At 47.1% G+C, this 55,698-nt stretch overlaps 1 protein-coding gene across 1 annotated transcript; it reads left to right on the plus strand.

Annotated features, from left to right (window-relative positions):
- Nucleotides 1-8,301: 8,301 nt before the first annotated feature.
- NSMF (NMDA receptor synaptonuclear signaling and neuronal migration factor) lies at nt 8,302-45,480 on the plus strand (the record flags this gene model as incomplete). The annotated part of the gene is made up of 15 exons (XM_009577969.1): nt 8,302-8,363; nt 19,725-20,204; nt 24,792-24,867; nt 26,956-26,961; nt 27,532-27,600; nt 31,909-31,961; nt 34,037-34,126; nt 35,765-35,886; nt 37,534-37,617; nt 38,716-38,749; nt 39,311-39,381; nt 40,522-40,601; nt 42,261-42,363; nt 42,765-42,840; nt 44,619-45,480. Coding segments are annotated over 15 exons (1,504 nt in total), but the record flags the coding sequence as incomplete, so codon positions are not given.
- Nucleotides 45,481-55,698: the final 10,218 nt, after the last annotated feature.

Raw genomic sequence — 55,698 nt, forward strand, 5'->3', positions numbered from 1 at the left:
GATTTGTCAGGGCTGGATCTTTCTAATCTTTGGGAATTGGAAGCGCGGTCAGTTTGCTCGGTGGTTTCTCATCAGCTGAAATGCCATCTGCGTGTCCGAGGGCAAAGTCAGCAGCTTTCTTCAAGGGGTCTCGCTCCTTTGAGTGGAAAACCTATTGCATGAAAATCTGGACCCACCACATCTGCCCTCTCTGTCAGTGTCCCAAGCCACTACATTGACCAGTTAAAAGATTTGGGTTCTATATTCTGCCTGTTATGTTTTTATATTTTGTCTTACAGTGTAGAATTTCACTTACTGTCTGGTCCCAGTGCTTTTTAGTATCAAACATGGGAGATCTTAGAAAATGTATATGTTGCTTGGTTGTACTTAAGTTTAAAAAGCTGTCACAGATGAGCTTTGCTACAGTGCCCTTTGCCCAGAAAGATGGAAAGAACCCTTCTCCCACGCTGCAGTGCAAGTGTCACAGCAATCATCCAGCGACTCTTTGGGGGCATTGGCGCAGCTTTTTAGCTGCTCCTACAGCACAGCTATGCAAAGGGGTAGGTCTGTCAGTGTCTCTGCTACATCTAGACTAGCTCTTTGCTGCTGAAAAAAATGGGAAGAAATAAACTTTTCAGCTGCATTATATAACACCTCCTTTGTGTTAGACAAAATTGCATTAGAATAACCCGGAGTCATGTGTAGGACTCGATCCGTGCTGCTGAGAGATCTCAGTCACCTTTCTGTGACTGTAACTCAGCATTACGGCATCTCTGCTGTGCCGTGAGGAAAGATAGTCTTACGGCTTGAAGTGAAGAGATCCAAAGATGTCTATATATTGCTGTCTGTTTGCATTGTAAAGAAATCCATCCTTCAAAGTCTGGAGTGCCTCTGGAGAAAGCTGTCTGGGCAGAACCTGGAACTATTCCCCTTGTTATGATGCACCCTGTTCATAGCCAGTAACGAAGACGTGAGCGCTTTCAATGGCTCTGGAAGTGGGATTCTTTTCGGCAGATGTCAGCCACATGGATATACAGAAATGACACAAAATGCACCGTAACTGTTGTAATGGGATTCTGGGTGTAGGATTAGAGAGCCAGTCACACAAACAACGTATCTGATAATCGGTAAGATTTCAAACGGTAGTTTAGGTGTTTGAGACCGACTAACATATTTTGAGCACAACGGCCTTTTAGCCCGCACCAGGATGGTCAGATGCTGCTCAAGTAGTATCAACTCTGTAGAGTCCAGGAGGTGTCTCTGGGATTCTGGTTTGCTACATACCCGCTGTAACTACTGACAAGCTGCTGCTACTGTTACGTGGGAGCTCTGAGGTTTCTCTTGGTGGTGTGAATTGTGGTGGTTTGACCGGAAAAGTTAGCTGAGTGGACTTGGGTTGGGGAACATAAAGTCCTTGAGGAATGTCTTGGTCATGTAGACTGTGGCCCAGAACAGGTGCTCTTATGTGTCTCCCTGTCTATGCTCTGCTCTAGAAATGCCTGGTTGAAAAAGCCTTTGGGGGGGGCAGAGAACTTGTTGAGGAGCTCCCTGTATTGCCTCTTTGCATGGAGAAGGTGCTGGTGGGGACAAGTGTTGCCAGTGTGCCTCCATCCTACCATTCCAGGCACGTCTCAGTCCCTGCCTCGTGAGGGCTCTGCCACCCTCAGAATTTCTACCGTGCTGATGACCCATCTGCTGAAAGCCCCCTTTCCTCTGGGCTTCCCGGAGCACATCGCACACAGCTCCTCTGCTCTGTCCTGGGTCCTCCTCCATGTATCCCTCGTGTCCTTATCTTTCTTATGTACAGCGAGGAGGCTCTGCAGGACAGTAGATAAGTCTACAAAGATAGACTATTCTGTCCTTCCCAAGAGGGTAGGGGACTTGGCTCACCTGTGTGGGTAGCACTGCTGCAATGATCAGGTCCCCTGCGATTTTGTGTAGGCAGCTGTGGGATCCTCTTCTCATGCTGCAGGAGGAGATGCCCTGGGATTGTTTCTCTGCACCTCCTGAGCTCTGCCGTGTTCATACTTCTCCTGACTTTTTGAGAGAAAAATCATCTCCTGAAATTTGCTGCAAGTCCAAGTGGCTGCTGATGTACATTTATTATGTGTGGCTGGAGTGTGTGTGTGAGCATTTGACTGTTTTACTGAGCAGGGAGCATCGTTTGTTTGCTGTTGTGAGTAATGTGATCGAAGCAGAAGGTGCAAGCTCCCTAGATTCTTGAATTAAAATCTCTGCAGAGCGACTCAGGGGAATCTCCTGTCCCAGGAGAATTAATTAAGCTCCATGCAGTTTGTTGTGTGCTAGGTCTTTTAAATAGCTTCTTACAAAATAATGGCATAGTTGCTCTGTGCTAGCATTGTTGAGAGCACCTACGATGCTGCCAACTTTGGTCTCTGTAGTCTTGTCCTCTCCTGAGAGAGTTGCATCAAACTGTGCACTGATTCTGTGTACGGCACCCGGAAAGTGACTGTGGCTTAGTGCTGTTGCTTTGATCAAATTTGAAGTGCTTGTATGTGAGATCTCATTGTCGTACTGTGTTTTCTTTCCTGTGTGTGCTTTTTTGCCTTGCAGCTCCTGGGGCACCAGTGCTGAAGGCAGGGTTGACGCAGTTGTCCTTGTGTCATGACCTTGGTGCTGCCCCTTTGCTGACAGCTCCCCGGCTGCTGCAGTTTGGGCTCGTGCGGGTTCTCTTCAGGGTCCTGGCCTGCACTCCTTGGCTTCCTCAGCACACTTTCAAGGGCATAGATGAACCGAAGTCTTTAGAAATGAGCTCTCTTTGCCCTTGCTGCCTTGATGCCTACAGAACAACACTGGCACCCCAAATGTGGCAATAAAGTCAGTCTTTTCCTGCAGCTCTGCTTGGTATTACTCTGGCCTACAGCTTTTCTTTGGGAGCGTGTAATAGTGCAAGCAAACAGACATGAGACTTTTGTTGGGTGTTCCAGAACCATCTCTCCTTGCTATAGTTAGCACAAGAAATGTTTGAGTCGAGCGTGTGGTTTATCCTACCCAATTTCAGGACTTTGGCGTCTAGTCCAAGATACCCCATGGAGAGATAGGAATTTGATCTCACTCTCTCTACTGACTAGAGAGGGCTAGAGAGTAGGTTTAAACAAGGCCACAAAGTGTTAGTTGCTGCGAAAGGGTAAATCTTGCACTGACAAAATGCTGAGGTACTTGAATGCGTTCCTTATCCCAGGTTTCTTACTGCGTGAACAATTTTTGGCTTAGATCGGGGTTCTTCATGGAGCCTAGATTCCTTTTTTCCACTTGTGAATTTTCCTGTGAGTGGTATGAACTCTCTCATGCTTTGATTACCTTATTGTTTTAACTTCTTCCTGCTCTGTCCTCTCTCCTCCTCTCCAAGCTTGTGACTATAAATTCCTCCAAGACTGTAGGGTCTTTGACTTTAAGATCCATCGCTGACATTTGGTTTCCCTTTCTTGAGAGAGAGAATTTAAAATTTTTAAGTTAAAATTTTCTAGCTACCATCTCCCTACATAGATATTTCGGAAAACTAATTTTTTTCAGGGTATTGTTACTCTTAGGTTTAAACAATGTAGGTGTCAACAGTCTTTAATGACTGAGCTGTTAACTATGGATGTGCTGGCGGTGTTCCCCTCTCTGCTTAGTGACAAGAGCAGGATTGCTGCTGTAGGAGGGCGTAGGTCCTGATGATGCAGGAGGTCTTTTCTCTCCAGTCTTCCCGAGATGCAGCACTGTCAGATGCTGTCACAACAGATTCCTACTGAAGGAACATGAGAAGGTGGTGGGTGTTCTTTATTTTTCCGTGTAATACTCCTGAATAGTCCAGGTTTTGCTTAGCTTGCTGCTATGCTCTAAATGGAGTTATCTCGGGTCTTTCATGTATCTCTTGAATGTTTCAATACACACTTCTTCACTCAGTTCAGTGTCAGTTTGGTGGATTGCATAAATTTGTGTGCATCAATTTCTCATAGCTGCTAGTATGCATCATGGCCCTCTTTATCCTGTTGATGTGATTATTTCAGAGACATGAAGGCTATTCCATGCTCATTACGTTGTAATTGAGATCTTTGTTATTTGGCGGCTTTCCTCCTAGCAAATATGTGTCTAGACAATATATGCTTCTTCACAAAATCTCAGTCAGTTTCTCTTCCAGACCTGAGTCCAGCTTTGACATCTAATGCACAGCAAGTACTGAAAAATGCCTTCAGAAGGGCAGCTGCATTTGCTGCCTGTGTTGTGCTACCCCATCCCACCCTCCGTGCTCTTGAATTCATTCTGATAGAGAAGAAGCCGGAGAAGAGGGTGATGTTTTCTCTGAGACAATGGCAGTCCTGTCTTTACTGGTTAGACTCAGTAGCGCAGCGTACCAAGGTTATGGTCCCTGGTTGATGTCCTTTTGTTAAATCAAGCTGTGCTGACTGCGTAACATGCAGGTCTGATCTGCTACTAAAATGAAAACCTCTCTCTAGATGAGTCAGGGCTAAACTTGTCATGTCATCAGCTGATTACCTCTCAGTACTACCTGCTCATTTGTATGCAGCTTTTGCAGTGTCATACACTCAGGGTTATAGCTCATTGGCCCATGTATCTGTAAGGCACCTTGTACTTCATCTCATTTATTTGAAATAAGTTTTCTTTTTTATCTCTTGCCAGTTAAATTATCCTGAGTTGTCTCTGCTCTGAGCCCAGTCGAAGGGTTTTCTGTCCAATGCCATCAGAAGGCTTGATGGGACTTGAACTACGTTGGCTGTGATAGTGGAGGCAAAACTGAGCTGAGAGAAAAGTATGATTGTGTGACTTGTATTAATACAGCGTGTTCATAAAAGAAATAGAAAAGAATGGGATGAACAGAGCAGCTACCATCTGTTTGAATTTTGCTCTGACTTTATTTTGATCAAGTCAGTGGGTAGCCAAGGAGTGGGGGTAAATGGCATGTTAACGATATGGGCAGATGCTGGTAAACTGTGGTGACTGTGAGCACAGTGAGGGCAGCAAAGGAACACAAAAGGCTTGGCAAGGGGAGACGAGGCATAAGGAGCTAGCAGAGTCCCCTTGGCAAAGGGCACATGCAGACATCTGTGGGAGATCAGCTAAGGCACAGCCAAGGAGAAGCCGGTGGCACTTGGGAGCAGGAAAATAGGCAAAAAAATTAGTCTGAAGTTTGCAGTGTAATTGGTTGGAAAACCCCCGATGCACATTGTACTGTGCAGGCATCATTGCCTTATTAGCTGTCGCTAGATAACTGTGATCAAGCATCCACATTCATTTGCTCTTAGGTTGGCCTGCAGTGTCTGAGAGCAGTGGAAGTGGAAGGGTAGTGACAGAACTGCAAGTTCAGCCTGGGCCAGGCAGCAATGTTTTTGAGTAGCTCTGTGCTTCTTAACTGTGCTTCTGACCTGCGAGGAGGGGTCTGGGTATCGCCTGTTCTCTGGGAGCTCTGGCACTTGGGATTTTACCGTCCTACCTCATCTGCTTGGGGAAACAGGAGAGTGAGGTTAGAGACACTGCAGCACCTTTAAACTCAGGCTCTTATTCTACGTGACGGTATTTTGACCATGGAACAAGGTGGGGTGGAGGATGGCAGTGCTTCTCCCTGGCTCCATGTTAGCCATTTGCAGTTTGGGTCTTGGGAAGTGCTTGGTACTAATTTTTTGAGCCTGTGGTTTACAAGCTAAGGGTGAAGCATTGGTTCAGATTTTAAGGCAGACAGATCAGCTTCGGGGATTGGCAAAGAGTTGAATGGAGAGAATGGTAGATGGACTAACATGCTCTTGGAGCTTTTGAACTAGCTACAGACTAAATTTTATCATCGTATTTAATCATTTTTTGTGTAAATCACCATGTTCTCTCACTGATAATTTACCTGAGAACATACTCGTTATTTTTTCTACATAGAATGACTGCTGATGCACAAGAGAAGCTTCAAAGCCTTTCCCAAGGGTGTAAGTGCCCTGTTTGTGAATGGTATCGATGATGCCTTGCAAGGACAGACATTTCCATGGGAAACCTTGGAGTCCCAGAAGTCTTGGTGGAAGAGATCTTGGAAGTCTTGAGCCCAGCCATCTGCTCAAAGCGGAGCTGTTGCCAGTGCTACGTGAGATCAGCCATGGCTTTGGTTGAGCCTTAACCACCTCTAAGATGGAGTGCAGGAGTAGCTTGGGAGTGCTCTTGCAGCTGCATAGCCTGATGTTAGAATCATAGAATCATTTAGATTGGAAAAGACCCTTAAGATTATCGAGTCTAACTGTAAACCTAATACTGCCACGTCCACCACTAAACCATGTCCCTAAGCACCACATCTACATGTCTTTTAAACACTGCCAGGGATGGTAACTCAACCACTTCCCTGAAGTTGCCACACTCCAGCTCCCAACTTTACATGTGTGTGTTGCCCCAAGTTCTGCTTTTTGCCCAGACAGAAAGGTAGTGGGTGCAAGGAACATCTGTGAGCCGCTTGTCCTCCTGAATGGGTGAACCATGATGATCATCCCTTTGTTCTTCATAGTGGGGATTGCGTGCTAATTGTACAGCTCCCCGATGTGACAGAGCCTTTGCATGACCATCTCTGGGGGTGCTTAGGCATTGAGGAAGACAGTTTGGGCAACTGCCATACCATGCTAGTGTCTAAAGGTATAGCCTGGCACTAGACAGGCAAGAATCCGGAAACAGAAAAAACCTCAGCACTGTATGTTAGCCTGTAATGACGCAGAAGGTTAAACCTTGCTTCTTGCACAGCTCCAGCTGTGCTGCTCCAAAGCATTTTGCATTTGGCTGTGCTGAAATTTAGTTCCAGGGAGATTAAATTACTCCTTCTTCATCGTTCGTATCTATCCCCTGTTGCTGGCTGTGGATGACAAATGGACTTCCCACTCCTTCCAGCTCTAGTCGCTCTGGGAGGTATATTGTAGCTTTGTTAATCTTTTCCCTTTTGGGAGGAGGTGTATAAAAGCAGTGGGGGAAAATCCTGGCTACACAGGTTGGGATATGCTGCTGTATCGGGAAGCAAAGCAGAAGGTTGTTCTGGAGGTCAAAGCCATTTTCCATTTAGATGATTAATGGCTGTCATGAACATGGCCTTTTGTGGCAGCTTGAACTGGAGAGGGATGTTCTGAGCTTGAGCACCTCTGAAGGAAGAGACAGTGGATGTGATGCTTTGGTATGGAGAGTCTTCCTTGTTGCAGCAAGTCTTTGTCTCCTTCCCCAAGAGATGCTGGTGTGCTTGCAGTCTGAGAGTGCTTGGCTGCTGGGTTTTGTTGCCTTGGCTGGCCAAGGAGGTAGGTGGTTGTTTCATCTCATTGTTTGTGAGCTTCCACCCTGATCTGTCCATTAGCAAATATCAGCCTGATTGTGATGCTGCAGACCTTGGAGAGATTGTTCTACAAACCTGGGGAAAATGGATGGCTAGGGAAAAGCTGGTATTAGCTCTCTTCAGTCACAGGTCTGTTGGGTACAGGAGAACAAGCACAGCAGCAGGATGTTACAAATGTCCTGGCAATAGGAGACTGGAGATTGTATTTACTGTATACCAGGGAATGCACGCCTTGACCACGGGTTCCTTTCCTGAGTGGGTTGAAAGCAGAAAGCTTTTCCGTGGTTGGAATATTCATAGGTTTGCTCTCTTATGTAGGCCTTGATGTGTGATAAGGGTTGAGCTCACCCTGCCTGCTTGATTCTTAATATATTTCAGTAAAATCTCAGTCATCCACGGGGCCTGAATCCATCAGAGAACCAGGAACTGCTTTTGTGGGGTGTTGTGGGGGTCTCTCAAATAAGGTTGTCCAGTAATCCAAATACTGACATAGGTGGTGCTTGAGAACTTAGGGTTAAGGTAGGTGAAATGGGTATTAACATTAACATCTAAGCTGTGGTAGCTCACAGATAGGAGCATTCAGAACCAGAGTAGAAGGCTGGGGTGGTGGTTGGGACTGGGGTGGAGATACCTTCTTCCCTGGGCTGCCGGAAGGGGTTTAGCTCAAGGTGGTTAGAGACAGTGATCCAGTTCCTATGTGCATCACAGAAACAAGGCTAAGTTTAATGCAGGTGCATTTCAGTTTTTTTCAGTTTTAACAGAGAAGCTAAAGACTAAAATAGTCCTGGGCTTCTAGTCCAACTGCGTTTTCCCCTTTGGCTGGGGGAAAACTGAGGTGTGTTAACCAAGAAGCCCCCACTGCTATTGCAGCATGTTTAAATTGGTGTCACCTGAAGATGAGGGAAAGGCAGCTGCAGCAAAACAGCAGTGTATTGAACTGATCCTTCTTTCCTTGGCCTTTAACCATTACCCATCTCTTTCTTTCTCTCCTTCACTGCTTTATGTGATGCTTGGATATGCAGAGCGGCAAGGGCTTTTGGAGAATATCTTTCACAAAACCATCCCGAAGGTAGAAACGGCTCAGGTAAGAGAATTGACATACCTTGTTTATATCTATTATAAACATGCATGCACCTATTTATTAATAGGCCTTAGAATAAAAGTGCATTTATTTATCATCTAAAGGGTTAGTGTGAGATTTCAGCAGCAGAGAGGCAGAAGAAGTCGCCCTCTAGATCTGTGAAGCCTTTGAGGAGAAGAGGCAGTTTGGTGACTCAAGGGTTGGGTGGGCTGTGGGGACAAGTTCAGTGTTAGTGGACAAGTGCCCTGTCATAAATTCACCCATAGAGCTGATGTTCTTGGAAGAAGTTTCAGCTGGGAAGTGAAAGACTGTACTGCACAAGGCTTCTGGTTTGTCACTCCTAGGTCTTGCTTTCACTGGGGAATAAAAAAGGGTGAGTTACAGTGTGTTAACTGACATGCTTAAGTGAATGTGCAGCAATCTGTCTTTGCTGGCAAAGGTAACCTCTGGATTTATTCCCAGGGTTTGCTTCAACAGGGGTTAAAATGAGATTTGCTTTGTGTAGTGGAGAACACCAGCATGTGCTAGCTAATGTGTTAATTTTTTTAGATGCAGATATTGTCCCTGTCAGCTTATGACGAGTTCTGCTTGATGGGCAAGAGAGCACAAGAGAAACTCACTTGACTTCTAACAGGGCTGTGTCTTCTCTGTGAGGAAAGAAAACATTTTGCAGACAATAAATTCACTACAAAACCTATAGAAAATCCTGTGGAATCCACAGAAAATCCTATGTGAACAAGTAGCAGATTGTTCTGTAGCATTGAACTGTTTTGCAGGGGATAAAGTTATTAAATAGAATGTAATGTAGAGTGATCTTATCATTTTATGTAAACTGTAAGTGTGTGTGTGTTTAAACCTCCACAGGCAGAAAATGCCTCTTGCTAAAAGAGCAAGCCCGATCACAGTAGTCTTTGGCAGCCAGCTGAATGAGTCCCTGCCTTTCTTCTCGGATCTGTTCTAATGACCTTCAAGTTGTCCTTGGCTAAATTGTGCTAACTTTGTGAATGGAAGGGCTTTAAAACAATGTACTGCAGTTTTCTTTGATTTTTTTCAGGCATGGGAAACTCCAGTGACACATTACTTACAATATTTGCTCTAAGAACAACTCATGGTGATAGGAAGGGAAGGGTAGAAGAAGGCTGGGGTTTAATGCAGCTGAGACGAAGTGTCTGTGAGGCAGAGGGAAGGAAGGGGTTGGACAGACAGGGCAGAGACAGGCCGGGCAGGTCTGAGGAGGCTTCCCACAATGGCAAAAGCATCCTTTATCATGGCCACTTTTACAGCTGCTTCTGTCAGCTGGAGTCTTTGCTGGTCCTTTTCTGCAGCAGTTTCCAACAGGGAGAAGTGTTGTCTCCTACTCACTTTGTAGTGCCTTCGTAGTGGCTGTGGGGTCACATTCAGGCCAGAGAGAGAATTTCTGATGGAGGTGAGGAGAAACAGCAGATCTGTTTGGGTGCCTGAGACCTGGGGAGCCCTGGTCAAAGCCAAGGAGTAGGAGCCTCTCTGATGCGCAGTTACAAAGCTGTTGTTTTACTCGGCCTTATGGGTGCTCCTAGTTGCTCGTTCGTCTCTCTGACTGTAGATAAGGAGAACACGGGAATGGAGCTGATGTGACTTCTGGATAATGCGCCACTGTCAGGCTCCCCAGACCAGCGCTTAAGCCCTCTCTGTGCTTGTAACATACCTGTAAGCTCTCCGGGGAAGCCATCTCATACCCGCTGCCCCTTGGTGTATCAGGCTTGAGATCGTATTTGAATCCAAGCAAATTTAGTTGCCGCAGATAAGAATCAAGCAGCGAGAGGTACACGTGGATATACCACAACCCTTATGGGATCCTTAAATATTGACTTGGAAATAAATAAAGTTCCCTAGAAATTACTCTAAATTTTTATAGAAGAGGGAAAAAAAGAATCATCATTTTTAAAGTCATCTTTTGAAATTCTGCAGTGTATAATTTAACACAATCTGTAACATTTCTTTATAAATAACTGTGGTAGGAAGGTTGCTATCCTATAAAAATACTGAGAGTAGAAAATTTGGCTCCCTTTTGTTTGTCCCAGTAGTCCAGTAATAGAGTCCAGTAACTCTTTACTTCCTGCAGAAATTCTGTGTATCTCAGTACCGCTTTTGCAGGTTTCTGAACGCGTCACCTTCGGCTCAGCAGAGCGCTTAAGCTGTATGATTAGCTTTCATCCAATGACTCCAGTGAAACAAATGAAGGGCCTCTTCTACATAAGTTGAAGATGTAGCACATATATAGAAGTACCTGAATCTGCTCCAACTCATCAGCTTGGCTGAAGAGAGCAAGGAGAGGCAGTGTTACGGCTGTACAAGCCCACCATATCCTGTAGTTAAATTCCTACTTGCATGTCTTGGTGGCTTAGTTCCAGAAGGCTCAGCACACTGAAGAGTTGAGTCCTCGGAACATGTGTGTCTCTGTTCATAGCACTCTGGGCTTTCACCATGAGTGTCTTTATCTGGTGGGATGGGCCTGCTTTCTGCTGTAATAACCCCAGCTGTACATGTGGATGCTCCCTGCACTGCCAGCAGACTGCAGCAGGGATTAAGGCTCTAGCCTAAATGTGAATGGAAGGAGGCAGGCCTTGACTTCAATAGTTTATAGTCCAGAAAAAAAAGATTAAGAAAGGCTTAAAGTCATTGATGAATGCAGTGAGGGAAAAGGGTTGTGGTCTTTGGGGAGCAGGAAGGTGGCAGAGCCATCAGTGGGACAGTGGAGGCCTAAATGGGAAGGGCAGGATCCTCCTCTTCTGCGGATCCAGGAGCTAGAATCGTCCTCTCTCCCTGCAGAGAACAATCCTCATGCAGAAAATGAGGTGGGTGTGAATCCTTGGGATGCCGGTTCTTTTGCTGCTTTACCTGCTAATTCAACTTCTCGGCAGAAGGGTGGAGCTCTGTAAGTCCCCAGGCAGATGCAGGAGACCCACCATCTGGACGGAGATGCCAAGTGTGCAGAGACTGTCCCAACTTACTCAATTTCTGCTGCACTTTGTTCTCTGAGGATCGTCCATTTTGGTTTGACTTTTTTATCTTCAGAGTCCCTTGACTCCAAGGAAAGGGGGTGGTATAATGGCTTTTGCATCTCACCTCTTACTTCACTTTCCACAACTGATCAAAGAGCTTATTCTTTGGTGGTGACTTTTACACCCCGGAGTCTATTTCTGGTGGCTCCTCTGGAGAGCTTGTGTGTGTGTGTGTGTCAGAATGGCTTTGAGAAACTGGGGAGTGGTAACGAAGAACAACAGAGGCATTGTATATCGGCAGGATGGGCCAGCTGCTGTGTCTGAGCATTTTAATGAGGGGTGAGTTATTTGCAAGGCTTTGTTTACCTTCTGTTTTCAATACAATTGCAGTCTGTCCATGCTTCGCTTCCTTCACTAGTGCAGTGGGTAAGGAATTGAACATCAGCAGGAGGTAAAGACGATTGCAGGGTACTGCAGGGTGTACACGTAGTGAGAAAAAGGTGAGGGGAGGGAGATTCTTCCTGATGCGAGACCTGAGAATTTCATGGCTCAGAAATATTTTGTCACTATCCCTATGCAACTCTTTGATGTCTTATTCTGGGGAAGGTTTTTACAGGTGACTTGGGGGGTACGTTTGTCTCTCCTCTATTGTTTGGCTCAGAGTGCTCTGACCATGTTCTGTGAGGTTACAGGAGGGATGAATGGCGATACAGATTTTTCTTCTCTTTGTTTCCCTTTTGGAACAGGGAAGCTGCCTGGTGACGGGGTATGAGTTGTTGACAGAGAATGAAGGGATTGTCCCCTTGGGATCACTCAGATTTTTTTCTCCTGATCTTTAAGATATTCTGAAGAATTAGAAAAAGGGAGACTTGGACTCTGCTGCAGCTGGCAGGACACGGATCTGTTAAAGGAGCTGGTGCTGAGGTGGTAATGCATCTCCTGCTCTCTTCCTGCCTCTGTTCATTGCTGGCTTATTCATGCAGGCTGAAGGTCTGGGAAGGTTCCCAAGAAGAGCACTCTCCCATGTTCAGCGTTCATTCTGACTACAAGGCTGTTGCCAGAGTCCTGGCTGACTCTCGTAGCTTTCTGGTACCTTCCAAAGACTTTCCATCTTGTCTGTGGCATGGTTTTAGTGTAGGAGTGGGTGTCCCTTGGGACAGACCTAGAAGAAAGACAGGGAAAAGGATTGAAATGTTGTGAAAAGGAAGTGTAAAAAGGCTGCAGAGAGCAAAATGTAGAAGAAAGAATCACTTAAGAATCTCACCAGTGCTTGTGGGATAGTTTTAGACGTTCCCAGAGTCCCTTTCTCCCAGCTTTAGGTGTCAGAGGCTCCACACTTAGATGCTCCTTTAGATTTCTTTATCTTCATGTACTGGAACTATGAGAGGAAAAAGATACCGAGGGCATGGGGCAGTGAAATTAAAAATGACAGCAAGTGGAGCATTTGAGAAACTTCCTCCTCTCTGGGGGAGCAGTGATGCATCCCGGTGAGTCGGGATTCAGAAACAAGGATCCTTTGCCGAGGAAAGGAAGGGGGTTATGCTGGGTTTTACGGGATTCAGATACAAGGATCCTTTGCTGAGGAAAGGAAGGGGGTTATGCTGGGTTTTTTCCTGATACTTCTTTATCAGGCAGTTTCTATTTTGTTCGGTTGGGTTATTTGGAGGGCAGCTACTGCTGCTGCTGGAGTGCTGGGGCTGTTGCTGTAGGATGCAGCGCCGGTCTGCCTGCTGCAGGCTGGCTGCTCTGGGCAAGCTGCGTGTGAAAGGCTCTGGAAACAAGAGGGAGGGAAAGATCCTAGCAAGTGTAAGGTGTGCTTGGTGCTGCAGAGATGATGAGCCTTGGGCCAGAGCTGCCTAGCAGGTCTGTGGTTATTGCCGAAACAGGAAGGCTACTTTGACTGGTTTGCATCAGTACAAACCAAAGGGGATAGTTACCTAAAACTGGAAGAAGCTTCTTTTTAAGCTCAAAAGAAGTCATCTTCACTTTTTTCCTTTGTTTTTGCATGACGTTTCAGCCATCAGTGAAAACACTGAGTGTGTAAGGACAAGAGGGCACCTGCGAGCTTCCCCAAGCCAAACAGCAATGGGTAGTGGTGGCAGGAGAAAAACGCGTTTACTGAGGCTACTGTGCCACGTGCAGAGACTGCACTGATGCAACCGCTTGTGTTTGCACCCTGGGCTTCTGCCACTTCAGAAGAAGGGGTGTGAGGGCAGCAGCCATGCAACAGAGGAGGTTCCTGACACTGCCAGGAACTGACATGGGCTTGAGAAGCTCCAGCGTGAGGCTTTGCAGGTGCTTCAGTCCAAGTAAGTGACCTGCAAGCTGTGTTTTTTATGAAGCCATGAAGTAAGGCTGCAGCTATACAATGCTTTAAGAGGGACCTTCAATTTGCCGATGTTCAAACTGTGGAGCTGTCAGTGGAGCCTGATTCAGGGTAAGCACCGAATCTGCCTTTTTCCCTGGAGGATGTTTCCCTGTCCCGAGGATGGTCCCCAGCAGCGCATCTGGCCCAGCTCTCAGTGTATCCCTGTGCTGACGTGGTGTGGCTGGCCTTGAGCAGTGGAGGTGGCCTTTGTAGAAAGAGCCCATGCTCCGGAGGGGTTTGTTGGCAGCCTGAGTTCAGGGCAGGGATGTGAAATCTCATCTCTGAGGGTTTCAGGCTGCTTCCAGGATCGGCCAGCACAGGTATGGTGTGGGTGTATCTTAAAACTTGCCATGGAATATGTTGTTTGCTTGTAAAGTGAATAAAAACATAGGTCACAGTGTTACCATGGAAATGCTAAGGCCTGTGGTGGAGCTGCCACTTGCTCCTTTGGGTCATGTCTCTCAGTAACAATTTCATCTATTCACATTAATATTACAGGCCAGACTAAAAGGTTACTCATCTATGAGGCATAATGTCGACAGTGTCTTCCGTTTGTTTGTTGTCTAGGCCCATTTCAGCGCAGAAGACTAATGGGAACCGTTTTGTTGTAGTTAAGTGAGTAGAGCAGCTCCCTTACTGAAGGGGCCCTTGCCTTTTCTCTGTGGCTGCGCAGAGAAGCATGTGACGTTCCTTCCTTGGGAGCGGTAGGGTCAGGCTGCCCGATAAGGTCACGGTGGGGCTGGCTTGGTCAGGCTTCGGGTAATCCCGTAGCGAACGTTGTGCATGTCATTCGCTCACTTGACTCTGAAGCAGCTGCACGGCTGAAATGCCACTGTGACCTTTTTTCAATTGTTGTATCTCCATTCTTATCTTCCTTCCTCATGCTTCAATATTTTGAACAAATTTCCTGGTTTTTACCATGACTATTTCTTGACTACATTTCAACCCTGCAGGCCTGCGAGGTCGGCTGCCAGCCTGTCTCTGGAGGCAGGAGCTCTGTGCTGGTGGGGTCACGTTGCGGTACGTTAGCATTGGGAAAGACAGAGCTGACATGGTAGGGAGCTTGGCATTATGGCTCCGATGCATGCTCAGAGAGGGAGCAGAGGAGAACAGGACCTGACAGCCTCTTAGCACACCTGAGGGTCAGTGGCAGGCATACGGGATGTCTCAGAACTGAAATCGCAAGAAAAACTGCTCAGCTGTGCTGTTTGAAAAGATGTTACTGTTTTTGCAATGCCCTGGGCTCTAGCCAGTGCACCCGTCCGCTGTCCTCATTGAGGATATCACCTGGACTCCTACTGGTGTAAAGTAAAAAAAACATTAACTTCATTCCTTCTCCTACGAACAATGCTCTAAGTCCATATAATGTAAACCTAAAGTCTTTCCATTCGTCTTCAGTGGCCGAGACAGTTCTTTCATTTAAAGTCGGTACCATAAACATCAGGTCCAGAGAGATTCAGCTGAGATGGAGCAGGACACAGAGAACTCTCTCTGAAATTTATTTTTCTGAGATGACAGATGGTTTTTTAATAGGGTTTATCTGGATTGCCCTTTGCCACTTTGCTTCTGATGCTGGAGCTGAGGTTTTAAATCTAAGGTGCTTTAATCATCAGTTTGGCTGCTAAATACAGTAATAAATTTGGGACTTCTTTTTTTAAGCTTCTTTCTATGCCTTGTGGCTATATTCTGCTTTGATTTATAAACTTCTCATCCCATGGGGTTACAAGGCAGTCTGCATCAGATAAGAGTTTGGCTCGGTGAGTCCCTCCACTGCTGTGAATGGGCATCAGTCAGCTGAGGCTTATCCCAGCATGTTTCCTCCTCTCAAGAAACGTCATGACAGCGGAAGAAAATGTGAAAGTCCTTTCATAGGTAGTTACCTGGGTCAGAGCTACTGCTCAAGTTAGTTACTCGATGAGAAAGGATTATTGTAAGTATCTAATAGTAATAAGTGCCTGATTATCAGGAACTACACGTACCGAGAACGTGGATTCTTTCTTTCCCAAGATACCGCAAATTAACTGGTACAGATTATCATTGCTGTCGGTGGTCATGTCTTTGGGGATATGCATGCCCTAATGACTGTGTTGGGCAGTGTTGCATGGAAGGTGAAGAAAGAAGTATCAGAGAGGAGCAACTGAAGCCAGAGACGTGTTCAAGTAAATAACAAGGGGGGTGAGAAGTGGATTGGCCCTTAGGACTGGCCTGTCGAGCCCCCAGGCTCTGGACAGGCTGTTAGACTTAGCCCAGGTAGACAGGGCAGCGATGAAAACATGATTGGGATGTTTCTGTTACCAATAGACATATGATCTACACATTGGTCCTCTTCCCTTCATCTTGCTGTTCAGTATCTCAGGCACAATAAATCCATGTAGAGCACAAACCTAGGTGAAAAGAAATCCATTTGAGGAACCTGATTTGTCTGCTCCAAGGTAGCTTTGCAGCTGCGTGAGACAAAGGTGTTGCTGATGAAAGCAAGTGGGAGAGCAGAATTGTTACCAGGTCAGCTTCATCGGAGTGGCTGGAGAGGACAGCGCTGTGCCAGGCTTCCCGAGTCACGCTGTCCTGGGCTGGCGTGGCAGTTTGATGGAGCAGCTGGTTGTGGGAGAGGTGGCAAGAGCCATGTGAAAATGAAATGAAATGGAGCAGCAGAAACCAGGCAGAGGGTGTTAACAGCAGTCTGCTTCAGCTGACTCTTAGAAGGCAATTCCAGTTACTGCTGAAGTCCCCTGTTACTCTTTCTTGATTCTCTTCACTGAACATCCCTGCGGCTCAGATTTAATTCAGCATTGATTTCTGGACCAGCTTGACTTCTTTCCTAGCAGAAGCAAACTATTAACCTAAAATGCCATAGTGGAAGCAGGTGCAGTGCTTTGGCACCTGAATCCAGTTCACTGCAAGCACAGACAAGGGAACTGGTCACTGGTAATGTCTCCGGGCTGCTGGTGTACATGAACACATGTGTGTGAATGCTAGCGCAGACTTGCTCCCTGAAATGGTGCAGGTTCATTTTTAGGCACCAATAATTCATTATGAAGGATGTTTGAATCTCTTTTCCTTCCATACTAATTTTTTTCTGTAGATAAATTCTTTATTAGCTAGAAGACTTGAATAAAGCTTCACATTCGGTTTGCATATGAAGTTGCTTCTCCAATGTGTAGTTACTGAAGGTGCTAAATTGAATGAAAAGAAATGATTATCCAATTGTTTGACAAAGAGAAAGCATATTGGTGTGGTGGCAGGCCTTTGTAGTGTAGACCATGAAAACTCCTAGATACCTTGAGCAAGGGACAAGTAAGGTAGGAAGAAAGGATTATCCTTGCATTTTGCATGCTAGATCAGACCGGTAGTTTATGTCAAATATATCCGGTCAAGAATTGTAACCCTGCCATGATTTCAGTAAAAAATTGACTCTTACTTGAAACCAGTCATGTCCCACTTACATGTCTGTAAATTTTATGGGGCTGAACAGACCTCAATGCTTATAAAACAGAGACTGGAATTGATCTCTCTGCACTTGTGATCATCAGCATTTTCAGACATACTATACTTTGGGCACTTCACTTTTCCATTTATCCACAGATACTAGAGCTCAGAAATTCTCGGATCTCTGAATTGCGGTGCTGTCAGTGTGTGGGTAAAGGTGCGCAATCCTGTGTGTTTGCTCTATTGAGGGTATATGTCTTCCATAGAAGTATTCGTTTCAGGAGGAACAGGGACAGCTGTCAGCCACTATTTTGTGGTGTCTTAAGAAATATGTAGCATCATTGTGCCCACACAGATTAGTAAGTTTGACAAGTTAAGATGAGTACTTAGAACTGGCCTTTGTTTTTAATTTAAAAAATGGTATGCTTGGCACTACTAGCCAGCACAGATCTTGGCCGATCTTGAAGAGTCATTTGGTGCTGTTTTCCCAAGACCTGCCCACTCTAGAGCACAGTTAGTCTTGGAACTGGAGAGAGCCTGCGTTGCTGGAGAACAAATGTGGTGGCGTGCTGCCTCTTGAGGGGGTGACAAGTGGTTGGAGAAAATTTGGAGCCTGTGAACACTTTTGGCACTGGTTGGTCCATGACACCGTATCCTGCAGCTGGTAGGACTCAGTGGACAAGCTGTTGAATGACAGCTAGTGGAGCATCTTCTTCCACTTGAATGGCTTGCAGTTGTTCTGGTGATGGCCCTTGTAGTCCATCAGGCTCTCCTCCTGGAGGGAGGTATGAATGTCCATGCTGTCTCTGTGCAGGAGACCATGGGTGAAGTAGACCACTGCCCACCTTTCATATTTTACCTGGACAGTATCAGTGAGATGCATGACTCCTCGCTACACCTAGGCATGCATTTTGGACTTCATGTGAAGTCTGGAAAGACAGCATTAGCTATAGATTCAGGAGACATAGCTCTTTCTTTAGGACTCCTACAGGCTCCTTCTCCTGGTCAGCTCAAGGAGTCACACACTGCCAGCTACAGTATCCGGAGACTGTGAGGTCTCGTTAGGAGACAAGTGAAACGAACCTGAGTTGTGTCAGCCTGAATGGTCCTGACAGTCACTTCTTGAGCAGAGTGGCCAGAGATGTATTTATCTCCTAGTGGTGCTGGAGGAAGTTGTATCTGAAGCAGCAAAATGAGATAAGGGTGACACACTGTACCAGTACCAGCTAAATTCAGTTCAGTCTCGGCTGCAAACAGAGCAGGGGGAGAGGCCCTTGGCAACGTGAGCACAATCCAGGATGGGCTTCAGATTCAAAAGCTGAAAGTGTACGTCCTCAGCTTGGGAAGGCTCTTCCCAAGGGCACAAGGAAGAGGGGCACAAGAGCACAGGAAGCAGGATGTGGCAGCAGTGAAAGGTCCGTGTTGCACACATACAACATCAGACTTGTCCTGAGATAGGTCTCTTCCTCCTTCATCTGTTCATGGCCAACTAAAAGGTAGCCAAGCCTCAGATTGTTGCTGAGTTCTTCCAGGTCACGGCTCAGTAGCTAAAGGAAAGGTGTTCACTAAGTATCTAGTGAAGTAAAGGCTTGGCTTTGCTTTCTGCCTCTGTTTAAAATGTGCTGTCTGTGCTGGACACTAATGATTTTATTTTTTGGGTAGTAGTCACATGAATAATGCATTCCCTGCTGAGCCTTTTTAACAGTCCCCTAGCTGCTTCCCATCTGAAGGGAAGCGTAAGAGGTAATTAACAGCCACTTGAAAAAAGGATTAGCAGGTGGGTGGGAGCTACTGTTGGGTTCATGCATGGAATTGCCATGGAAATGCTGAGATTTCCTGGCACTTCATCCAGTGTGTGGGCTCCAAAGATAGTTGCACTCATGGGCCTCTCTCCTTTCGATCTTCCTACCCAACAAAGGGAGCGGCTGCATTTTCCTTCGGGACAGCTTCCGCAGGCTGTGCTGTCGCCATCTGCACACATGATGAGGCCTGCTAACCAGCGGTGCTGCGGAGAGCGGGACGCTGTGTTGCAGCTGTCAACTGAAGTCTTTTTGCATTTCTTTAATGTCGAACCAATTGGCAGAATATCGGGGCGGGGGAAAAACCAAACCCTGGTGGTTTTCCCCTTTTCCTTAGTTCTAAAGGGTAATCACTTGGTGCACAAAACACTCAGAGTTTGTCACTTCTTAGAGAAGTTGGTGCTGGTCCTTGTCCTGCAGACTTTCACCAGCTCAGTAGCCCTTGCGTGGCTAAAGCTGCTGAAGCAGATGGGACTGCGCAGCTGGACAAGGGCTGTTTTGCACGTAAGCATTTTCAGGCTGTGCAGTGAGACCTGCATTTGCTTCTAGCCTTGTTTGGTGGCCACACATGCTTAAAATATTGGGCGCATTTGTGAGAAATACCTCTCATTTCAGTACCAGCTCTGGAGGTTTAGAAGGCTATGGGCACGCGTTCATCTGAAAAGGTTCCTGGGGGAACCTTCCGTATCTCTCTTCCCCTCCCCCTTTCTGCAGCAGTAACAAAGAGCCTCCTGAATTTGTTGGTGTCTGGGGTGCTTTGGTTTTAAGGAAAGTGTGCCATTTGTTTCAGATCACCTGTTAGCAGACTCCTACATTGGACAGGAGGACTCCCCCGAGATGCAGCAGGCGGCACAGAACAAGCGCAGGCTCTCTGTCATCTCAGACGGCAAGTTTGAGAGGAGCTTCTCCGAGGAGCAGGCAGAAAAGATGCCAAGCGAGGGACCGAAGCCACGAGTCTACACTATCTCCGGCGAGAGGCCGATGCTGTCGGACCATGAGAATGAAAGTATGGAACTGGTGGTGATGAAGGGGGCTGCCCAAGAGGAATGCCACCATGGCCACCAAGTGCACAGTGCTGGCAGCTCTCATGGAGTTAGCAGGCATTGCAAGGGCTGGCCAGGCAGCCGGCAGGGCTCCAAGGAGTGCTCAAACTGCACCCGTCTGGCTGCCCCTTCCCAGCATTCCTTTGACCTGGAGCAGCATCAATCCAGTGAGACTGGGTGGCACAGAAAAAGGCTGGAGAGGATGTATAGTGTCGATCGAGTGTCTGGTAAGTAAGGGTGAGTACTGGGTGCTGGAAGGACACAAAGGGACTCATCGACACAGGGGTGAAGGGTGACACCCATCTCATCCCAGCATGGACGTTTCGTTGCCATGTGCCTCGAGTTGGGCCCCGTAGTGTTTTCCCTTCGGCACCTTGCTGGTACCTTGCACTACCGTCCGTGGAAGGGGATTGTCAAAGGAGGAGTTTGAAATAAGCTGAGCTCAGTTTGAGGCCAGCTCGTCCAAGCTCAGTTGTCTCTGCTTCTAGCAGCAGATGACCTGGGTGGTTTTCATGGCAGCTTCATGTAGCTTAGTGATGGTGATCTCTGTGAGCTCCCTTTCTGTTGAAGGAAGAGCAAGAGAGGAGGGGCTGTGTCAAAGCACCTACATTTATGCTCATCCAGGAGGCAGTTCAGAGCAGGACCCTCTCTCTGCCTCATTCTGGGGTGAGGCAGGTGAAGTCTTTGTGAACATGCTGGATGCTCAGAGAGCGCCTCAGCTCAGCTCAGGTACGGTGTTCTGTACTTTGGTGCATCCCTGAAATGCTTGTCTGTGTGGCTGGAAGCAGTGTAGCGGGGTCCCTCACGTAGTGCCACCTCACGGTCTTTCCATAAATACTAGCAAATAACATGATATTGGACTTTCTTCCCCACTCACTATCGATTTGCTCAATGTTTTCAGGGAATAGGGCTTGTAATTATTCAATTACATTAAAAAATTCCTGATTGTCTTTAAAAACTTAACTATTAATCAAATAGATGTCACAATCTGTGTGCTTTGAATTATAAGCTAGTACGCAGTCCATCTTTGCCTGTCAGCTCTATATGTGGCTGGCAGAGAGTCTGACCTAATTTGTCTGATATTTTTTTGTAAATACACATCAAGGCTTTTAGAACAGAGTGTCCAGCCAGGAAAGGCCAAGGTTTTCCCCTTGAAAATAAATTGAGTATAAGGACTGTAGAGATCAAACTGTACATCTTTCCTGGGTTCATAGTTTTCTAGTAAATATCATAGTGATATTTACTGCAGGCAAAATCACAGAAAGGTTGGGTTCTCGACCATGTTTTCGTGCCTAGATGCTTGAAATTCTGTGACTAAATTAATATGTGGACTAATACTAAAGAATAATAATTAGAAAATAATTGACTATTGAGTGTGCAGAACACCTACAGTCCTGCTAATTCCTGTACACAGTTTTTAAGCATTGTTTCTGTTTGCTCCCTGTGATTTTTGGCCTTCACATCAAACACTACATGTGCAAGTTTAGACTTTATTGTTTTTGTGGCTTAAGTGCAAGAAAAGGAGTGAGAAGTTTTCCTGTACGGAAACCTTTTATGGTTTTATGATTAACGGTGTTTTACCTGCTAAAAGATAGCTCTGCATATGATGACACAGCCAGAAAGCTTGTGGGAAGATAGAAAAAGAAAGCCATTTCAGTCCCAGCCTTTCAGGAATGGAGATCACCAACCCCAGGGACTTGGTCTTGTGGCGATCAGGGTGCTGAGTTGAATCAACTGCAGCCTCATGATGTGTATTGAATTTAGAAAGTGAAGTTTTCCTATTCTAATGCTGATGGATTTATGTTAAAAGCTTTCCTGAACAAGTCAAAATTGTGCTCTGCACTGTGGGACTGAAGCAGGTTACTTGATACAGAAACCAAAGGAAAGCTCCAGATCACTAATGGAAGAGTTTAACTCCTCATAGCTGGAGCTAAACGCCTCTGTTTGCTGGTAAACGTGTCCTAGCAAATGCTATAGAGAGATGCCACATTCCATTTCTGGGCCTTGGGATTTATAATATGTATGTTCAAGTAGGCAGCAATTTTTGTTAGGGACAGTTATCAATGTGAAATGGAGATTTGCCTTTCTGAAAATATATTGGAGTAGTTATTTAAATGGGAACTAAGTGGACAGCGCTGAACTTGCAGACGCCTCCATAAGTATTTCGTGTTTCGCACAAGCAGGCACTTGTGCTTGTCTCAAGCTTCGGAGTGCTTGCACATGTGGCTGCACAGGCAGCGCTGTGCCTCTGAGATCAAATCCCATCATAGCACTGGCATCATGGAATGAAAGTTTTCTCAGCTTGGTCTCGTTTGCGCTCTTTATGCAAGTGTTGTTATCAGAGAAAAACCGAGAATTGAACGGCACAACTGCCGCAGGTTGCAAGAAGTATTTCTTGGAATGTCCTTCATGCATGGCTTGCAGAGAAAACAGAGCAGAGATGAATGGAGGCAAGAGAGAGAGAGAAATTTCCACAGAAGTTCACTTTACAGTCTGCTTTCTCTGTTTGGATTTACATGACACGTTATTGCTGCAAACCCAACACTCACGGCAGTTAGGCCAGATTGGCATAATTTAATATGGATTTTTATGCTGAGTTTATGATGCCTAACACCATTCCAGAGAAGCACAAGCTGTTGTCTCCTGTGCTGCTCCCAGCATCTGATACAAACACATCCACTCATGGACAGAGGTGCTGAGATTTGCATGCAGCCTGGCAAATGGCTGGAGATGCTGAACGTGGTGGTGGTGTTCCTCCACTCTTACCCAGGCCCATGGTTCCTTGACTATTTCTTCACAGTTGATGGTAACAAGAAAGGAGAACAAAATGCTCTGCCTGCCCAAAAAGGAGCCTGCTACCTGCTTCTGGAAGCAAAATAGCCATACTCATAATTTGAATTTTAATTAGCTGGATGAGCTCTGGAGCTGAGCTGTGCTCCCTAGTCCACAGCTGTGTGCTTTTCTGCTACTGTTCTACCTCTGGCTGGTAAGGAGGCGCCTCTGACGGGTCGCAAATCCTTTATTCTCCATTGAGTGCTGTGGGTAAGGGAGTGACATCTTTCCTATGTGGACTTCTGTCTGTGAGAAAAGGAGGGGAGGCTTCCAGCAATTGTCCAGGCAAAGCCTCATAACGATATTAGCTGTTGTTCATAAGCTCTGCTTTGAATCAAAAAAAGCCGTCTTAGTGGCTTAAAAGCTGTAAAATATATTAAGAGATTGTTGGTCCTTTGAGATGCATAGTCCCTGAGAGGTCTGTACAGAATTGTTGGCTAAAAAGGAATTTGTACAACTTCTCCTTCACCACTTTTGTGGGTCTGAGACTTCAGACAAGTAATTCATTTACAGTCTGAGCTGTTTTGCATTTTTTCTCTGTCTGTTTTTTGGAGGAGAGCAGACGTAGGAACTTCACAATAAGTATTTAGCATACTAGAATGCAGTTCTCATTTAACATACGTATTTCTTTAGGGTGCCTTTATACAAGGCTTGACATAAACTGTTAGCTGAGAAGAAGTGTCTGTTACAGCTTTCTGTATGATTTCTTGGAAGCTTCACTTCAAAGGAAGCCTCCCCAGATGCATTTAGCATTTCTTGCGTCTGTAATTGCAGCCACTTTTTGTACTTTCAGGGAACAGCAGGATCAGTCTGTAGTAGATGATGATCTGTACAAAACATTTGGTAAGATACCTGATCCATAGTAATTATGTCTGTAGTAGGCATGCAAGGTTTGATTTCATTTTGGCCAATGAAAGTGAATTAAAAAAAAATACTCTTGACAATGCCAGAATATTAATGACTAAGATACCGTAGTTGCTAGTGATCTTAAAACTTGAATGAGTGAAGCAAGACACATGATTAGCAACATGTGGCAAGGCATTAAGCAAAGAAGCCACAAATTGGGAGTGAAGCAAGATGAAAAATCAGGTAGCCCCAAATCCCAGGGATCCAGTCCACTGAGATCTTGCACGTCTTGTGTCAATGGATTTTAATACACCTCTGATTCCCCACCTGACTGACTTCAGCCTGAGAGTTCTCAGTAAGAGCTGCTTCTTGGTCAGATTCCTCCTTCTGGTCACCACTATCCCACACACATAATTAGTGACTGACTTTGGTGCCTACTTTTTGTCTTAGTGGTCGTTACGTGAAGATGATGCGGTGTCCTAATGCAACGGAATTAGGAAATAATCCGCAGTTGGTTCAGGCAGGGCAGTTTACAAACATAAGGGGCCAAATAAGGACAGAGTTATCTGCAGATTGTATAGCTGATGTGCGGTTTGACTTCTAAAACCAGAAAAACTCATGAAGGCCGGTTCATCAGGAGCAGGTGTGTGAGGGGTTTATTGAAACTTCAATGGTAGAAAAAGAGAGTCTATCTCAGGCTTACAGTTGTGAAGAGAGGAAGGTGAATGCTTTTCATCTTCCCCGGGAGGCCATATCAGAAAGAACTGGATGAATGGGACATTTCAAACTAATGGTACTAAGGAAAAGGCAGGAGCTGGAAAGTGCTTTTAATGAAAAATGTTTCTTTCCCATTTTTTTTCTTGTTCAAATGTCTCTTCTGTAATTCCTGGATTATTCTAATCTTCCATGCTTAGGATAGAGCTTTCATTCTTCATTAGGAGCCTGATAAAAAGGCTTAGCACAAATTTACAAAACACTCAGTGGTAGCATGCATATATACGAGGAGGAGGAGACTCTCCTGTTAGTGCAGGGCAGTATGCTGAAGAAAAGTACTATGAGAAAGATCTTGGAAAGTCTTGCTGTTTGGATGATGTCTCTGCCTGCTGGATTCTCAGGTTTTGCTCTGTCTCTTCCAGATGATGTCCCCATACGAACCTGGTTCCCAAAAGAGAACCTCTTCAGTTTTCAAACTGCTACCACAACTATGCAAGCGTAAGTGAAACTACTGCTGTAGCTTTTATCGTGTATCTTAAAGTTCGCAGCCCACTCAAAGCTGTATCTGAGAGCCTGGAGCCATTGAGTTGTAAGTTTGGCACTGCAGTCTGGGTGTGAGAGAGCGAGAAAACCTTGTTTCTTATTAATTTCTTTTTTGCACTTATTAGTTCTCTGTCCTACTACTCCCACTTGTTTGGTTTTACCTTCTTTAACTCCTTGGGCTACCCAGCTCTTCTCTGTTTCCCTTATTTTCTCTGTGACACTGTGCCCTGTCCCTGGCTGCCTCTGCAGAGCGAGGGTCCTGTGGGAGCACCAGCTGAGACCCTCCGCCACTTGCTTCTGCTGCAGCCACTGCCGCGAGAGAACGTTATTCCAGGCTTGCCCTCCAACCATCACTCCAGAGGAGTGCAAAATGTGAACGGATCTGAGTTAGGAACAGCCTCTCCCTCCACACTCCACACAGGTTTTGGTGTCCCTGGTTGCTGTGCATTGGGAGGAGGCAGTTCTCGAAGGACTGAAGAGAATAAGGGAAGCCTCATTTCCAGGTTGTACCGAGCTTGTCAGGAAATACCATCTTCTTGGTTTCAAGTATTTCCTACCTGGCTGGAAAGCCAAGACAAGCAATGAGGGAAATGAGATACTGTTCTGCCTTCTAAGGCCCTTCACCAGCCTTGTCACCTTTTTCCTGTGTCCTTCTTCCAATGTCTGTGTCACCTTCAGTTCTACTGCTCTCTTTATTTCTCCTTGTCTAATCTGGTGTCCTTTTTGTAATCTATTTCTCTGCTATTTCTTTTTCCCTTCCCAAATCCCAAAAAGAGGCTGATTGTTGATGTTGGGATAACCCAGATTGGATCAGACCTGTAAGGACTGATGCAGCAAGGGCTGGATCCAGCGTTGGGGAGAGGGGTGGCTGTTGAGATATTGGAAGGGATCTGCATCCCCCAGAAAAAATGGTTATCTTCATGCCCTTTCCCTCCAGCTCACCTGGAGGTGTGACCCACCTGCTCAGCACGGGGAACAGCACGGGGGGGCATTTGCCTGGTGCCAGTCTGTGGAATCTGATGCACGGTGGTGGGATGCTAATCCCACCCTGACAGTGGGAGTGAGGAGTCTCCATGGGCTTCTGCTCTCTCTGTATCGCCCTGGTGCTGCCTCTCTTACCTGACCTCTATGTCCCTCTGCCTCCTCTTCAGGAACTGTAAGTCCAGTGGCATCCCAACTGGTTAATGCTCCTGGGCACCAGGCTGACAGGGCCTGTGGGCAGTCCGAGGGCAATTTGACAGACGCTTTGCTCTTTAGAAATGTTTGCTGGTAACAGCAAATGGTATTTTACAGTTCTGATCTGATACACCAAACCAAGCCAAAATCAGCATATTTCCTTTGCCTTCAGGCACATCCTTTGCTATCTGAAGTCATCTTTGCCGTGCACGAGGTTTGTTGCAGGATGGTGGCCCATGGCAGGGCTTACAAGGCTTGGAGCTGTTGGAGGCCAAAGTGAGGTTGGTTTGGGAAATGGTGCAGTAAGGAAACCCTTGAGGAGCACAGCTGCCTTGGTTAACGTAGCTCCCTGCGTAACGTTTCTGGAGATTCTGTGCTGCCTCTAGAAATGGCACAGAAACATCTCCAAAAGTTCAGGGCTCTTCCCTAAGCTTCCTCCTGGCCTCTGCTCTAGTGTTTTCAGCGCACCGTGCTTGCTTCCTTCATAGACGGTCAGCGTGAGCTGACTTCACAAGTCTTTGTCACCGTGGGAGAAGGTCTCCCTGCTCCAGAAGGGAGATGATGCTGAGCTCCCATTGTAGCTTGACAGGCCACGTTCAGCTGTCAGTTGTACATCTGCATGTTCTCTGGGTCTACACAGAGCTTAATTTGCACCCAAGCCACATGCCAACACTGCCGCAGGGAGGATTTAGTTTGGTCAAGTAGGAGTCTCACCACTGAGAAATGTTTGATTTAAAAAGCAATTTCCTTCCTCCTAACAAGAAGTATTCTTTCTGGAGTGAGAATTCCCTCAGAACGCTGGCCAGGGCTGAGCACTAATGAATTCCTCTTCTCTTTCTTTTTCCCTGCATCTCCTGGAATCTCTAGCATCTCGTAAGTATAATCTTCATTTTTTAATTTCCTTGTCTGTTGGTGTCCTGGATAAACTCTCCTCTCCTCTCCTGTCCATCATATTCACTTGTGCTTTCCCTGTGGTAGGGCTGTTTGTCAGCTGGCAAGAGGTTAGATGGCTGCACCTGGTAGGCCTACATGGATCACACCGCAACCTTCCTCATCTTCGAAATGGCGACTACAGTTGCTAGCATGCTTTGTCCCTCTTGATCCTGGTGTACAGAGGTTTTGTGTCTGCAGTCTCCTAGGTCCATTCCTCCGTAGCAAGGATGATGGCTGCTTGCCCCCATTCTTTGGGCCGTGCTCTGGCCACTCTTATGTTTGGTTTAGGAACAACTGCTTGTCCAGCCACCTACCCTAGAGAGTGAGGACCTTTGGTTTGGTGAGTCTTTTGCCTAGCCCCTGACTCGCACGCAGTCCTGCAAGGGCTGGCTGTCTTCCTCGGTCAGCCTCTCTCTCTCTGTTGTCTGGTGAGAGCTTTCCTGTCTGTGTTTCATGTCCTCTCCAGTTCAAAGCTGTGTAGTTGGTTAATGGCTTAAAATGGTTTCCCAGGGCATTCAGGGGCTACGCAGAGAGGAAGAGACGGAAACGAGAGAATGATTCTGCAGCTGTTATACAGAGGTAGGGCCCGTTTTCTCCCATAGCCGTAACCTTACCTGGTGTTGCATGGGCCCTTTGGGTGTCATTAGTGACGCTTGATGACGTTGAACGTGGTTGTCCCTGTCTGTGTTGCTGTTCGTAGGGATACTAGCAGTGGCTGTGTTGGAAATGTGGAGGTGAATGATGCTGCAGTGCTCAAGATAGCTGATCTCCATCTTCTTAAAGGAACACTGTCAAGTTTCTTTTAAGCTTCCAAATATAATATACAGGATCTGTGTCTCAGGCAGAAAAATATATGATATATATAAAAAAACCTCAAGATGCGATTTCCCCAGCCCTCTCCCAAATATTTGGAATTTGTTTGAGGTTAGCTGAATACTTTTATGTGCTGTTGCTGCATCTACAAATGGCACCTCGGAAATCTGAGACCTAGGCAAAATTAACATCTCTAGTGACCAGAATTCTATTTCTTCAATATTTTTTTGAAGAACAGAAAGGAAAGAAAAGGGAATGGGGACTGATTCCTTGTCCAGGTATTACAGAAGTGTCCTGGTTTCCGTCTGCTGGCCTCACAAGGCACATCACTTATCCACTGTTTTAATCAGAACAGTTCTGTTTTTTTAAATGTGCCGAGGCTCATGTATTTTGGCAGCCTACTAAGAAGGATAACACAGCATTTGTGTCATTGGTTAAAAACTGCCATAATCACTTCAGCGCTGTTCAAAACAAAGTGGGAGAAAAACATCAGGTTTTCTTAACTGGGAAATTGCCAGGAAGAGTTTTTTTTTTTTTGAGCAACTTCAGGGTGGTGGTTTCTTTCATCAATAATAAAGAGAAATAAGAATCAAAACTAAAGATGCCGTAAATAAATAGACAGTGTATCTTTAAAAAGAAAGAGATTTCTCAGAATTTTTTAGGCAGCGGCAAGTCTTTGTTAGAAAACAGCTTGTTCACATGGCTTACAAATACAGGAGTAGGAGTTGTATACCTCGGTGATGCTGAGTAGTCAGGATAGAGGACGGAGTCATGTCATCCTTGTGTTGAGCAGCCAGCACGTCCCCTCACCTCCTGCGGACACTGAAGGTCTAGGCAGGATTGTACAGTGGGAGCCCATCTGCATTTGTCTTGTGATAAAGAGGAGACAGGAGAGCAATGATGGGCTTTTGTCAATGTTTTTGGCTATGCCATGCCAGCAGACCCTGGCCAGCTGTAAGGATTGCTGGCAGTTAAGTGTTCTGCTCTCTTCTCCAGGGAGCGAGGAGGACCCCAGCCTCACCGCAGTTTTGGATGCTTGTTGGGCAGCCCTTCATGGCCTCAGCTGTTTCGGAAGTTCAGTTGTTATCGCACAGTCCCTTCAGTGCTTGGCCCTGTGTGCCTGGTGCACAGGGAGGCTGGTTTGTGTGGCGTGGCACATGTGCTGGTGCAATGGATGTTGCCTCGAGAGTGAGTGATGCCCAGTGGTTTGCTGGACCTTGTAATGGCTGCAGGGAGGAGCTGGGGAGGAGAATGCGAGAGGTGCTGTTGGGAGTTTTGCAGAGTATTGATATACATCGGTAATTCTGTAGTTGACCTCTGTTCGAATAATGAAAAGGCTTTTCTGCAGCGTGCGAATGAACCGCTGCAGTCAGAGCTGCGGAGTGTGCGGAGTGGGGCTGCTGTGTCTTGGAGACCCTTTGGCTGGAATGGATACCATGGAGGTGGCACAGGGTTGTGCAGACTGCATGGCAAGCTGGAGTCTGTCAGGAGGAGGACTGTTCAGAAAAGGGAGTAGTAAGGAGATTTTATCACTGTAACTTGAGGGATGCTTGTTGAATTTTGATGGGTGAAGAGATCTTGCTAGTGATCAAATAACACTGGGTTTTCTGGGTGCGATTGCAGGAGCCAGACAGGAAGACTGGGCAGGTCTCACAGAGCAGATTGGGCCTCCCCCAGAGATGCTGTGCCAGTCCTTTTGTGCTAACATGCAAGCACAGAGGGGCCTGAGGACCAGTACAGCTGCAAAAAGCCCTCAGAAGGATCTAGATGGCCACAGGATGCCCACATTAAGAGGCAGTCCCAGCCTCGCACCTCCTTTCCAAAATGCTTTTTTTCTAGAAGAGCTGAGGGGGGAAAAAAGGCCTTTGTCTCATTCTCTGAGCATTAGTGCGATGGTTACCTTGAGCAACTGGATTCTCCCTGGAGCTGCTCTCAGCAGTATTTAGGAGATGTATCTAGACAGCTGCCCTCAACCCGCACTGATGGGAGAGACCAAGCTGTCTAGGCAGCTGGGAGCATCACTCTTCTATAGCAAAGATTGCTTTACCCCCCTTCTCCCTCAGGATCTGAAGAAGCTCCTCTGCAGAGAGGACAACTGAGCATTTAACAGAAAAATTGATTTTACTCCAAAATGCCAAAAGCCCAAAGGATGTAACAGTGGCCTTGGCAATTAAGATTGGTGCTCAGCGTCTGGTATGATCTCGGTCTCAGTGCCTGGTATGATCTTGGTCTCACAATGGACCATAAAGATTTTCATTCTGATGAGTTACAACATATATCTAAGACCTTTCTGTGTAAAGAACGACCCTGGTTCCCTTAAAATATTGTATTTATTTGGATTTGAATCTAATGCGCCGCAAGACAGCCCACGTTATCAGTCATCATGCACCCCAGAAGGCTTTGTACATGGAGCCAGTCCAGCATGTGTTAGTGAAGCGAATTGTTTTAGTTACTTGTCTAAAGGGGGCAGTTGTCTGATCCACAGCAGTGAATCTTCACGTACGCAAGCAGAGCTAAAATAAATCTTTGGAAAATAACATTAATAGCCCAAGTGCAGATGGAAATTTGTTATGGAATAATGTTGCTCCCAGCTTCACTACCCAGCTGCTAGTTTTCCTTCTTGAGCTGCTAAATTTGGATCCTGATGACAACATGGGATCCAAGGCCAAAGTGGGGGACAATGCAGAAGGTGGCGTGGGTTAAGCGTTCTCCCACGAGGGCTGTGTTTGTGTTGATCTCTCTGTATAGGAGTAGACGTATCTGACTTTCTCTGAACAACTTCATGTTGGTGCTGGAAGTGTCTTCTAGTCCAATTAGTTTGCTAAAGCATCTGCATGGTTGTGACATGTCCTTATTCATCCCACTAACTTGTGTGTGAGCCAGACGACTTGTCATTTTACCCGTTTCACCAGCAGTAGCCTCTGTTGCTTGATGTCTGTGGTGTATGTTGGTGGGGCAGAAGGGAATCCAGGAAGGCTCCCTCACTCCATGCAGGCTGCTGGTACACGGGCTCACTGACATCGCTGGGGGCCATGGGGGCTGCACGGCAGGGTGAAGTCACCCTGACTAAGTAGGGTTCATGAAGGGGTGACACTTTTCTTGATAGTTCACGTGCTGCTTCTTCCCTGTGTCTCTTCTGGTGTCCTGTTTGGTTCCTGTCCTGCTTGGTTCCTGTCTAGGTGAGTGATGAGAAACTAAAGGACACAGGTCCCTTGCACTGGGAGGGGCTGGACGAAGAGTCCTTTTGCCATGGTCTCTCAGGAGTGGCCAGGATGGTCTGTTTTACAGAGACCTGACTACAGAGGGTAACTGCTCACTGAACCTTACCCTCTGGTGGGCTTTCCTCTGGAGCTGTGTACTCTGCAGCCCCACTGAACTCTGGCTGTGAGTCCTGAGGAGGGAAGCATGTGGTTAGGCAGGCAGCATTAGCAGAGAGCAGGCCCATGAGGACAGTCAGCCTTGCTGAACAGTGCTATCCAAGAAGGAAGAAGCTGCTTCAGTCTTTCCCAGCTCTTTGCCCTGGAGAGCAGTACGGGTTCCTAACAGCATGGGTGGGATTTTAGCAGCTGTTATGAATGTGTTTGGGAATGAGCACAGCCATGAGCATGGTGTGTGCATGCTGCCTAGCAGGGCAGAGCCTGGGCACCCCACTTCCCTGCTGAAGCATATGTGGAAGAAAGGAGAGAGGGGAGCAGCTACTGCTGCTTACCAGGAGAAGAGGGAGCATTGCCAGCATGGGCAGTGGCAGTGTCTTCAGCAAAGTTACAGCACAGGTGCCTTAGCTGTAAGAAAGTGAAAGCAGGCCATGAGAAGGGGACTGCCTTGTAGGACCTCACTTGCCTGTAGCACCAGCCCAGGGAGTTCAGAAGAAACAGCCACACTCTTGACAAATATAACCATCCCCAGCACTGAGTAGTTGCAGGCTGGCAACCTGGTCTCCAGCTTTTGAATGCCCAGAAGGAAATACGCTGTCTTCCCAATTTTTTTTTTTTCCTCCTCATTTTTCAGTCCTGCTGGGCCCAGATGTTGCTTCATATTACCTTTCTCAGAGGTTTTGTTTGGCCTTTCTTTCAGGAATTTTCGGAAGCACCTCCGCATGGTGGGGAGCCGAAGGGTTAAAGCACAAAGTAAGTGAGCACCTGTAAGATGTGGCTGTGAGGAGTTGGGGTTTGTGCTGATGGGACACAGGGAACCCTATTTTGCGTACAGATGCAGGTAGAAAGGATCTAGCATTGGGCCGGAGAAAGGATTTGACCTGCTGATGCCATTTTACCCTACAAAAAAGAAGGCCAGGTTGTTGCAAGTCTCCAGGACACATGGATGTCTGCAAGCAGCCTTTGAGCTATTTTCGAGGACCCTCTGCCTTGGCCGTGGGAGATCTCTGTGGCCTCAGTGCGAGGAGTGGAAGGAGAGCTGAGCGTCCTTGTCCCACATGCGTGTGGTTTTTGGTTATCACCAGCGTAGACGCTTGTGAGGAGAATCAGAGCTGAGAGTTCAGCAGAGCTGACGAGGGCTGCCTGGCCTCTTACTGAAGCTGTGGACCAGCTGGCTCCCTGCGGACAGTCGGTGCTTCATGTGCCACATGGACTGGTGGCTTTCTCTTTTCTCCTCCCCTGTCTCACCACCATCTCTGCAGCAGGACGTGGTGGAAAGTTGTCTGGTGGGAGCTGAGAGGACAACAGAAGGGAGAAAGAAGAGGAACAGGGAAGAGATTGGAGCAAGGGGGAAATAAGTGAGTGTTATGCCTCACTGGGGAAGAAATCACCTTTTAGGCCTGGGAAATGGCAGTTCCCTTTCCTGAGGAAGGCAACACTCCTCCATGACTTGGTTGGGGCAGCTCCCTTATTGCTGTGAAATGGGCTGCAAATGGTGTAACTGGCTCCCGAGAGCTGAGGATTGCTCCAGAAGAGGAAACAGCTTGTTCTTCCCACCCCCTGGCCACGCATCGTGTACAGACTGCCCACAGCAAAATATTGCTGAGTTGAATTTGCATTCTTTCCTCTCCTTTCTCATATGCTGTGGGAAGTGAACAGCAAACAGCATTGCCCTTTAAAGTGTCTTTATTGGCATCTGAGTTAGCACTGCCTGAAATGAACAGGGCTCACCTCTCCTTAGAGCTGTCTGGAAGTTCAGGCATGCCTCTCTGCCTTGGTAACTCTCGGGTCATGTTTTCAAAGCTTTCTTCATGTGCACAATAGCTAAATGCCTGGTTTTAAACGAAACCTGAGGATGGAGATCACCTGAAGAACTTCCTATGTGATTTGTCTCCCTGGACACCCACACTTGGACACACTGCAGCAGAGGACAGGTTGCTTCTCAGCTCTTGTAATGCAGATCTGCAGTGAATTCCTGTGCCGCTGACATGAGATGCTGTTACTAGACACACTGCAGCAAACTTGCTCTGTCTGCTACCAGAAATAGGTATTAGTGGCCATAAGTGGCTGTTAATCTAGGTGTAATGGCAAGCCCATGTGAGAGCCAAGTCAGACATTGTGGTTGGCAGTTCCCAGGAATTTGCCTGCAGTGCAGCCAGCTGGGCCAAGCTCCCTGGATTCCGCTTGGGAAATGCCAGTACAAACAATATAACGCCCCTTTGGGGGGGGGAAAAAGCGGGGATGTGTGCTCACAAGAGTGCGGGCAAGCAAAAACTGAAGGATTTCTTCTTTTGGAACAAAATCTAGAAAGCATGAGCTTTCTAGAGGCCCCCCCTCTGCTTGGTCCAGCTGTGATTGGGATGTCACTAGAACATGAAGAGAGCGCCTGCCCAAAAACAGATGTGAAGGGAGAACTGACTGGAGAACTGCTGCCGCCTTCTGGTCATGTCTGTGTCATGAGCTGTTGAGTACATCTTCCTGTGAGGCCTTTGAGTCAGAGCATTTACAGTGGGACACTGAAATAGCTTTTATTAAATTGAGGTTTGAGCAGTGTGCATTTAAGGAGAGACCATCAAGTGTCCTCCTTTTTCTGTGTTACGTACCCCATAATGGTCCTGCTCAGAAAGTGGGCACTTTATCTTCTGCTGTCTAGAGGAGAGACCCTTGTTTCCTGTGTGGAAAGGACTCACATTTGGCAAATGGAAGAACAAGCACAGGGGAGTCCGTGATGTGTAGCTTTGGTGGAAATCTACTGGATGTTTTGTTTTGCTGGCAGCAACAGAGGTGGCTTTGGAGTCTGTTAATGTCATGCTTTGGTTTTATCCTAGCATTTGCCGAACGGCGTGAGAGGAGCTTCAGCAGGTCCTGGAGTGACCCGACTCCCATCAAAGCTGATTCCTTCCATGACTCTCGAGAAAGTGAGTTCTGAGTCCTTTGAGCTTCCTCCTGTGGCCAAATCCTCCAGCTGAGGTGTTGACTGGAGTCCCACTGGAGTAACTCCTCTGTGCCCTTTTGTCCCATCTGTGATTCTTTTAGTTTCATGAGATCTGAGCAAATAACACTCCAGGTATATGCACCTGTTCATCTGTGTGTACCTATATTTATTTGTAGAGCACAACGCATCTAACCTCATGTTATTGTGCAGTTGCCAAAGGATACCCAGTGGTACAGCTCTCTTACAGCCCTCTGTTCCCATCATCCCTTATTCGCTTGGGACCAAAACAACCTACCTGGAAGCACACCAGTCCAAGGCTACATCACCATAGTGGGGCTAACCTGCCTGGCTTACCGTGCAAGAGCCCCTTCTGAGCTCTTTCCTAGGCTAGAATAGCTCAAGAGCACAGCTGCAGCGCTCCGTGAGATGTAGCTTTGATTTCCTGGCCGTGCTGGCTGCACAGATGATAGCTTGGGGCAGTCTGATCTTCCTCTGGGAATCCCCAGTAATGCTGTGATGTTCTGCTTGTGGGGACTGAGATGCTGTTGTGTTAATTTACAGGAGGAAATGCCAGCATCTTCCCACTGTCTTTTTATAAAGGGAACGGCTGTTTTACCCAGATTTTATTGAAATCCTGTAGGCAGGGGACTTGGTGGATATGAGTTTGCCCATGTTGAAATGGGTTGTATTGTAAATGAATTTCACTAATGAGATGAACTGACCTACCAGGTAAGCACGAGATCCAGCCCTCCTAGCCGTAGAAGACACTGTACCAGCTTGCAGGGGGAGATGTATGAAAGGCCAGGTTCAAAACATGACCCGATTGTTCCTTTGCAGTCTGATTCCTCCCCGCTCCCTCAGCTAACTCAGAGGCGAATGGAAAAGACATGGTTCAGACAGGCTCCAGGCAGTGCCCAGTGACACTCGGACATCCCAAAAGGCACAAATAGAAGCATCTCGGTTCTCTTTCCTCAGTCCCTGGCTTCAGGGAACCGTCTCTATTTTTAACCTTTAATGGTCAATTATATTCCTTCCAGATGTTTTTTTCCCCAGGAGGCATTGAAGGCCAACAGGTAAGGTCAATTTGGAGAGCAAATTCAAGTATACTGTTGCAATACTACTGTGTTTGCTACGGCTGTGCTCACGCTCTGGGACCTCTCTGCCAGGATCAGTTTGACCAAGTTTCTCTATAATCACTCAGAAGATGTAGTCAAAGCAGTAATTATTACAAGGAGACCAGCTTTGAAGTCTTTGGACTTTTGCTCATCAGCTTGGCAATGTTAAAGTGTAGAGAGTCTGCTTGTGTTCTGTCTCCTTCTGCATTTTTGAAATGACAGGGTGACTGTTGTCAATTAGCATTTGAAATCTAAACTTGGTGACTGCGAGAGTGATGAAAAGTTATGTGATATGTGATATCAGGTTCTTTGTGTGCGCTCTTCATTCGTTAAGTGTTTGTCTGTTTAGAGACACCAGCCCCAAAGTGTGATGTCTGTCGCTCTGTGGAAGAAAGGAGGACGCAAGTCTCATGGCTTGTGCTACCTCTTGCGAGGTAGCTGCCAGACAGGATCAAGTGGGGAAGGCAAGCTGTTCTGCCCTTGTAATGCACAATGTGTTCTGGCAGGCCATGACCTTCAGGATTCCTGCGGCACTTTGGATGGCGACTTTGACTTTAACTGGGAAGCAGAAAAGGAACTTGAAGCCATGGCATGTGACGGAGAAGACTTTATTCCACCAAAAATAATGGTGAGGGTTTCCAACTCAGCTACCTGTATCTACTCAGGCTCTGTCTGTCCTTTCAGAGCTGCTAAATTTAGGATCTTCATGGGAAGAGGCAAGTCTTCTGTATAGGCAACTCTTCATGTGTGTATGAGGGTCACTCAGAGATAAGCCAAGAGATGACATGGTATTCAGCATCTGTTATTGCTGGGGATAATGTGTTGAAAGAAAACTAGAAATGGAAAGACCTGTAGTCCAACCCCAAATCAGAGCAGGACTGTCACAAACACTGAATCGAGTTAGCCTGAGTCTCGACAACCCTGACAATAGAGGCCTGAGTCCCCAGTCCCAGTAGTCCCTCCCTCCTGTTGTCACTTGCCTGATTTGCTTTGGACCCAAATGTCATCCCTTGAGATGCTTTCTGCTCTTTTATCATTCCTTGATGCGAGGCTTCCCCCTGCTCTGCTCTGTGGGGTTTGGCAGACAGGACCAGGTTCTGACACATGCCTTCTTTGGCCACATGCACAAGTACTCAGGCAAAATGGGGTCTCAAGCTTCCAGTTTGTTCTCAGGGCAGCATTGCCAGTCCAGCACAGCAGCACTATGTTTGAATGGGTCCTGTTAAGACTTGGGAAGAGTGAAGGACATGGAGACAGTCTGCTTTTGTACGTGTTCCCAGGCTGTCTGTGCAGTCTCAGCCCTGAAGCACTCTCAGGGCAAAGAGACAAGGTGAGACCCAAACACTAGGAACCCAACACTTGGGTTTGCTCAGCCCTTGTCACCTCCAGTGTGTCTCCCCAGGTGATGTATGTGAGGAGTGTCCATCTCTGGAGTCTGTACATTGTGCCTCTTCAGAAACTTTACATTAACTCCCATGCGGGCGAAGCAGTGACATGCTGCCTGCCAGGAGGGAGGGCTTTGAAGGCAGCCCAAGCTGGAATCCAGGCTGCACTTAGAGGCCCACCAGCATGGCTGCCTGCTCCACTCTCACAGCGATGAGCAGAGGTGCCTGAAATCACAGCACAGCCAAATTGCCCGTGTTCCCATAGCCCTTTGGCTTGTGCTGATGCAGGCCCATCCTCTCGGGCTGTCGTGCTGAAGCTTCAGTCAAAGTTGCCAGGCAACCTGCATCTGCCTGACATCCTACGACTGTGTGCCTACTTGTGCCTGATGCCATTTCATCCCTTGGCTGGTTCCTGTTCAGGCATGCAGCCGTCCCACCACCAGCTACGTGTGCCAGTTTAAACAATTCTCTACAGCCAGAAGCTCAGACCCTCGCACAGAGGAAGGCTGTACGGAAATGATCTTTACAGGGATACAGCCATTCCTGGTGACACACAAGCTGCTTCATCCTCCGTGCACACGGGTCTCCCTTTTACAAACTGTTATCTCAGACTCAGTCCTGCCTTTTAGGCAGAGCTGTGTGCTCATTTATCAAGGAGGGGGTCGAGGAGATTGCCACACATGGGGGTACTTGGCAGGCCTGGGGGTGCTCCTTAGTGGACCAAAGGCTTGGAGGACCTTCCACAGGGATGCAGATAGGCTGGATTAGCTGCTATTTTGGGTAACACCTGAGAGCAACTGAACAGGGCACTGTTATCATGGTCTTTGTGCTTCTGTCCAGACTCTACTGGCTTCTCCTCATGCTGTTGCACTTCTTCTTTCCCCTTCCAGCTCATTTCTTCCAAGGTGCCCAAAGCAGAGTATGTCCCGACAATTATCCGCAGGGACGATCCCTCTATCATCCCCATTCTCTACGTAAGTATATCACTTCTGTTATGTCTGGATGTGTAGGAGCAGGCTTCATACAGAGAAATTTTTTTTTTTTTTTTGTCCCTATCCCTAGTTCCTGTTACAGTGATTCTGAAACACTGATGTGATTTGGAAAAGCTGTCAGGAAAGGGCTGCAGGTGTGCTGAACCCAGATTTGGGGTCTGGGGTAGCTTGTGGGGGCTCAGGTCTAGGTGGAAGAGTAAGGTGGAGTGAAAATTGCACATGTGGGCTGCCAGACTATGCAGGCACAGCCAGGCAGCATGGGAAGATTAACAAGGGAAGGCAGGGCAGGCCTGAGCACACAAGCAGAGCTGTGTGTTGCCAGGCTTAGGGCTCCTCCTTATGCTCACCCTCAGACTTGATGAGCAGGATCTCAGAGCTCTGCAGTGGACCATGAACCTCATCACCCTATGTACAGTGGTGCATCCCTGTCAGTCATTAATTTAACCTTGATTTTTCACTAGCAGTCCTGCCTGAGCCGGTGTCTGAAACACCAGCAAGGAGTCATGGGTCTCTTTTTCCTAATCACTTTATATTCACTTAATTTGAAAGGGAAGGGTTCGACTGACAGCCCAGAAAATTCAGTCTCCATGTGCAGCAGGCAGTGCTGCTGGGGGGTTTAGCTTTGCTGCCTCTCTCTTCCTTTTGAGAGCTGTACTGTTGTCCCGGTGACCCAGCTGTGCCAGAGGCAGATGTGTTGGGAGTGTGGCTGTTTGTTAGCCAGCTTGGACATGTGTAAAGCCAGAGGCTGGCTACAAAACATGGGTCAAAAGGCAAATATGCATTGCTGGTGCTGACTACATCTGATGGTATGTGCTTTGGACTAGTCTGCAGGATTAATCTTCAAGCCTTTGGATGGATTTGGTCTTCATGGACCATTCAGTCTTCAGCCTCTTTGCTGCAACATGTTTTAGGGTGGTAATTACTGTGATGTGATTAGAAGCCATCAGTTGGTATAATCGTGCTCTAGAGCATGTGTTTGTCTGGGAATGTGATTGTGCACAATATTAGAGACTTTAATAATGTTATGGGAGCTGGTGTACTGACAGCGAACCATGATATGTCTTCTCTCTTGGTTTCCAGGACCATGAACATGCCACCTTTGATGACATCCTTGGTACGTGAGTGTTATTTCCTTTTCTGAACTCCTGCCTGTTGCAAATGTAACTGATCAATATGTTAAAGTCACTCTGGTGCCCGGTGCCTCAGCTGCCACTCATAAAGGTGTTTTTATCAGCCCAGTGACACCTGACAGTCAGTCAGCTGCTGTTGGATGTGCTGCAGTAATAAAACTTCACTTCTGTAGCCCATTTTCTATGCCAAGGTTCCCGGTTTATGAAAGGGAAGCTGAGGCACAGGGCAGCAAAGACACCTGTTCATCGTACCCTTGTAGGTGAGTAGGAGCATTACAGAGGGTCAGGACAGCTGGTCACTACAGAGCTGTGGTCACTATAGAGCAGTGTCTGGTGCTGCACCGTACCTTTTCTGCCCTGTGATATGCTGGGCTTTCCTGCTTTCCACCGCATGAAAGCTAAGGGTTTGCTTTGACATCAGTGGGAATGTAGGTGCTGAGCACCTCTCACAGCTCAGCCTCCTGCCTTCAGGACTGAAGTGAGAAGAAATAAGATTATTTTTTAACTTCCTCCATGGTTCATCTTTTCCAACATGTTTTTTGCAGAGGAAATAGAGAAGAAGCTTAACATTTATCGGAAAGGCTGCAAAATCTGGAAGATGCTGATATTTTGCCAGGTACATGAAAGTTGTTAAACGCTTGGGTGGTTTGTTACAAATTTGTCTTTTTCTACAGGGAAAATTACATAGAGGAACCGATATTCCAAAGTCAGGTTCTGTTAAAGTAACTGCATGTGTACAGCTTTCACTTCTCATTTCCCCAGACACTGAGCAGTCTCAAGTTGCTGTGACAGCAGGAAATAAAATCTGATTTAGTGTGGCCAGCTCCAGAGCTGGGCTGCTTCTCAGCTGCTTTCAAGGAAACCCAGGCAAACCAGCATTAATGCAGACCTCAAAAGGAGGATTTCGGAGAAAGGAACAAGCATTTGCAGTGTGATGGTTATAGTTTTCATACAGCTTCAGCATGACAGTGACAGTGGTGGGTGTTGTGGATCAGACCGGCAGATGGCACAGCTCGGAGCCGGAGGCCAGCATACGCGGGAGAGGGGTCAGGGTACAGGCTTGCCGAGCTGTGGGTGGGACAGATTCAGGCCCTGCTGGATCTGGGGCTTCCCGGGGATTTCCTTCCCAAGTCTCTTGTTCCTCAGGGTGGTCAGCTTCGGACTCACCCAGCAGCTGTGCAAGGAACCTTGAAATGAGAAGTTAGGAAGGTGACCTAACTTGAACTCCCTCCCACATGCCTAATGCTGCAAAATAGCAGGGTTTGCAGCACACTGACCCGGAGATTGCAACTCTTCATTTTCCTGATGTTGTGCTCAATCTTTTTGTGCCTGCTACTGCCAAAGTCCAGTTCTTCTACAGTGACATCTTGCCTGCTTATCTCTGCTTTGCTCAGCTTCTTGTCTGCCTACCACGGCAAGTCCCCGAACATCCCCAAATGAAAGGGACTTTCTTGTCTTCCCTATTCCTCTCCAGCCACCCACAATGAAGATTTTTGTCTATTATTGTGCTTTTCTAGAGTGAGGTGGGCATATAACAGTAAAATCCGGAGAATCCAACCCCCAACATACTCCCCATATGTGAATATTTCCTGAGCAAGTGCCTGCGGTGTCTGCCATGGAGGTTGTAGCAGCCGTGTCTGCTCTGCTCCCCTGTGGCACTTCTGGGTATGGCTGTGCAGGACAAGAAACATATCCAGGGTTTGTTTCTTCAGGGCCTGTGCAAAGTGGTTTGCATTTGTCTGTCTCTCTCTTGCAGGGAGGTCCTGGTCACTTATACTTGTTAAAGAACAAAGTTGCCACTTTCGCCAAAGTGGAGAAGGAGGAAGATATGATCCTGTGAGTGGCTGCGTTATGTTCTGGACGCGCGTAGCATTTTTCTGCTCAGTTTGCTCAATGTTTGTAGCACATGGCCTAGAAGAAGAGGTGGAGGGAGCTGGGGTGCCTTGATCAGGGGAAGAGGAGGCTGAAGGGGGACCTAATAGCAGCTTACAGCTCCTTCAGGGGGAGTTGCAAAGATGACAGAGCCGAGCTCGTCCCTGCGGTGGTGGGGCCCTGTGACAGGTCACCAGGAGATTTATGCTTTTATCTGCTGTTTAGTGTCTTTCTGGACTACAGACTATCAAAAGAGGGGAAAAAAAAAAAATTTCCTCTCCTAACAAAGGCTTTGCTGCCCAGAAAGCAGAACATGCACCTCGTTGCTCAGAAGTGGCTGAGATAGCATTTCTAAGCAGGCGACTAGTGGCAGAAATCCAAACCATTTCCCCCACAATCGCCGGTAACTGCCCTTCTAATTGCAGGGGAAAATGGAATGTATCTCTGCAAAGCCTGCTCAAAGTCCAGCACGTTACTGAGGAAGGTTTTCACTAACATGCCAGCCTGTCAGCCAGGGTTGCTGAGGCAATTTTGCTTCTCTTTGCAGAGAGTTAAGCTTTGCCTGTTTTGCTGCCTGCTCGCTTGTGCTCAAACTTACTTGGCTACCAGTGCCTCGTTGTGGGGGAGAGGATGTATACCAACCTGTTCCTACAGAACTTTTTGTTGGCATGAGAAATGAGTATTAAAATCAACATCTGTTCTGTGCTCTCATGCTCTGGCACAAACATTGTCAATAAAATTCTTAGGCACGTGTGCACATACACACTTCTGAACGCCTTCCAGGCATGGCTGGTCCGAAGTTGGTAATTCAGGAACCTTCAGAAAGCTGTGAACACACAGCTGAAAACTTGGATGCTTGGAAGTGAACATCTCCATCCAACCTGTACGTGCCTGGGAGGGAGTCCTGAGAAAAGCTTACACTACAATCTGATTGCAGACCCCACAGGAACTGCTGGGCTTTAGAGCCCACCAGAAGTCTGCTCTAACCCACTGCAGAGGGGAGGTGGTTGTGTTTCATGTCCCTTAGGCACAGTGTGCCTGGTCAGTAGTCACAAAATGTAAAGCAGGTCTGACTGGTGAGCAGCACCAAGCACTGGCTAGCATGGAACAGCCTGGTTTGGTGTTGTCTCTCTGGCTATGTAGAAGAACAACTTCTCCAGCTGTTCTCTGCTGATTTCATGCCCTGGAAGTGAACCAGTGCACTGATAACACTCATATTCAGCAAGGGCAATTGTTGACAGAAGTGGGAGGAAGGAAATTGGAGGGAACTGCTACAAAAAGAGAATGCTTAGTAAAACTGTCAGTCTAAAAGCACTCCTAGTGGACTTTGCTCCCTTCTCTTCACCTTGGAGGTCCCTTGGCTCAATGGGCCGCTCCTCCTTCTCTAGCACATGACCTGGACCTGCTCCTCGGGTCCTTGCTCTGCCCCTGCTCTTCCTTGTCTAAGAACCAATGGCTCTTCCTGAGCAGCTTGCTCCTCAGGCTACAAGCCTCGGGCCCCTTCTGAGCAGTGTCTGCACACACATCCTTGTGATTACTCCTGCATATGAGGAGATAGATTTTTTTTTTTTTTTTTTTTTTTTTTTTTAAATTATCTATTCTGTTTTTTCCTATTTCTTCCAGCTTCTGGAAGAGGTTGAGCCGGCTAATGAGTAAAGTCAATCCTGAACCAAATATCATTCACATCATGGGCTGCTATGTTCTTGGAAACCCCAATGGGGAGAAGGTAAGAGCTTCCTGGGTCACCTCTCTGGGAATGTCTGCTGAGTAGCACCAAGCCCAGGGAGTCAATAGTCACATGGTGAAGTCTAAACCTTCCTCTTCTGCTGCGTGGAAACATGCTGCCATCCTGTCCATGAGTGGCTGTGAATGGGCGAACCACCCTATGGATTGTGCCTTCCCCAGAGGGCACAGGAGGAATGATAAGTGATGTGCAGAAAGGGACAGATACTGAAACTTTTGGGGGGAACAGTCATTCAAAGCGCTTTATTTACTGATGAGCCAGATGTTTTAAAGGACATGTAATGGAAGGTTTTTTAGAGGTAGGGAACAAGGATGCGCAATTCTGGGTGCCCTGGAGTTCATCTTTGTTTTCAGCTGCTAACTCTCAATATGTTTTCCTTTCAGCTATTTCAGAATCTGAAAAACTTAATGAATCCTTATAGGGTTGCCTTTGAGTCTCCACTTGAACTATCAGCTCAAGGTAATTTACTTTCTGTACAAAGACACGTCTTCTTGATCAGCCTGCCTCCTTCAGTGGGCATTTTCATGAAAAAGCAATTTTGAGCTCCCTTAAGCCCTGCCATGGCCATCCTTTTGCTTGTAACCACCTTGTGTAGTTCGCTTGCTGAACCTGGGTCTTCCCTTGCAGTCCTCCACGTTCACATTTCAGCTATCCTGTTTGTTGTGCCTGAAGCTGCAGAGCCCTCTCCCAGGCTACTGGCGCTGGCAAAGTAGCCTAAATAATAGGCTGCTTTCCAGGCTGGGTTTAGGAGATTCGTCATATTACTAGAGCATAGGAAGTCCATGGGGGAGATGCACATGGGAGCAGAACCTTTTCTGTAACCAAGTGTGCAGGGATCTCTTACTGGTACCAAGTGAATTGTGTCATTAACAAGTGACTGGGATGCGGCCCATTATAGCCATTCTATATCTCAGTCTGCTTTGCTTTTTTCTGCCTGTAGCTCAAGATATTTCAAAGGGCTGTAGAATTTTTCCTGTTCTTTGGTCAATCTAAGTAATTATGGGTGCAGTTGCATAAGCGACATATAGTCGACTTATTCTGAAGTTGCCCTTGTTTTATCTTTGCTGTTGGTACTTTGTTCTCTTGGAAGATAAAAACATGCAGCATTAGGCTATAAGCACTGTGGATACTTCCTCTGCTGCTCACAGCTGGCATCAGCACTGATGGGTTATTCTTAACTCCCACTTACTGTCATAGCAATGTATGGGAGTTGAGCATATTCGTGCTGTGCAGAGTTATACAGTGCTTGCACGGATCCCACAGCGAACATGCTCGTACATGTGTGCCAAGAAGCAACTTGCAGGGAAATTCCTGGGTTTATATGCAGTTTGGCAGGGAAGGCAGCGGGTTCTGTGCGCATGCATTTAAGCAGTTGATCTTTCAGGAGGCTGGGCTGAAGAATACGTCTGAATTTATCCCCTTGAGCAATCTGGGACGCACTAATAGTGTACCCTCTCTAATCCTTACAAAGTCATCTGAAACTAATCTTAATCAGGTCTCAACAGCGAAAATCCCCTCCTTGAACCCTGTCTCAGAGTCCAGGGTTGTTCGCCGTTGTGTTTTCAAATGCACTCGCTACCTCCAGCACCAGTCCTGTCCATGGCTTTCAGTCTGGGACTGCCTTGAGACCCCCCCCCACCTTCAATTAGAGGCGCCAGTGGTGCAGAACTTGCATTGGTGTGTCCTGTTGAGCTCATTGCTGTAAGAAGAGACAGCTCTGCAGGACGGAGACAGCCTGTTAATGTTTATTTAAAAAAAAAAAAAAAAATCTATTTTGAATTTTCAATGTTAATTATTTTTAATGTTTCCCACAAATCTTTACAATGAGTTTACTCTTGATCTGTAATTTTCCGAGGTCCCCGTGCTAGGTTGCCTCGTGCAGGCTGTTGGAGCTGTTGTCTGATACCCTACACCCCTGGCCCCCCCTGCTGCAGTCAGTGCAGAGAGGTCAAAGTCTGGAGACAGACTTTGTGTTCAGTTCCCGCCCCCATGGACAAACCCTGCCAGGGCATTATTAAGGAGCCTTTCATGGTTTCAGGAGATCTAAAAAGACGTTTGCTTCTCACGGGCACCTTCACGTGCCCTGGCTGAATGTCGGTATTTTCCAAATGAGGCATCTGGACGGGTTCTCCCGTGCCCCTGCCTGGAGGTGGGTTGGGGTCTTTTTGCTGCTGCGGTCTCTTGCATCTGTCCCGTGTGCTGCAGGGTGTAACCCCTCTGCTTCGTTTCACTTCTAGGTAAGCAAATGATTGAGACTTACTTTGACTTCCGCCTTTACCGCCTCTGGAAGACCCGCCAGCACTCTAAACTATTGGATTACGATGACATTTTATGAGCTGGAGAAGACTTTGCGAGAGGAAGTTGATCACCGGTGTCCAAGAAGTCATGCTTATTGCAGAGAGACTTTTTTATTGGCACGGGGAGCCCTTCAAAGCCCTACAGGAGGCAGCAGTGCTAAAGGGAGGGAAGAAGGAGCCTTCAGAAGTGTGTCGGGAGAAACGTCTCCTGGGTCAAGAGAGACTGGAGGGAAAGGGTTTGACACCTCACTCGCCTCAGGTCAGAGCCGTGGTGTCTCAGGAGGAGCTGTGTGAAACGAGGACAGGATGGAGTTCCTTGCAGAACTGAGCTGTTTTGGGTCAGAATGGGCCAGATTTGATTCCAGGTCCTTTTAAAGACTTTTGAAGCTCAGGTTTTCTTACAAAAATAAAATCAATTACCCGTGCACTACAATGAAGAAGTGACCAGAGCACAGAGGAAGGAGGGGTTTGTACTGATGGGATCTTCTGTGCTGGGGATCTTGGAGAGTAAGGACTGCTACACCTACTCCTGCAAGCTTAGATCAAGACGATCCAGTTTCAATGTGAATATATACTGGAATATAGAATTGAAATCTAACTTTTGTTTTGTTTTGTTTAATAGAAAGTAAGTGCAATTTTTATAGTGAGGGGGGTAAAATCCCTCCCAATATTTAATTAGTTAAAAATAACACACCAGTAACCAATAGATGAGGTATTTTTGGTCTGCTTGAAAATATATTCAAAATGGTAATATATCTTCTGTAGACATATTTAATCACCAGCAAACATGGTTTTAACATAACTTAGCAGACCCTGCATGTCTGCTGCATTGATTAATCTGGTTTGGTTCGTTACTTTCAGAGTAGCTCTGCTGCACTAATTGTATGTGCTCTCACGAATGTGTATTTCTCCTCCAATTAGACACAACTTTGTTACTTTCTATTTTGCTGCTTGCAAAACTATGGGACTTTAGTTTTGCTGAAATACTTTAGGTTAGAAATATGGTACCTGGCTGAGAAACCTCCGTCAGGTTCACTATGGTATAAAAATGAATTAGAAATTAATAGCCATGGTAATTACTTGTTCATGCCAGTGTTTTGCTATGTGTTGAGAGATGAGTTCTCTTTCTAGTCTGCTGTGTGGAGCAGCGCGGTTACACAACTATCAGAAACCCTCCAAGGAGACTGTCCACTGAGGCATATGGAAGAAATGCTTCTGGAGGAATACAGCACGGGTTTGTAGCATGAGTTTGAATCTTCCCTATGTTCACTTGATTGCCAGTTGTTTGTGCATAAACCATCTCTTTTCCAGTGATAAAAAGACCTCTTTATTGGTCGGAGCTGCTCACGTCCCTTCCTGTGTAGAACAGAGAAAACCCAGAGCTTTGTCAGAGCAGCCGTGGTTTGAGAAACCAGATTTGTACTTGATGTTTGAGGATATATTTTGGGATATATTTACTTTTTGTTTGTTTAGGTCAGGGGGTTGCTTTTTGTTTTGGGAAGGGTTTTTTTCATCTTCTACTCTCCTGTTCAGAGGATAAATACTACTTACAGTCTGTGTACGTCACTCTGGCAATTCTGGGAGATGATACGAGTTATTTCTTTTATAAGTAAAATATACTGGAGAAGTAACAGGGAAGGATTACCTTGGTTTCCCGATCTCCTGGTATCTAAAAGTAGTTGATTGTGAAGTGAAGGAAAATATATGTACAAATCTCCTTTTAAATACTTAGAAAAAGAACTGGTTGTTCTGATCTGTAGAGTACTCCTTCCCCCGTGACATATCTGTGGTTGTAATTTTGGGGAGCAGGCCTCTGGCTAGAACTGCTGAAAAAATTGTAGCAGTTTTATAGCAAAACTTTTGAAGAAATAATGTACATATAGTAAGTAAGGAGAGGAATAGGTGGAGAGATGGTTTAAAGTCATTGAAAGCAACATACTGAATCAAATAGGTGTGGGCTGTTGCCTCCCCCTCTGGTTCGGAGCTGCTGGGAAGCCGCCCTGCTGAGCTGACCTGACCTCGGGAGGTTCGGTGGCTACGTCTCATCCTGGCTGGACTCTTGTCCTCTTGACTCGGTCATGTTTTCCAGACTTGTAGTGAAGGGGATAATAGGTGCCAGTCTGTAGCTTTTGGAAGAAAATGTGAGACATAAAAAAGAAAACAAAATTTATGCCAATTATTTATTATTTAGGATGGTAGCTTCCACCAGCTGTGCTTGTGAGAGGTGGGAGCTGTAGATGCGATGAAAGCACGAGGTCATGTGTTATTTGGAGAAGGAAATGGTAGTGGCAGGATTAAACTGCTGACAAAAAACTCTCTCCCTTTCTGACCCTTTTACCTCCTATGGTTATGCTCCTAACTGGAGACAAACTGTTCTTCCTTTCTCTTTTCTAAAGTAAAATCCCAATTCAGTGAACTTGGTAGCATGAATGTAGCATTGTGGAACTATTGAAAATCTTATTTAACTCCGAAAGGGCCCGTTTATGTATCCACTTCAGTGATTTCTCTGTAGAACTATTGTATATCTATCCTCATTGACCACTTGTAGAACTAGGGGTGCAAAGTAGAAAGGTAGATTGTACAGTTGCATAATTTCTGTAGGAAGATGTATGTTTGAATGAACATTACGGACTGTTTTACTGGTGCAGTTGACTATAGTATAGTATAATGACAAACGATGAATGCATTTCTCTCTTTTCCAAAGATCTATATTCCTCAAAGTTTGTGATGTTTATGACATGAGCATATTATTTCCTTTGTAGCGTTCATATGACTATAGAGATGAAATACTCTAAAAGCTGTGACTGGAAAGACAATAGAGTTCTGATGTTTAAAGTCGTTTGTTGCGAATAGCGTCATTGAAGTTAACCATTTCTGAAAGAGGAAAACAAATTTCTTCCCCTTTTTAACTGGTTGAATTTTTCAAGTGGCTGCTGGGAAAGGAAGGGATCAGCAGAGGATAGGATGCAAACAAAAAAAAAAAATTGTAATTATTTAAATTTTAGAGTTAAAAATAGAGCCTGTAACTTCCTCAGTGGGACCAGCCTGTAAAGGATGACCTCTGGGTATGTGCTCGTCGCCAGCGCGTAGCACGGTCACAGCCAGGACATCCCCTCCGCAGGGGCCGAGCGCCCATTCCTCGCACCCCGAGCGCCTCAGCAGCATCTTCTCCAGGGATGCTGAGGACAGGCCCGGGCAGCGCCTGCGGGCACGGCTCGCCTGCAGGGCTCTGCCTGGGGGAGCGGTGGCTGCTGAGTACACAGGACAATTTGTCGTTCCACTTCTACCTGCTCCTTCCAGCTTTCAACTGCCTGCTCTTGGGGTGTGTCTGGCTGAAGCCCTGAAACCAGTTTGTTCACGCGCGGTTGGTAATTGCTGTCTGAATTGGCTTGGTGGAGCTCACCTCTAATAAGGGTAATTCAAGTGAGCAGTTTACGCTGCGGTTGAGCTCCCGTCCCCGTCCGCTCTGTTAAAGGATCAGCAGCCCTGTTGCACCGTTACGCTCAGCCCCAGCACGGGGAAGGGCTACTGCAGCTCCTGCGTGGTCTGAATTTGCTTTTAGCAAGGGCAGGAGAAACGTGGACACCTGGTTAACCCTGGAGAGAAGCAGCTTAAACTGCGATAGCTAAATTGTGTGCCAACCCTGGGTGTTCACCTCAGCCACGCATGGGAGTTTCTGCTGCTCTTGCTATGAGGCAGCATTGGAGGTGACCTCAAACCCCTTACCTGGCCCGATGAATGTCAGCAGAGAGGCTCTGCTGGTTGTGTTACGGCCTGGGCTGGGACTGTCACGTCCAGGAGAGAAGAAGGGTGGGCAGCAAGTGCATCAGCTGTCCTGTCTGCTGCTCCTCAGCCTGGCTCACGCGTTGGGAGCAGCCCCCGACAGCTTGGTGCCTGCAGAGAATATTCACTCAATTGTAGAGGCTTGGGGAGGTGTGTGTGGGGGGTGTGTGATATTTTTGGATGTGGTGCTTGCCTTATACAGGGTTTTCAGAGAGGCTTTTCTCTTTTCCTCTCATTTGCTGGGAAGGAAAGGGAAGAAGAAATTTCAGTTACCTGAGGGACATAGAAATGGGTAAAAAACTGAGAGACAGCTTTTTGCACCTCTCCTCAGGCTGCAGCTGCCAACTTCCCTTTGCAGCTGACCTCCAGGCCTGGGATGGGAAATGGATGAGTTAGCAGATAATCCCTTCCTGCATTTACAAAAAAAACCCGAACAAACCAAAAACAGAAAAATCCTTGTAGCTCTAGCAAAACATCTGACTGCAAAAGGCAACCAGCCAACTCATCCTGCCGCGTGCAAGGACTCTGCTGTGCGCCTGTGGGACCCCCCCCGGCTTCTGCCTCCGAGTGCCTCTAGAGCCGCCAGAGCCACAGCCCGTGGCGGGGCTCTGCGCTGCCTCTGCGGAGGGGACTCTGGAAATGAATTTGTTCTTTGTTCCTCAGCCTGGACTTGTTGCCTGGAGCTCGGCACAGGTTTCCTGCTCCAGCGGCTTTTGGAGTACACATGTATGTGTGTTCGCATCGTCTCTCCACACACAGGCTCTTTGCCGTGGTCTGGGGGAGATGCTCCCCCTCGATTGCCCCGGCAGCATTATTGTTGTCGTTCGTGCTGTGTTAGCATCTCTCCTGGCTCCTGGCATGCATCCATTTCACAAATAGCTGCTGTTGTTTCGGGACGTGACTGCGTTAGTGACCTGTGGCTGGGAGTTCCTGTTCCCAAGGCTCTGCTGGCAGAGTGACTGCAAACGCTGCTTCGTCACCTTCAGGCAACATAAGTGAGGTTAGTTGAAAGAATGGAAAATGCCGATTTTAAATAGCCAGCCTGGCAGGATCTGGAAATGGGAGTGTGTCCTTAATCCTGGCCCAGACAGGAGGTGGAACGACAGGCTTGCTCTGCTCTCTTGGTGTAAGTGTAAACATTCAACCCAGTTCAGGAGTCACACTTATATATTATTAATGTATTGGTCCAGGATAAGGTATGTTACTGTATGATTAAAATAATCCTTCCAGGGCCCTTGGGAATTGGCATGTGTTGCCGGAACCATGCATCAGAGGATGTGCTGGGTTGTGTCATCCTTCCTTGAGCGATCGGGCCACGCTGCCAGTACCAGGACACAGATTTGCAGGTACACGTTAAGCTGAATCGCTCTGTACTCTGGGCTTTGCCATGACGTTCCCTGGAGCTGATGATACAGACAGCCCTTCCTGAAGGATGCCACGTAGATACCCTCCCAAGGGACATTGAGCGGCAATATAATTTTCCACACCATTTGTAAAAAGTTGTTTGTGATCCTGTATTTTGTCCGACTGATCAGAGTATCCGTGGCTTTCTGCATCTTCCATGGGAGTCTTTTTTAATTCTCTGTTGTGGAAACACAAACCAAAGTCAACTGGAAACTGTTACGGTCTTGATGACAAGTCAGCCTGCTAATAATATCCTATACTCGAGCTGAGTGAGTAAATGGGTGGTTTAATGACCATGAACCTGACTGTGATCATTGTTACTCCCCTGCTGTGTAATCGGCAGAATTAATAGTAAGATACCAAAGTTTGCTGTCTCTGCCTAAAATGCCAGTGCGTAATCTCTTGCCAACGTTGTGCATGAGCTATCAAAGAGTGATAGGAACCCATAGCTGCCTTGATTCAGAAATAAATTCAGCCCATCATACTGCCAGTCAGTGTGAAAAACTTAAAGACTGGAACAAATAAACATTGTGGACGTTAAATGTAAAGAATCCTGAAGGGAAACGAAATTGCATTTTTCCATAAATGTTTAGTAAATTTTAAAGAACTAATACAACCTAATAATTTTTCACATTATTGTATTGCTTTTAGAGTATCCTTAAAACTGACATACTTAAGGACAGGTAAGACCCATCTAGGGTTTCTCACGTTAGGATGGTGGGGAGGCAGGCTATGTTTAGTTAGTTAATTGGGCACTGCAGTCTTGCTTCCTTATCTCAGCATCCAAATGAACTGGTGATTAATCACAGCAGTAATAGCCCTATAAACCTTTAACAAGAGGAGCCTCTCCACCTGCATTGCTAAGCCTTGGGCAAAGCGAACGTATCCGCAGAGACCCTCAAGCAGCCGGTGGAGCCAAGCCTTCATCCCGTCTCACGGAGTGGCCCCTCCTGTGATTCACCGAGTACGTACAGCAATAACCTACGGGCGCAGCCCCTGCCCTGCTCCCTGGTGTCCGTGGGGTTTCTGTGTGTTTGAGTGGCGCTTTCCTCCCGTGGTTGGGCAGGGGACGTGTTGAGTTGTGCTTGGGGAACGTTTCTTACCTGGGGAGACTGGGTGCTGAGGAGGCTGCCGCAGCCGGCCAGGGACTGGTCACTGCCACAGTCACCCTGGCCTCTGGCTCAGGACCAGCACAGATGCACACTGGTGGTATTCAAAAAGCTTCAGTACAAAGTGTGGGGTTATTAGATTTTTTTTTTTTTTTAATTTATTATTTTAGTGCTAAAACTCAATTGTAGCGATATAGTCCCCACTACAAGGTCCTGTTAACTTGGAGCTGGTGCAGAGCTGGAAATTCAGGGACAGGTATCTTTGCCCTTACATTTGAAATGCCCTAAAAACATCGCAAATAAGTACAGCCAAGCAAGGCCCTTTGAGTATGGATCCTGCTCCCCTGCGCTTGCTATACCCCTTATGCTAAATGAGACATTATTTTGCTAGGTGTTAAGACAGGGATGACTGAGGAAACCGAGTGAATTTGGTGGTCCCCATCCCAGGAAACCAGGCTGGAGTCATACCCGAATGAGCAAGAAGGGGCTGTAGTTTTTCCGCTGTGTGTTTCCTGTTGTTCTTTAACAACGCTTTTCCTGAAACTGGGGTGACTTCAGCTCTGGTATCAAGCAACAGCCACAGCAAAAACCAAGATCTCACAGAGCTGGGAGTCAGTGTGCTTTTAGGGTCCTTACTGTGTCTCCTCCAAGGTCAGGCACCAGTTTTCATTTCCAGCTCCTTTGCTCAGCTGCGAGCCCTCCCTTTGCTGCTGCAGAGCCGCTAGCGAGGGGGGCATCATCGGTTTTCTGAAAAGAAAACCAAATGCGTGAGTAACAAGTGGAAAAGGTAACGGTGCAGGCTTTGAAAATGGATCTGGTAATGTGGGGAAGGATAGGTTATATATCCGGTAATGCTCCTAAGCTCTGAGATATCTGAGCAAGTTTATTTCATCCAAATGAGAAAAAGAAATAAGCATAGTTGTCAAAGTAATGGGGGAAAAAATCCCAAACCACCCAAGTGTGAGTAGTAATCAACCATTTGACAAACCATGTAAAGATAAAACACTCTGTGGTCTGATTCTGCCTTTACTCTCAGCTGTGTTCAGAGGGAGTTGACAGCATCCTGCTCCTTCCAAAATCAAACTCAAGTGCAGGGTGACATTGCCACATCCATCTGCGCTGCGCCGCGCTGCTCAGGTGAGGCTGGGTCTGCATGTACCCACCTGCGGTGTGTCCGAGCAGTCGGGTCCCTCTTCCCCTCATCCCATCCCAGCGGGAAGTTGAAGGCAGAGCAGATGCATAAGGAGCTTGAAACGTTGGCCCCAAGAGACCCTCTGGGTTAGAGAGCTCAACCTGAGACATGCTGGTTTGGGGCCAAAACTGTCTTAAAGTTAACAGAGAGTTTTGAAAACAAAGATTGTAAGCTCTGAGTGCTCAGTGGGCCCTGGACCAGCAGGCTGGCTCCTTGGAAAAGTCAGGAGAAAGTTACTCCAAAGCACTCCCCCCGGGTTTCAAGGTGGTTTCTGGGTGGCTGCCTGCTGCCCAGGCATGGGGCAAACCTGGCCATGACGCAGGAGACCTCTGCCATCTCTGCTGCCTACATTAACATGTTTCTCTGAGACTATCTGCTACTTTGTGTATGATAACCAGGTTTCAAATACATGAATGTTTCTAGGTTTTAAGACATGATTTAATAAAAAGAGACGTTTCTGGGAAAGCAGGTTTTCTCTCGTTTGGTTTTTTTCTTGTTGTTGTTGTTCTCTGGCTGAGTTTATAGACCCAGGAAATGCCACTTGGCAGATGCTTTGCTGTCCTGGCAGGCGAGGGAGGTACAGGCGCTGGGCATCTCTGAATGGCAGCAGCCAGGGAAATGCTGAAAACTCAAGAGCAGAGCTCCGGAGGTCCGAGAGGCCTGGATGAGGGCCGTGCCCCAGGAATCAGCACGGCACAGGGCAGTTAAAAGGGGAGAAAGGTAAAAACTCCTGATACTTTAAACAAGGGACCATCTGAGAGAGGCAAATCCAGTGGTGGGGATAGTATGGGGTGATTCACAGTTCCAGCACTATCTGCAGCTTAGCGAGTATGGACTGGATTGCTAAGGAACTTACAGAGCATTAAGCATTACACCTTTTCCTGGGAGCAAGGCCAATCTCTGAGCACCATCCTACAAACAGAGAAACAGAGCCCTGGAGAAATTCAAGGGAGGCTAAAGGCCTGATAATCCCTCTGGGGAAAACAGACCAGCTCCAAAATAAAGCACATTCTCAGGAGGGCAGAAAGCACTGAATTCCCATAAACCACTTCCTTTGTCGCAGGTCTGTTTGACTTAATTTCCAGAGTAAGCAGGTTTGGCTTGAACTCCCAGCTGCAATTTTCCCCTTTATCTCCAATGCTGACAGTCGCCTGCCTGTTCATCTTCCGTTAAATGTGGTAACTGCAGCCCCTCTGAGCAGAGGCAGAGCAAAACCGGCTGGACAACTCTCTCATTTGAGGCATTTTTCTTCTCAACTGGGATCTCTCAGCCTTCGTTTCTGCATCCTCCCCATTTGGAGACAGTCTTCTCCACGTGCCACCACAATGGGGTGGGACGTGCAGTATCCATCTCAGCAGTGTGACAGATGACAGAAATCACCTTTACCCCCTTACCACCACCTGCGCAGACAGCTTCTGGCCAGAGACCTGGCCACTCTTCTCCTCGAGGCCTTCGCAGAGTCATTGGTGCCCCGACTGCCTGGTGGCCAGAAAGACAGTTTTTATTCTTTATCCTGGAACCATTCCATGTTGGCGCTGTCCTGTTTTTAAATCAGTGTCATAGGGTACAAAGTCAAATTTGTTGCAGAAGCCCAGTTACAAGGGATTATTTTTACCTATCGCCTTCTTCCCTCTCCCTTTGTGCTCTGTGACGTATGGTGGTGTGATGGACACAAACCCAGAGCGGGAGCTGTGCAGGCAGAGTTTCACTCTGCCCTGTAAAAAGGGCAAGGAACTGAGATGTCCTGTGGGCGTTTAAGGTGAATTCACGTGTCTCTGAGTCCTGCTGGGCCCTCCTTTTTCCCTGTTCCCTGGTCACTTGGCTGTACTTGGGGTTGTCCCAGCAGATCCTACCATTGCCAGCCCGACCTCCGTTGTAAGCGGCGTGTGCCACGTCTGGTACTGACGTGTCGTACACGCCGCATCCCGCTGCCGGCTCTGCAGCCACATCAGCTGTGCTACCGCTGAGCCACACTGCCGGGGCACCGGGAACTCACGCCTCTGCTACACGGTGGCACTCTGCCATCACATCCTCCGGGTCCTGTCCCCCCTGCCATCATCACACTTGGGTTTTGTAATCGAGCATTAGTTTTTGTGCCAAAATACGAGAGCTGAGCGGGATTCACAGGAACCTCTTAGTAACAGCACTCGGGCAGTACTCGAGTTAGCCGTGGGTGTAAATACAGTGATGCCGGGGATTAGCTCCAAAGTGCTCGCTTGCCAGTCAAGTTTCACTGTCCAGCCCTTAACGCTGTTTCACTGACTCAGCCTAGGAAAGAAACAGTTGACAGAAATGATAGAAGGCTCTCAAATCTTGACTGGCAGGGGAGGAGATGAATAATGGCTGGATTTATTTTTTTTGTTACAAAGGCAGGCGGGCATGCAGCGAAACTAGCAGATGTCAGGTTCAATCCCCACAAAGGGAGGCGTTTTCTTTGCACCAGGTGCAGATAAACTGTGGGATTCATTATTTCAGGATTTATGGGCTTTATGCGGACTCAAAAGCCAACCAGACAAGACCACGAAAGAGAAATCCATTGAGATCTCCCGAGTACAAAGGCACATTGTTGGCTCTGTACATGCCTGAGCCATGAGTCACCAGAGGCGGGGAAATGTCACTACACGCTTGCCCGGTCTTTATCCTCAACCCTGGGCACCCACTGTGGGCACTGGTGAGGTCCAGGACACGGGATGGTGCATCGTGGACGTGTGCTTTAGCCGAGTACAGCAGGTCATGTGTAAACCTTAAACTGCCCTTGTGTTATTTAAGCTGAATTGCAAAGAGCTGCCTCCTTCCATTTAGCTCTGGTTTGCTGGCTCGCAGCAGAGCAGCTCCTCGGGGCACACAGCACATCTGGGCATCGTGCGGCTCCCGGCACGCATGCAGCTTTGGCAAGAAAATACTATTTTCAGTAGTATCGTTCCCAGGTATCATTTGAAGAAGGTGCAATTGCTCTGTTCTGGCTCGGGAGTGCAAAGGTAAGAGCCTTATCAGCAGGATATACGGTGCTCCTTCCCATAAACACACCTGTGTTTTCAGCAGCCCGGCTGGAGCGGGGTGAAATCGCTCACATTGAAGCAGCCTGGCATGCCGGGGTGCGGCTCCGCAGCTCCCGGGCAGGCTGGGACCTCAGCAAGTTCTGGCCAAAGGTTATTTACGTCACGGTGTACCGTGTCCCCCGCGCCTCCTGGGCTGAGGATTTTGGCACACAGCGTTATCGGAGGTGTGGAAAGTCCTGAGCTGTTGTGCGATTGTTTCCTGATTGCACAGACTTCCCAAAGAAACCTGCTGGTGGTTGATAACAGGCACTGCCTGGATATAATGCTGCGGCGGCACTTTTCCCTGTGCTTTTGTGCCCAACAAGCAGCCGTCGCCAAAGAGCGAAGCCGGTGGGAAAAAAGCCTTCCCACTCCGCTGCCATGTGCCATGCAAACCCCCACTTGTCTCCTCCAGAGCACTCCTTAACACTCCTCTGACAGGCCCGGTAAGACACTCCTCTGGTGCCAATGGTTTGTTCCTTGCCCGCCACGCC

This window comes from Fulmarus glacialis, unplaced genomic scaffold (genome assembly GCF_000690835.1).
Source record: "Fulmarus glacialis isolate BGI_N327 unplaced genomic scaffold, ASM69083v1 scaffold25675, whole genome shotgun sequence".
Lineage (NCBI taxonomy): Eukaryota > Metazoa > Chordata > Aves > Procellariiformes > Procellariidae > Fulmarus > Fulmarus glacialis.